The following is a 72,089-nucleotide window of genomic DNA, read 5'->3' as shown; positions in this document are numbered from 1 at the left end:
ACACCATCTCTTGAGAGAATGCACACCAAGGAATCTATGGACATATCTTAAAAGCTACCACAGAGTGAGGGAAGCAGGGATGGGCAGAGGGAGAAGCTAAATGGTGATTCAGCTTCAACAGAGGCCCGGGGGACCCCAAGAGGGACTCTGGAGCTTGGATGGCTGTTCAGAAATGTCCCAAACTGAGGCAAGGGGAGCAGACTTTTTATGCCTGCATCTCCTCACTGTGGAAGTGGAGTGCCTCTCCAGGGGATATAACTTTGGGATGAGCAGCACCTTTTGGCAGAGGACAATTGGGGACAGAATTCAGCTGTGGGATGTCATCAGCCAACACACCCAGCAGGTATGAGTGCCTTGGCTCTGAAGAGGGATTTGAGGCCACCTCCCAGCATCTACCAAATCCATTCTCTGTACCTCTTGGGTCCAATTGCTTCAAATAATAAAGTTAACCCCATCTAAGAGCAGCTTCTCTGGAATTCTGGTTGGTCTCTTTCCCTGGAGAAAACTTTTAAGACAAAGATTTACATTGGTCCTAGGCCAAACTGAGACCCTCATCTCCCTCCTCTATTACTTGCTCTAGCCCTGCCCCCACCCTCAGCTACCACATCTGATGGTCTAGGTGGTATATGGTGGTGCTCCAGACTCTGCCTTGTGGGCCTGAGCCTCTGGCCACCGTGCCCGCCTCAGGTCAGTTGCTATACTGTCCATTCATAGTCACAGTTGGCCAGGTAGTACCATAAACACCTGTTGGGTCACCTAGGTGCCCAAAGAATCTCTCCCCATAAGGTAACTGCAGCCCTCCTCCTGTGATGATCAAGGTCACTTACCCCTGCATGGCAGGACTCCTCTCCTTGCTGCTGTCTATTTGACCAAGGAGCCAGATGTGACCAGAGGATAGCAGCACTTGGAAGTTTAGTGTTACTCTTACTGTCTCCTGGTAGAAGCATCCCCACTCTAGGGACCAAGACCTCAAAGCTTACAGAACTCATGATTGTAGGAACAGAAAATGTAAATCCCCAGATAAGTCACGCATAGTGATGGTAAGTGAGGCCACTCCTACATCTTTCCCTTGGTTTCCAACACATATATTCTACACACTGGAGACCCAGCACCTTACAAAGACCGTTGATTTAGGGTGTGTACTGCATCTTGGAAGATGACTCCCAATCCTTGTGGGCATCATCTGGAATCTGGTGCCTCAGCTATACCTTAAGTAGCCTCTGTGAGGCTGGCAGCTTCTGGGTGATGTGATATGTTATAGGACAAGTGGGTGCCATGGTCATGGACCCACCACTATAGGTCTTTTGCCATTCAGTGGGGTCTTTCTAATGAACTGCCATGTGGGACCCCATGATGCTGGGCCCCCTCCACCCTTGGCCACTCCATCCGTGTGCTCACTGTGCCCACAGTGGAGTGGCAGTGGCAGAGGCTGGCTGACTTAGGCTAACCAAGTCATTCTGTCCACTTGGTTGTTGTTTCTAACCTCTTGCATAGAGGGTTCTTCCAATGCAAAACAAACACTTTCACATGTTGTTCTATTCCACTGGTCTGTGAACATCTTCACCCAGACCTTCTTATCCTTGATCTTCAGATTCTTCTCTTGCCCCAAACCCCTGACCAACCATCAGAGCCATTCCCATTGCTTATGAAATGTATATATTCTTATGTTGGAGCATTTCTCATTCCACAGAAAGTGCATAACCAGTAGCACTGCCCAAATTTGTGCCCATTGGGTGGATTTCACCCTCACAGTTGTCTTTCAGGGCCACAAGCTCCATGACTTTCCTCAGAGTTGTAGGGGTCAGTCATACTGGAGTCATACAAACTCTCCTAACCACCCCGCCCCCCACCACACACAGAACCACACTACACACACACGCCACATACAAACCACACAGCCATCGGCATGAGCTGAAGGACAGGATCTGGCACGACAGTGCTGAATGACGTGGAGATCTGGGTCACTTGCTCATTAATGTTACTCGTGCTTTTTGTCCCAGATGTGTGGCTTCCAGCTTATGACAGATGGCTGCTGAGCCCATGCAACCTTATAACCGGTAGGATCTATGTCAAGATGGACAGTCATATAGCCTCATGGTCAGGTGAGGTCCTGTTGCCAGTACTCTATCCTTACCAAGCCCAGTAACATGAGGAGCTGTTTCTCATACGTGTGTGATTCTTTGCTGAAGATGGATGGCATGGCTTTGCCCCAGAGCCCTAGAAATCTAAACTGATTTTCTTAAGAGGATTTAACAAAGTGTCTTTTGCCCCATAGATTCCCCTAATGCCTTAGGATCTGATGGAGCATGTAGAGCAAGAGCAAAGCTATTTATACCACAGTCTGGATCTACTACAGCATCCTTCCCTGCCCTGGAACCCACTCAAAGCTGGCAGCCTTCTGTGTCACCTAGAAAGTGGGCCAGAGGATAGGAAGTGGTGGACATGGTGCTCTAGTATCTAAAAGGTCCCACCAGTAATTGAGCTTCCTTCTTAGTGGTCAAAGTATTGGGAAGACCCAAAACTTTGCATGGTATATCCTTCATGTTTCAGACCACTGTAACCTTAAAAATTTCACTGATGTAAGAGGCTGGATCTTTATAGGGTTTACTCCCACCCCTTGGAACACTTGTCTCTCACCAAGACCTTCAGTACTCTTGACAATCCTTCCTAATTTAGCCCATACAGCATGATGTCATCAATATGGTGGGCCAATGAGCTGCGGGACATCCAGATGGTGATAATTTGACCACTTTCTTTGGAGCTTTGCCACTCTTTTAATTAAGTCCTAGGCCTGGTCATCACTTGTCACTGCTTCCCAGCTTCAGGATATGACAGTTCCTTTACATAATATCAAGGAAGTTCTCTGATTTGCACATTTTGCCTTAAATTGATGATTAATCACTCTTGACCTTTCACTGAATATTTCCAACACACTGTACTTAGCAAGAGACATCCAATTCCACAGTCATTATAATTGTTACTTCCCCTTGTCTCAAATGTCTGACATGTAGCACCTGCTGGAGCCTGCTGTTCTACAGGAGTCAAACTCCTGTGACAGGTGGTGAAATTCTAGCAACTGTACTGCCACAGCACCACCTGCTGGAAGATATCAGTGCTCCCCCCACCTCAGTGATGGGATCCTCATTGCCGGGCAGGTGGTCGTTGACCCAGCTCCACAACCCCATTTTGGATCTGTTTCCTTGCCTGCTTCTGTCACCAACTCTCCTAAGTCAGTTCCCCAGGAAACATACTCAGATGGACTTGCCCTCAGCTGTGTTATTGGGAAGGTGCTGGGGCCTACCTGCCCAGGTATAAGGAAAGAAGGATAGGGTTGCAGTAAGCATTGAATTGGAATCCAAGGCAACAAAAGCCTCAGCTGATCCCATGAAGAGTTTGGAAGCTGGGGGGCTCTTCCAATAAGTTCAAGGGGCAAAGAACTGGTTTTTCAATCGCTCTCTCCACCAGTTGTTGGATATAAGTTGTTTCTGAGAAGTGGGAATAGCCTCAGGCAAGGCAGTGCCCTTCAGCAGAAGGCCATGGCTGGGGAACGACTTGACTGTGAGTCATCAGCAGGCAACTCTCCCTGATCCAAACCCACCTCTCTCTCCTACCTCACTTCCTACCTGTGCTACCTTCCTTAATATATTCCAGCCACTCATTCCTTTTCATGCTCCTGAAATGTGACAAAGTCTTTCATGCTTTGGACCTAAAGAACTTGCTGTTTCCCTCTGAGTCAAATTCTTCTCCTCCTCCTGGTCTTCCCATGGCTGGTTCCACCTCAGCATCCAAGTGTCAAGGCCCAAAAGTCACCTCCTCAAAGAAGGCTTCCTTGACTACCCCAAGTACACCTCCACTGCAAGTATCTCCATCACAGAACCTGTGTATTTCCCTTGTAATATTTATTACCATCTCAGGTCACCTTGGACCTTTGTCTGCATGCTTGTTCATTGTCTAGCTCCTCTTCCCACAGGGGATTACAGGATTTTCTCTTATGGGGAAAGATGTCGTGTCTTTTCCTCACTGCAGCCTAGCCCTTAGAACAAGGCTTCATGTTCGTGCTACCTCAATAAACATCAATAAACATGGGGTAACCAAAGAATAACTTCATTGACTGCTGGCATCATACACTCCTGATAACCGATTTCACTTATGCCATTCCATTTTTCTGGAATATTCCTCCTCAGCCACTGTTTCTGGAAGATAGAGCTAAATCAATCTCTCTCTGTCTTTCTGACTCTCTTGTTCTCTCTCTTCCCCCTTTTCTTCTCCCTGCCTTCCAGTCATTCTAAGTATTTCTTACCTCTTCTTCTGTCAAGCCAGTATTTGTTTTCCTCTATCCTCCATGATAAAAAAAAATACTACCTGCTATCACTCTTCAGTGGTTTCTCATAGGATACCTTGTGTCTTACCTTGATTTCTGCCAACATCAGACACCAGGACAGGACTGATTACAGTTAGTTTATGTGGGAGATGATTCCAGAGTACAAGGGAGGGAGAGGGGAGAATGAAACAGAGAAGGGAGAAAAGCTTAGAAAGAGTGTGTTGATTAGTGGGCTGTTTCTGTGGGAAACCAGGACTCCACACTGCTGGGAACTTCCTGAAATCCTGTGTGGAACACACCTCAGAACCCACTCCAGAGAGGCTGGGGAGGCTGAGGCATGATCCACCAACTTCTGTGCCCCAGTCTGAGAGATTCTCCCCCAGGGCATTCACTCCCTTGCCTTTCATGGCTTCTCTACACCTACCCTGGCACTGAGGAAAAGCAGGAAACAGAAAGATAGAGACACTTGAAGAGAGAGGTTCTTGGCTTGGTGGGAGCTGCTGGCATAGCTGCAGGTAAGTCTGGTAGATCCCCGGTTCCCAACAGGGGTGGTACCACCCACGGGTGGGCGCTGCAGAAATCTGAAGGGGAGTTTTTGGTCAAAGACATATTAAGGGGGCGTTTGGGACCAGTCACCCCCCTTGGGCCATACTCGCATGACCGCAATGAAAGGTTTGATTAATACCCTTCAGTGAATCTGATTAAAGTCAAGGCAGCTATTTCGGCATTCGTGTCAAACGTGACTTGTGCAAGTGAAATTTGAGTAGAAGACAATTTTATCAGTTTCCAAATCTTCCTTCAGTGGAAACAAATGATGACGGTATTCTGGTTTATAGCCAGCATTTGTAAGGACTTAAAGAATATTTTTAAATAGATTTCAGGATTTACTCAACATGATTATTCCAGACGAGGTCCTAGAACCTTCCTCGAACCTACAAATAGCAGAAGTATCACTGCAGGAGGAATTGATAGAGTTGTCAACAAACGAAGAGTTGAAATTGAAATTAAAAAGTGAATATAAAGAATTTTGGCTTCAAAGGCAAATTCCAATATTATATTCAGCCTTATCGGCTGTAACAAAGGTGTTTTAATTGCATTTCCATCATCATATTTTAGCCCAAAGAGGATTTAGCATGATGGTCAGCGATCTATTAACAAAGAAACAAATCATCATTAGTGAAACGTGGCGATTTAAGATTGCTGAAGACAAAAATGACACCAAACATTGAAAAATTAGTGTCATCTCACCAAGCTCAACCCTCTCACTAATAAAGATTTCATTAATTTTTTTAAATGATATATACTTTTTAAAATTTTAATTTTAATTATGCTTTGAGCAATACATTAATATTGTTGATTTCTTCTAATAAATAATTTTAAAAATCTGTCCTTGTTTCATATATAATATAGCATAATTCACCTATGGGGGTGTTATCAAATCACCCTTTGAAAAAGTGGGCACTGAGCCAAAAAAGGTTGGGAACCTACATGGTGAAAGGAGAAGATACAGACTGGCAAAAATTTTGCTCCAAGGGTCCTTCACAGTTTCAAGAAAGTGTTTTGTGGTAGGGATTGCATAACATATGCCTCACTTTCTTTACAGTGCCTTGCAGAGTTCTGGGTGTTGGAACATCTGCTGTGTTTGTTTTATCTTTGTGATTTTGCCCCAAATCCGTTCACTCTCATTCTGGTAACAGTCTCCCATTTTTCCTCTGGGAAGTCACTTCTTCCCCTGCTCTTAGCTCATGAATTTTAAGTGGAACTGAATCCACTGTGGATTCAGTGGACTTGGCTCCAGAGGTGAGCAGGTAAATTAGGTGTGGCTAGTCAGAATACTTTACTTCTCTGGCCATAGGAATCAGTTCAGAGATGAGCATGGAGACTTCAGCTAAAATTGCTGGGAAATACCTCTTTTTTTTCCTTGCATTAAACCTGAAGGTCACCTTGAAAGTCCATGTTTGAGAAGTAACCACAAATAAAGCCAGCCCCTAGAAAACAGACACAAGAAATAAATAGAAGAGATCCAACCCATGGCATTCGTTGACTCTTTGGCTGAACTTGCTGCACCTAGAGCCAAGCATTCCCATTTGGATTTTACATAAGCCTGTTTGACTTGGGTTTTACTGTTACATCAGTGAAAAGAGTTCTGATATATACACACCTTTTTCTAGTCAAGACACTGGTTTCAAGGAACAGTCACTAACTCAGTTCACCTAAAGTTTTAGCAGCTAGAAAATAATCCACCAATTCAATCCACCTCAAGTCTTAGTCTCATGGATTTCTAGCAACAAGGAATAGAATTCAGAAAGATGACATCAGAGTGGCTCTGGAAAGTGACTCAGGAGGCTACATAGTTTCACATGTCTTGTAGCTTCTCTAGTGGGCAGTTACTAAAAGAACTACTATAGGATGAATTTCAGTAGGATAGACTTGAAATAAAAGGCATAAGAATAAATGTGGAGAAAAAAAGTTGCTGAACATGAATGTAAATGTGAGAAAGGATGACTGAATAAAATGACAACAATGGCTAAATCAGAGGTTTAAAAAGAGAATGGAACTCAATCATGAAGCCCAGTGTCACTAGGACATGAAGTTGAGATTAGAGTTAAAGCATTCATAGGGGTTTGCATTGTTGGAGAGAGGAAAATGGGTATTGATCATAGTTAGGCATAGATTTTTTTAAGTTAAGAATAACCACTGAAATATTACAAATAAAATATGTGAAAATTATTTGTAATTATAAAACATTGGACGCAAGTTGGTATCCATCTATGGGGAAAAGTACAAATAGGTCACTGTATAGTCAAACAATGCAAAGTACAGTTGTGAAAATGAATACAGACAAGTTATGCATATCAACACAGAAAATTTCAAAATGGATTAAGTTAAAGAAAATTGATGTAGGGTAGGGTATCGTTTAGATAAATGTGGAAAATTTCATGAGAATAATATATACCTTTAATGAATGCATATATAGATATGTATGCATACACACATACACACAGTCATGCATAAGAATTATAAACAAAATTTGGATAAGGCTACATCTGGGGAAGGAGAGGAAATAGGATTGGGGAAGAGTATATACATTAAAAAATGGAATATACCTTTTTTCATGTTTTCATGGAACTATCAAAATCTCAGCCAAGTCTAAAAATTAATAAGGAAACATGCTCAGACTATTATGCCATATAACTAGTACCTAATTTTTTTAAGTGAAAAAATCTCTTCTACATAGAAGGTAAAAATACTGCTTTAAAATTTTTTGCAACAAAAAGAAAATTTCAGTTACTAGATATCTATAAAAGTGGTAGCAAAATAACTTGTCTATTACATCCATGTGAATATGAATTTAAGTATGGACATGATTTAGACTTAGATACAAATATATATCAAAGACTATGGGACACAGCTAAAGCAGTGCTCAGAGGAAAATATATAGCTATAAATAAAAGAAAAAGAAGAAGATGAATTAGGAAGTTAGAAAAAAACAATATAATACTAAACAAATAAGAATGAAGGAATTAATGAAATTAAAATATGTTCCTGTGTTATAAAATATTTTTGAAAAAGTAGATAAATTTAAAATATTATTTTGGAGGGGAACATAGTAAAATAGACAAACCATTAGGTAAACCCACTGAGAAAAAAATGAGAATGCCCAAAATAGCCAAAATAAGAAATAAGATCAGGTAAATAATACAAATGAAAAGATGTTTTAAAACAAGTAATAAGAGATTGCTGTGTTCAACTGTAAAATTTAAAATACAGATGAAATTGAAGCATTTAGGAAATATAAATACCCAAAAGTAACCCCAAAAGAGTTAGAAAATCTAAATAAACTAAATACCATGGAAACATTGAGCATGATATCAGAGAACCATGATCTCTCAAAACAAAAAAAATGTTCAAGGTTTGGGACTTTTCACAAATTCTATCAAACTTTTAAAAAATAGATACCTCAACCTGTATTTAAATTGTTTTAAATCATTGAAAAATGGGAATATTCTAAATTCTACTTACAAATACAGTGATGCCAGTGCCTAATGTAGAAATCCTGAGAAAATATTCCAAATAGAACTTAGAAGCACTTGAAAAGCAGTAACACATGGAGAAATGGTGTTGACTCTAGGAATTCAAGGACATTTCAAAGTAGGAGATTTATCATTACATTTCAACATATTAAAAGATAAAAAAAATATGACTATCTCTGATACTGAAATGCATTTAATAAAATCCAGTATCTATTCTTATTAAAAAGTGAACAGCTTCCTAATTAAATAAGACTAGAAGAATAACTCCTTAATATTATTTATCTATCTTAGACAAAGAAACATCCTATTTAATGGGGAAATAATAAAAGTGTGACAAGACAAGGATGCCCACAGTTACTGCTAATACTTTTCATTGCTCTGGAGGTCTTAGCCATTGCATGTAGGTAAAGAAAAAAAAAAGTAAGAGAAAAAGTATTTTAAAAACTGGAGAAGAGGTGGTGAAATTTTTATGAATTATATATTATATAAGTTGTATACCTGCAAAACAAAAGAAAATAAACCGGAAATTATTAGAACTAAACTCAGTAAGCTACCTGGGTACATTAATATACAAAAATTAATATTCTGCCCTACACATAAAATGACCTAATGGAACATAAAAGGAAGAAAAGATTTCACTTCAGATGCTAACATATGCAGAGTTTAAAAGAAATATGTAGTAGATAGAAATTTTACAAAAATGTATAAATTTTATAAGAAGAAAACACTAAAATGGTACATGAGAACATGAAAAAATACATGCCCTGTTTTGTGATAGAAAGATTCAGTATAACGAATCTCATTTCCTTAAAAAATATGCCAGAAAATTTTTTTAAAAAGAATCAGCTCTAAATTACTTAAAGCTTATTCAAAAGTTCATTTGAAAAAATAAGTTAAAACAGGCAGAATATTAATGAAAGGGAATTTATTTATAAGATATAAAGGGAACTTTTTTATAGATACAATAGAGCCTTCAAATATAAGACCACAATGACAGAAAAATAAGTTACGATGTGCACCCAGTTGTACTGAGAGCTGGTATATGATAAAGATACAAAGTATCAGTGGTGAAAGATGAATAATTCAGAAAGTATGAAACAATTAAGCATTTTCCAGGGAAAGATATGTGTTTGCATCGCTGCCTGTGCTAAATACATTTCGGGTAGATAAAAAGTATGAATGTAGAAACAACATCCCAAAGCACTAAACTAAAACTAAAACTAGGTAGGTTTTTTTCATTATTTAAAAGTGGGAAAGTCCTTCTAAGCATAAAGAAAGAAAAAAAATGAAGAGAGGGGAATGTCAGAAAAAGGAGGAAGAAAGAAGAGGATAAATTACATAAAAGTCCTAATTTAAGCATCACAAAACATTCTTTACAAAGTCAAAATGCAAATGATGATCTATGAAAAAATTTGCAGGCTACATCACAAGCAGAACTATTTCCTTAGTATACAAAGAGATCCTAAAAATCAAGTTGATAAGGGAGCAACAACTCATAGGAAAAAATGGAGAAAGGACATGAACAAAAATGTTAGGAAATCTCAAAGTTCTTTAATCACACAACATGATATTCAACATCATTCACAATAGGAGAAATACAAATTAACCTGCAATGAACTTCCATTTTCTTATTTATCAGACTGGTAATTCAGTTAAGTCTCTTAAGAGGTTTGGGGAAGATTTGGAGAAGCAGGTCTGTTGGTGGGCATGCAAAGGTACACAGTATCTACTAAAGGCATGTTGGCTGCCAAAACTAAAGAGGCACATTTCCACTGACTCAGAAAAATCAACGCTAAAAATTCATCTTTAGATGTTTTTCATATATATATATATATATATATATATATGCAAAATGATGCATGTGCAAAGATATTAATCACAGCATTGCTTGTAATAGTAAAATGACATAAATCGAGATTCAACAAGTGACAGTTGAGCTGCATGTTGAAAAGTTATGTGAGCATTCAAAAGAAACCAGGTCTCTATCTACTGATTCAATAGGACTTCCAAGATACATCATCCGTTGACAAAAGCAAGATGCATAACAGTGTATGCCATTTGGATAAAATACCTATATGTAAAATGTGTATACATATATGTACAATTTAGCTGGAAGAAATTAGAAGGATGGGAAATAGTTAACTTTCCCCTGTACAACATTTCATCCTTTATATATTTTGTTCCATGTTACCTACTCAGAATATTTTAAATTAAAACAATGAGCAAAAAAATATTAAATTCAAAATGTTTGGCTATGTGGTTTTCTTCTAAGTAGGAATGTGACTGTGGATGTCAAGTAGAGAATGGAGGGTGAGAGTAAGTTAATACTGCTGTTCTCCTCCAGGCTAGGCAAATGTTTTATAAGGAGACACATCTCAAGCTGAGAGGACCCTTTTGTTTACTTGCTTCTGAATTGAAAATGCCTTCAATTATCATGCTAACTGTAAACAACATCAGCTGCTCTAAAAATATTTTCTGAATAAATGCCACTTGCACCTCCTGGCATTTACTCAAAGTATCTTTTAAAGCAGCTGGGAATCTTGTTAGCAAGGTGAGGGATTATTGAGCAATAGGATAATTCAACAACAACAAAAGGTAAGTAGAGGTTCAAATTCTGGAAATAGCACAAAGGAGAGAAATCAGCTAACAAGAGAGACTGATAAATTCTTCCCCTATAACCAAAGAAATTCTTACTGAGCCTCAAAAATGGACAAGTGAGCTGCCACACATTTCAGGTGGCTCAGTGGTGTACGTGAGTAGTGTTACCTTCAGGGAAAATGGCGTGAGACAAGCACAGAAGTAACTAAAGCATCGTGTAGAACTAGAGAAAGTTACATCACAGTTATAAATATTGCAAAACAGAAAACCAAGAACCTTTTAGAGAGCAAGGAAGAGGGGTTGAAACAAATAATAATTCTGAAGGTATGTGAATTAAGTTAGATACTTCCTGAATTCAAGGTGCCATGACAAGTAATGCCCAGTGCATCAGAAAATTAATAATGCCACTAAAAAAGAAGGCAGTGCAAGATCAAACAAACTGTACACAGTAAACAGGTGAGCTGCTCATATTCTCATCCTCCCCTTTCAAATACACATATCACTATAAGTTACTGTCCACCTTAAAAATCCAACAGCTCCAAATGCCCACATCAGTGTCTCCAGGAACCATCTTAAGAATGGGCTTGTCACGAAATCCTTTTTTTTTCTACTCCTGCAACCCAGGCTGATTTCTCCTTCTCTCTCCATTACAAATACTCGTGGTCATATGTGAGCATTCAATCAGGTTCTACTTTTAGTGTGAATTCCCATCCTTTAGGATAATAAGATGCTCAATGAAAGAGATAGTCTTCTACTACATTTGAATTGAACAATTACCTATAGATAGTTAGATTGAATTTTCAGAAGACTAAAAAATATTAAATTACAGTTTTTCTTTATAATTTATAAGACCAAAAGCAAATATCATTATTTGCTGAGTGCAGCTCTGGGCTGGAGAGAGTTCCCAGCTATGGGCAAGTTCACTCTGGATTTGATAAGATGGATTCCATGAGATGGAGTTGATGAGATGGATTCGATGAGACTGAATAACAACAATGGAACATTAGAGGTAAAAGGGTTTATACCAAGCTTTATTCTCACAGTGGCAGGTCAGAAGCACTAGGATCCCATCCACATGCAAAGCCATCTCCTTCTCTGCCTCTGCTCCAGCCTCTGCCTCGGCTGCTGCCTCTGCTCCAGGTTCTGTTTCTGCTCCAGCCTCTGCTTTCCTCTGTTTTCAGCATGGGGTGGGGGGAGCTCTTTTATAGCAACACAGGCAATAACGGCCAAGGGTTTGCAGGCATGCACCTGCACAGTAGACTAAGTATTACATCATTGCACGTACACAGTGGGAGAGTAGATTAGGATTAGGTGATGATCCTGACCATGGGATTCTATTTTCCCTACACTGAGGAATTTATGAAAAGTGAGACTCAATTTTTATAAATTTCTCTTGATGAATTCATTAGTTGACAGCTTCTACACATTTCAGATGGGCCGTTTGGTCTTAAAGACAACATACCATTCAAACCTTGAGTATGTTGAGTGTATGGCATTTTGCTAACTGCTTTCTAGGCACTGAATCATTTCATTCTCAAAATGCCCTTGAAAGGTTAGATGCTATTGATCCATTAATCTACAAGTAAACTGAAGCATGGGAAATTGATGTCAAACTGTGAACCTCTGCCATTTTTTTTTAATTGGCTATCCAGTGTCTCCACCCTCTCCCTAAGTTAAGTCTCTGTTGTGTGAATTCAAGCACGGGACTGACCCCACCAACCATCACTAAAGACTGAAGAAGTAGTGACAGTGGGGTTGTTTCTGTGGAAGGAAGGTGGCATGGTTACTTATCTATCCTAAATAGAAAAAAGTAAAATTCTATTAGGATTTTAAATAACCATGACAATTTACTACTGGGATTATTTCCCTGTGTCCTGTTGGGCATGAAATAATGTCTCCATCCTGGAATTGGATTAGAAATTGACACTCTCATTTCCTGTTTTATGTCGATTTTCACTCAGTGTTTACTTAACTTCCATGATTATACATTTTTTTACACAACTGTGACATCATCAAAAGCAATGTTGAGAGATATAATGATGTAACTAAATTAGATGGATTAAATTAGTTGTTTGTGAGTTGTCTAGCATATGTTGCTGTATTTCTCTAGACTTTTAAAAATATCACTCAGCACCTCTGTGAACTGGATTAGATGTCCCAGGACACCTGAAGGCACATCCAAGGAACCATGGAGCTAGAGAAAAAATGCCCTGAGGCAACAGTCAGTGCAAATGCCCTGAGGAAGCCAGCATGGCTGGAGTAGCAATAAGTGAGCATGAAACTACAGAGACACACTCATACAGTGATTTGGGTTTTCACTCCAAGTTGCTAAATGAAAATGAAACTTTATGATCCCCCACAGTGGTCCCACAGAAAAGGAGAGCTTTGCGAGCTGCAGGGGCCCTGCATCAGCCACGACAGCTCTTACTGTGCTGTGAGGATGCGCTGCAGCCATTCCCACCTCTGTCAGTAGGATTGCTGCAGCCCCTCACCCTTAAGCACAAGAAAAGGTTCTTCAAGTCCAAAGAAAACAGAACTGAACAGGAATTAGGTTCTCATGTCCCTAACAGAATTCTTTAGGAAAAAATGATCTGTCCTAACCCTTGCCAACTCTCACACACAGTGAGCACCAGAATGTGTGGAGTCTGTACTTTTTAGGACACTAATCTAAATATCCCCTTGGCACATTTCTTACTGTACTGATTAATGTAACTTTTTCTCTGCTGTAAACTGCATAGAAAATGCCTTCATACAAAGAAGGATGAGAACAGTCTGATCAGAGCTCTCTGGTCTACTGTTATCCTAGGTGGAGGCCCTTAATAAGATTCTGAATAAACTCTTGCCTTTCTTAATGCAGTGGCTGTATAAAGTCAACAAAGTGGAAAGATTCTGAGACACCGAGTGAATGATCTGATTTTATTACTACCAAACAAGGATTCATTGCAGCTATTTATATTAAGGTATTAGTATTTAAATATAAACCTAGGTAAATATATAGGTTGCATATGTATATAAATAAAATTCATAAAATAAAATTATATAATTAAAGAGATTTCTTATATATTTACCATTTATAAAATAAATCATATAGATATAAACATATTTATATAATTACAAATTGTATAAATATAAACATATATAATTGTACATATCATATATAAAATATAGTTATAGTATAAGGTTCACTCTTTTGGGGATACAGTTCTGTAAGTTTTGAAAAAAATACCATTATGTAACCACCACCACAATCAAGGTATAAAACAGTTCCACCACTCTCCAAAATTCCCATCTCTCTTTGTAGTTACAACCTCTTTCATATTTCTAGTCTTTGACAATCATTGATGTGTACTGTGTCTTTACAGTTTTGCTTTTCCCAGGATATAAAATAAATGGAATCTTATAGTATGTAGCTTTGTGAACTGGTTTTTCCAGTTTGCACAATACACTTGAGATTCCTCCATACATTTTATGTATCAATAGTTGGTTCTTTTTTTACATTCAATGTATGGATATACCACAATTTGTTTTTCCATTCCCCTGCTGAAGGATATTGGGTTGTTTCTAGTTACAGAATTATTAATAAGGCTGCTATAAAATTTGCATAACCCAAAATGGATCATAGACCTAAATGTCAAATCCAAAACTATAAAACTTCTAGGAAAAATCTTTGTGGCCTTGAGTTAGTCGAAGATTTCTTAGCTATAACACAAAAAGACATGATACATAAACTAGCAAAATGATACATTGCATTGGAGTTTATCAGAATTTGAAACTTCTGCTCTGTGAAAGACACTGTTAAGAGGTTGAAAAGACATGCCATGGATTGGGAGAAATTATTTATAAATCATATGTCTGATAAAGAACATATCTTGTATGAAGAACTCTCAAAAATTAATAATAAAACAAGCCAATTTTAAAATGGGCAAAAAATTTAAATAGACATTTGATTAAAGAAGATATCTAATGGCAAATAAGCATATAAAAAGATGCTCAAGATCATTAGTCATTAGGGAACACAGCTTCAAACCACAATAAGATACCACCATACACTTAATCTGATAGGAAAGCCAAACAAAATAAGAAAAACCTGAAAGTAATGCTGGAGAGAAAGTGGAGCAATCGGAAATCCCTAATATTGCAGGTGGGAATGCAAAATGATAATGACTACTTTGGAAAACAGTTTGGCAGCTTCTTTATTATTATTATTATGGTTATTAGCTAACTGTCCTTGAGCTCTTACTGTGGCTGATGTACTGTGCTAAGCCCTTGTGTTCTTCTTCATGAAAGCTCTTCTCTCTTTTTTTGGACAGTTTCTTATAACATTAAATATGCACTTATCATACAACCCAGAAATCTCATTCCTGGCTGTCCAGTCAGTTAAATGGAAATTGTGTTTACACAAAACCCTGACTTACACTTTCACATGATCACTCAGGCTTCTGTGCTGAAAGCAGAGTGCGGTGGGGGAGGGTGGGGTCAAGGATACAGAAGGGAAGCCTGCAGAGGGGGTTTCTGCACCAATCCAGATGGACATGATGACACTCAGACAAAGCAGGAGTAGTAGAGGAGAAAAGTGGAGGTCAGATCCTAGATATATTTTAAATATGGAACCAGGAGAATTTCCTAATGAATCAACGGTGAGATGTGAGAAAAAGAAGAGTGAGGGACTAAAAGAACAGAGTGACTCTGAGCTGAAATAGGGACTATCAGATGCAAGGCGTAGGAAGGGCAGAAGAGAGGAATCTCAGGTTTGGACATGCTGCCTTGACTTTTCCTTTGGGCATCCAGTGGATATGTTGACTAGGCATATGAGTTGGAGGTTCAGGGAAGAGGTAGAGTGGGGGTATAAATTTTGGAGTTAGCATCATAGAGATAATACTTAGTGCCATGAGACCAGGTGAGATTATAAAGGGATTGGTGCAGAGGACCAAGGACTGAGCCTGGGGTGCTCCAGTGCTAAGAGGTCTCTGTTCTTTCTCATGGCACCCATGTCCAGGGTGACCACACTAGTGTTGGGAGCAGTGGTGCACCAGGGCCCAGGTATTGTGACTGCAGGCCCCCTGTAGATGTTCCTGGGGTGGGACCTAGACTGTGGTTCTGGCCACATAGGTTCCTGTTCTTGTCTGTTTTCCTCTCCCTGGCTTTCCAGCTTTCCCATCTGTTATCCTTCTAATCAATTCCTTCTATGCCTAAGTATGCCAGCTGTTGTTGCTGTTTGTAACCAACAACCTTAAGCAAAGCCAGTCTGTCCAAGTTTATGTGGTTAGTAATGGTGAGGCCAGACTGGAATGAACTGGTTTGCCATCAAAGGAAAGACATCATTTTAACCACTAGATGTGTACTTAACATGTCACACATAGATACCCTTAATTGTATATGTAAAAGTTTAATATTGCAATATTTTCTCATAACAAGCTAAGGTCACTCTTTTTAAACTTCAGGATAAATGCATTAATTTAGCTTTAAAGATATGATGACATTAATTAAAATATGGTATGCTTAAAGTCCTAAGTGTGTCTGTGTCTTAAATTATTTTATAGATAAGGCTATTATCTCCAAAACAGCATGCAGCTTAAAAGAAATTCACACAAAATATCTGCTTTGCTGCTTTTTATATTTGCAGTAATGTAGGATTTGCAATTTAATAAGATCTTATCTCAGACTTCTTTTTATTATTCTGATGACCTAATTATCTGTCCTATTTACAGGATGGCAGAATAATGAAGGGGAAAAAGAAAAAAACCCTGGTTTATAATATAACTGAAATATGACTTGAAAAGTTAGTTATCTTTCTTCCTTTATGTAGGAAGCATCTTTAGTTCTCATGAAATGTTCTATTTGAAAATCTTGAAAGAGAAAAAGAAGTCCCTGTACCTCTATTAGTCCCTCTGGTTGTTAAAGAATAAATACTATTAAAGAAAGATGTAAATAAATATCTATATATGACATTTCCTTTGCACACCTTTCCTTCAAATTCTCATTCAAGAAATAGAGACATAGGGTGGAGCCAAGATGGCGGCATGAGTAAAGCAGCGGAAATCTCCTCCCAAAACCACATATATCTATGAAAATATAACAAAGACAACTCTTCCTAAAATAGAGACCAGAGGACACAGGACAACATCCAGACCACATCAACACCTGCAAGAACCCAGCGACTCACAAAGGGGGTAAGATACAAACCCCAGCCCAGCAGGTCCCGAGCGCCCCTCCCCCCAGCTCCCGGTGGGAGGAGAGGAGTCAGAGCGGGAGGGAGAAGGAGCCCAGGACTGCTGAACACCCAGCCCCAACCATCCAGACCAGAGCACAGACACACTGCAAGCGCGGGGCCCTGGATACTAGGGAAACAGGGTAGCAAGAATGGTGAGCGGGTACCGGAGGCCGGCGCTGGAGAACAAAAGAAACGCAAGCAGCCACCTTTTTTTGTTGTTGTTGTTGTTGTTGTTGTTTTGTTGTGGCGAGTGATTTTTGGAAGTCGTAAAGGGACAGGGACCCCAATACTAGGGAAACAGGGCAGTAAGACTGGCAAGCGGGTATCAGAGGCTGGCACCAGAGAACAAAATAAAAGCGAGCGTCCATTTTTTTTTTTTTTTTGCGGTCATTGTTTTGTTTTGGCGGGTGCTTTTTGGAAGTCTTAAAGGGGCAGGGCAGGACACTTAGTCCAGAGGTAGGGAATCGGGGATCTCTGGACACTCTAACTCCCTGGGCTGCAGGGAGCACGGAGGTCCCTTACGGAGATAAATAGCCTCCCGGCAGCTCCCCTTCCAATGAAACTCCACCACTTTGGAACAGTAGCCTGAGCCAGGCCACACCCACAGCAACAGCGGAGAAAAACTCCGTAGCAGCTGGGCAGGAAGCAGAAGCCCTGTCTGCGCGCAGCTACCCAACACAAGCCACTAGAGGTCGCTATTCTCCCAGAGGAGGAAGGCCACAAACCAACAAGAAGGGAAGTTCTTCCAGCGGTCACTAGTCCCAGCTCTGCAAACTATTCCTATCATCATGAAAAGACAAAATTACAGGCAAACCGAGATCACAGAGACACCAGAGAAGGAGACAGACCTAACCAGTCTTCCTGACAAAGAATTAAAAATAAAAATCATTAACACGCTGACAGAGATGCAGAGAAATATGCAAGAGAAATGGAATGAAGTCCAGAGGGAGATCACAGACGTCAGAAAGGAGATTACAGAAATGAAACAAACTCTGGAAGGATTTACAAGCAGAATGGATAAGATAAAGAGGCCATTGATGGAATTGAAAGCAGAGAACAGGAACATATAGAAGCTGACATAGGGAGAGATAAAAGGATCTCCAGGAATGAAACAATATTAAGAAAACTGTGTGACCAATCCAAAAGGAACAATATCTGTATTATAGGGGTACCAGAAGAAGAAGAGAGAGGAAAAGGGATGGAAAGTATCTTGGAAGAAATAACTGCTGAAAACTTCCCCAAACTGGGGGAGGAAATAATCCAACAGACCACGGAAATACACAGAACCCCCAACAGAAAGGATCCAATGAGGACAACACCAAGACACATACTAATTAAAATGGCAAAGATCAAGGACAAGGAAAGAGTTTTAAAGGCAGCTAGAGAGAAAAAGGTCACCTATAAAGGAAAACCCATCAGGCTAACATCAGACTGCTCAACAGAAACCCTACAGGCCAGAAGAGAATGGCATGATATATTTAATGCAATGAAACAGAAGGGCCTTGAACCAAGGACACTGTATCCAGCACGACTATCATTTAAATATGATGGCAGGATTAAACAATTCCCAGACAAGGAAAAGCTGAGGGAATTTGCTTCCCACAAACCACCTTTACAGGACATCTTACAGGGACTGCTGTAGATGGGAGCACTCCTAGAAAGAGCACAGAGAAAATCTCCCAAAATATGAAGAATGGAGGAGGAGGAATAAGAAGGGAGAGAAGAAAAGAATCTACATACAGTGTATATAACAGCTCAATAAGTGAGCTAAGTTAGGCGGTAAGATACTAAAGAGGCTAACCTTGAACCTTTGGTAACCACGAATTTAAAGCCTGCAATGGAAATAAGTACATATCTTTCAATAGTCACCCTAAATGTAAATGGACTCAATGCACCAATCAAAAGACACAGAGTAATAGAATGCATAAAAAAGCAGGACCCATCAATATGCTGCTTACAAGAAACTCACCTCAAACCCAAAGACATGTACAGACTAAAAGTCAAGGGATGGAAAAACATTTCCGGCAAACAACAGTGAGAAGAAAGCAGGGGTTGCAGTACTAATATCAGACAAAATAGACTTCAAAATAAAGAAAGTAACAAGAGATAAAGAAGGACACTACATAATGATAAAGGGCTCGGTCCAACAAGAGGATATAACCATTCTAAATATATATGCACCCAACACAGGAGCACCAGCATATGTGAAACAAATAATAACAGAACTAAAGGGAGAAATAGACTGCAATGCATTCATTTTAGGAGACTTCACACATCACTCACCCCAAAGGATAGATCCATCGGGAAGAAAATAAGTAAGGACACACAGGCATTGAGCAACACACTAGAACAGATAGACCTAACAGACATCTATAGAACTCTACATCCAAAAACAACAGGATATACATTCTTCTCAAGTGCACATGGACCATTCTCCAGAATAGACCACATACTAGCTCACAAAAAGAGCCTCAGTAAATTCCAAAATATTGAAATTCTACCCACCAATTTTTCAGACCACAAAGGTATAAAAGTAGAAATAAATTCTACAAGGAAAACAAAAAGGTTCACAAACACATGGAGGCTTAACAACATGCTCCTAAATAATCAATGGATCAATGAACAAATCAAAATAGAGGTCAAGGAATATATAGAAACAAATGACAACAACAACACAAAGCCCCAATTTCTGTGGGATGCAGCGAAAGCAGTCCTAAGAGGAAAGTATATAGCGATCCAGGCACACTTGAAGAAGGAAGAACAATCCCAAATGAATTGTCTAACATCACAATTATTGAAACTGGAAAAAGAAGAACAAATGAGGCCTAAAGTCAGCAGAAGGAGGGACATAAAGATCAGAGAAGAAATAAACAAAAGTGAGAAAAATAAAACAATAGCAAAAATCAATGAAACCAAGAGCTGGTTCTTCAAGAAAATAAACAAAATAGGTAAGCCTCTAGCCAAACTTATTAAGAGAAAAAGAGAATCAACACAAATCAACAGAATCAGAAATGAGAACAGAAAAATCACGACACACTCCACAGAAATACAAAGAATTATTAAAGACTACTATGAAAACCTATATGCCAACAAGCTGGAAAACCTAGAAGAAATGGACAACTTCCTAGAAAACTACAACCTTCCAAGACTGACCAAGGAAGAAACACAAAGTTAAACAAACCAATTACGAGCAAAGAAATTGAAACGGTAATCAAAAAACTACGCAAGAACAAAGCACCTGGGCTGGACGGATTTACCTCGGAATTTTATCAGACACACAGAGAAGGCATAATACCCATTCTCCTTAAAGTTTTCTAAAAAATAGAAGAGGAGGGAATACTTGCAAACTCATTCTATGAAGCCAAAATCACCCTAATACCAAAACCAGGCAAAGACCCTACCAAAAAAGAAAATTACAGACCAATATCCCTGATGAATGTAGACGCAAAAATACTTAATAAAATATAAGCAAAGCGAATTCAAAAGTATATCAAAAGGATCATACACCACGACCAAGTGGGATTCATCCCAGGGATGCAAGCATGGTACAACTTTTGAAAATCCATCAACATCATCCACCACATCAACAAAAAGAAAGACAAAAACCACATGATCATCTCCATAGATGCTGAAAAAGCATTTGACAAAATTCAACATCCATTCATGATAAAAACTCTCAGCAAAATGGGAATAGAGGGCAAGTACCTCAACATAATAAAGGCCATATATGATAAACCCACAGCCAGCATTATACTGAACAGCGAGAAGCTGAAAGCATTTCCACTGAGATCGGGAACCAGACAGGGATGCCCACTCTCCCCACTGTTATTTAACATAGTACTGGAGGTCCTAGCCACGGCAATCAGACAAAACAAAGAAATACAAGGAATCCAGATTGGTAAAGAAGAAGTTAAACTGTCACTATTTGCAGATGACATGATATTGTACATAAAAAACCCTAAAGACTCCACCCCAAAACTACTAGAACTGATATCGGAATACAGCAAAGTTGCAGGATACAAAATTAACACACAGAAATCTGTAGCTTTCCTATACACTAACAATGAACCAATAGAAAGAGAAATCAGGAAAACAATTCCATTCACAAGTGCATCAAAAAGAATAAAATACCTAGAAATAAATCTAACCAAAGAAGTGAATGACCTATACTCTGAAAACTACAAGTCACTCTTAAGAGAAATTAAAGGGGACACTAACAAATGGAAACACATCCCATGCTCGTGGCTAGGAAGAATCAATATCGTCAAAATGGCCATCCTGCCCAAAGCAATATACAGATTTGATGCAATCCCTATCAAATTACCAGCAACATTCTTCATGAACTGGAACAAATAATTCAAAAATTCATATGGAAACACCAAAGACCCCGAATAGCCAAAGCAATCCTGAGAAAGAAGAATAAAGTAGGGGGGATCTCACTCCCCAACTTCAAGCTCTACTATAAAGTCATAGTAATCAAGACAATCTGGTACTGGCACAAGAACAGAGCCACAGACCAGTGGAACAGACTAGAGACTCCAGACATTAACCCAAACATATATGGTCAATTAATATTTGATAAAGGAGCCATGGACATACAATGGCGAAATGACAGTCTCTTCAACAGATGGTGCTGGCAAAACTGGACAGCTACATATAGGAGAATGAAACTGGACCATTGTCTAACCCCATATACAAAAGTAAATTCAAAATGGATCACAGACCTGAATGTAAGTCATGAAACCATTTAACTCATGGAAAAAAAACATAGGCAAAAACCTCTTAAACATGAGTGACCTCTTCTTGAACATATCTCCCTGGACAAGGAAAACAACAGCAAAAATGAACAAATGGGACTGTATCAAGCTGAAAAGCTTCTGTACAGCAAAAGACACCATCAATAGAACAAAAAGGAACCCTACAGTATGGGAGAATATATTTGTAAATGACAGATCCAATAAAGGCTTGATGTCCAAAATATATAAAGAACTCACACGCTTCAACAAACAAAAATCAAATAATCCAATTAAAAAATGGGCAGAGGAACTGAAAAGACAGTTCTCCAAAAAAGAAATACAGATGGCCAACAGACACATGAAAAGATGCTCCACATCACTAATTATCAGAGAAATGCAAATTAAAACTACAATGAGGTATCACCTCACACCAGTAAGGATGGCTGCCATCCAAAAGACAAACAACAGCAAATGCTGGTGAGGCTGTGGAGAAAGGGGAACCCTCCTACTCTGCTGGTGGGAATGTAAATTAGTTCAACCCTTGTGGAAAGCAGTATGGAGGTTCATCAAAATGCTCAAAACAGACTTACCATTTGACCCAGGAATTCCACTCCTAGGAATTTACCCTAAGAATGCAGCAATCAAGTTTGAGAAAGACAGATGCACCCCTGTGTTTATAGCAGCACTATTTACAATAGCCAAGAATTTGAAGCAACCTAAATGTCCATCGATAGATGAATGGATAAAGAAGATGTGGTACATATACACAATGGAATACTACTCAGCCATAAGAAGAGGGCAAATCCTACCATTTGCAGCAACATGGATGGACCTGGAGGGTATTATGCTCAGTGATATAAGCCAAGTGGAGAAAGAGAAATACCAAATGATTTCACTCATCTGTGGAATATAAGAACAAAGGAAAAACAGCAGTGGAATCACAGAACCCAAGAATGGACTAACAGGTACCAAAGGGACAGTGACTGGTGAGGATGGGTGTGTAGGTACAGATAAGGTGGGGGAGAAGAAGAGGGGTATTTAGATTAGCATGCATAGGGAGAGGTGGGAGAAAGGGGAGGGCTGTACAACACAGAGAAGACAAGTAGTGATTCTATGGCATTTTGCTGTGCTGATGGACAGTGACTGTAGGGGGGTTTATGGTGGGGACCTGGTATAGGGGAGAGCCTAGTGAACATAATATTGTTCATGTAAGTGTAGATTAAATATAACAAAAAAAAAAGAATGAAAGAGAAGGGGGATTACTCCCTGATAGGATAAAACTAACTGTAAATCAATGATTAATGCATGCTTTGAATATCCTTAATTTTGATCACTTAAAGGGTGTCAGATGATTGGCTATGGAGGTACACTTTTCTGATAATATTCCCTTCTCTTAAAAAAAAAAAAACAGTTCCTGTGTGGTGATCCAATGAGTTCTACACAATGGTATAAAGGGCATATCAAAGTGTGGGCAAAGGGTCTGTTTGTGTTTATACAGAGGATCAAAGCCTAATTGGCTACCCAGAAAATGAACTAAGATACGATATGAAGAAGAACTTCCAACATTAGCACTCTCTGGAAGAGTCATACTAGAAGATGATCATCAAAAAACCTCAACAAAGATCCCAGGCAATGCTGCAGTTGTAGCTGCATTCATCCCACCAATTCCTGGACTTGCCATTGAAATGAAGAAGGAGATATCTAAGCTGGCCAGTGCATACAGTAAAACAACAAATTTGACTGGATCTATACTGTTGGAACTCAACCAAGAATTAGGAAAAGTGCAAGTTGTAGCGCTCCAAAATCTTCAACTACAGACTATCTACTGTTAAAAGAACATATGGGATGTGAACGGTTCCCAGGAATGGGTTGTTTTAATTTGTCTGATTTCTCTCAGACTGTTCAAGTACAGTTGGACAATATCCATTATATCATAGACAAATTTTCACAAATGCCTAGGGTGCCTAACTGGTTTTCCTGGCTTCACTGGAGATGGCTGGTAATTGTAGATCTGCTTTGGTTATGGAACTGTATTCCTATTATGTTAATGTGTGTGCACAATTTAATTAGTAGTTGAAAACCTATACATGCTTAAGTTACTCTACAAGAAGATATGTCAAAGAAATAATCAATCTTCCCATGTTTTCTTCCATCTGCTACCTCTATAGCTTTTCTTCTTCCTTCCTAATTACAACCCTTAAATAGAATTTTGCCTCATATTGAATTCACCGAGTATCATAATTCCTCCAAGTGGTAAAGATACTTCAAGACAAATGCTGGGCATAGAAGCCACAGGGCATAAATCTTCAAAGAAGTAAAAAGCTAACCTTTTCAAACAATATGGCTTCTCTCTCACTTACCAACTTTACATTTCCCTGTATGGCCCCGGAAGATGACTGGTTAGCCAGAGATGGGTAAGATTCCTCAAAGGAGGAACAACCTAAGACAGCACAGTCACAGGGGGGCCATCAGGTGAGAAATTGGGGATCAACAGAGGTGAGGCTTAGAACCTCACCCCCCTGTTTTGAGAGAAATCTGCTGCATCCGTGGATGTTTTATTGTCCTTGTCTAGCTCGGATTAACACATAGTCTACAGGCACACAACTGATCATCTACATTTGCTCTCTTACAACAGTAAACTATGTTTTCTACCTTTATCTTGCATCTACCTACCACTTCAGCATTTTATTTAAAATAATAATAATAATAAAGGGAGAAATGTGAGATTCACATATAAATCAAGTATAAAAATCAAACGATTATTCATATTTGACCTGATTGTTTATAGTTCATAATGAGTGATCAAAACCGAAAGTTTTTGTGATGACTGCCCTTGTACTGTTCACCATGTAAGATCTTATTCACTATGTAAGAATTTGTTCACCATGTAAGAACTTGTTCGTTATGCTTCAGAAGATTGGAGACTGACGAGAATTAGGCTGGGTGTGGATTAATGATTGTACATTGAGCATTGACTCCCCTATACAGAATTTTATTGTTGTTAACAACCATTTGATGAATAAATATGAGAGATGCCCTCTCAAAAAAAACAAAAACAAAGACAAAAACAGATTAACAAGAAAAAAAAAGATATAGAGACATGTCAAACACCTAATTTTAGAATCAGTAACAGCTGAAATATTTCATCAATAACACACAATGGCCCTCAATGACACAACCTTTGTCTTCTTAGGCTTGACAAGGCAAAAATTCTGTACTGTCCTAAATTAAGTGACATAAGGACCAGAGAATGAGGGAGAGAGACAAGGGAAGGTCATCAGTCAATAGCCATGGGCCGTCGCTAACCAGAAATTCCATGTTCCTGGATGAAGTCATTTTAGCAAGCATCTAGAAGGTTCCCAAGACCACCACATCTCCCTTACACATGACCAGTGTTTGACCATCGCCAACAAGCAATCCATGAGTCTTCTCTGTGGACTGACCACCTATCCCAGGACTTTCCCCACTTTGAGTTAGCCCACCTTCCTTATCCATAGTCAGTGTGAATTCATGAGCTTTCTTTCCTTGAGACCCCAATAAATGTGCCCTCTTTCTTGAATCTGGCAGACAAGTTGCCTCTGTTCACTGGTCTTGCTGCTGATGAAGCAGAGACTGCCTGTTCCGAGACTCAGTCCTTATCTGGCTGCATCTGTAAAGGCTCAATAAACCCTTTTATTTCAGAGATCTCTCTGCCTCCAGAGTTTCTGGTTTGTCAGGCTCGATAGAAGATTCTCAAGGCAGGTATGTTTCATTGATTGGTGTGCTTTTTATTTTTTGCTTTTTCCTGCTCCTAAAAGCAAGGCATGCATGTTCAGTAATTGAGATGCAGTTCTAATGTTACACATCCTAGGATGATAAGAAGACTTCTGGATTTGTTATAGAAAAGAAAACATCGATTTTGGGAATGAATTCCCTCTCTTGTGGATAAGTTATTGCTTTAGGAAGCTGATTTTGTTATATTTAGAAGCCAAACTACAGGAGCAGAGGTATTTCATTAGTGCTGTCTTGGACTGTCCAATATAAGAGAAAAATATGGTTTAATTGATATTATACATTCAAATTTAAGTCTTTTTAATCCAGTTTTCCCAATGTTCCCTTCACTGGAAATGAAATAGGTCAGCACAGGGTCACCTTTTCTTAAAGCACAAAACTTTCTTTGACAAAGTTTAAGTGGAGTGGGTATTGAAGACTTAAGTCCAAAAAAGAATATGTTTTTGCAGTGCTAACACGTTTAAGAATATTAATCTTTGCCGGGTTCTTCCAAAAGCATGAAAGCTCTCTCTTTAAATGGATAAAATCCCTACCATCAGTTAAGACACTGCCTTCAGGGCTTACATTCTAGTGAGAGGACACCAGAGCCGAGCAGATCTGGTTTCGGCCAGCAACAAGAGCTCTCTAGAAAATAAAGCAGGGTAAGGGGATAAAGAGTGAGTCATGGGGTTCATATGGTGCCTCAGAGGAAGTGGCATTTGGGAAGAAGATGGGGTGAGGAGGGGGAGCAGGTTGTACAGATTTCCAGGGGCACTAAAGAGATTGGGTTTTATTCCAACTGAAGTGGAAAATGCCTGAGGGTTTTGAGAACTGCAGGATGACAAGAAAAGATTCATTGTTTTAAGAAATCACTAAGGCTGCTGGGCCGCTTTGACTGCAAGGAGGCAAGGGAGGAAACAGGAAGATAGCAAGGCATCCATCTAGTCCAGGCTGGAGATGCTGAGGTTGGGAGGTGGCCTGACAGTCAGGTCTGGGAGTGTATTTTGCAGAGAGAGCAGACAGAACTGGCTCAGAAATTGGATGAGAAGAGTAGGAGGCGAAGAGGATGCAAAGGTGGCTTCTGAGTTGTGGAGTTGAGCAAATGGGAGGTGTCCTTGACAGGAATGGCAGGACAGAGGAAAAGCCAGCACAAGATTAGGCAAAGACTACTGGACCTCTAAGTGTCCACTCGGATAATTTAACAAGTGCTATTTTGTGCTACATGTTTTTGCTAAAACTTTCAGAACTGGAAAATGGAAAGCAAGTAATTAATTAGCCCGAGAAAATACCCCCAAAGAGTGGGACAGGCATGACTTGGGCACTTATAAAAAGATAGTATGATTGATAAACAGAATATGCAACAGGATGTAGAGTTTGGTAGAAGCCAGAGGATTGGTCAATGTTGGATGTTGGAAAACCTTCAACACTGTCAGGGGAGAGCCACCAGATGTTTCAGGGTCAGATTTTAAAAGAGGCACCGTGTTGAAAAGGTGAGCAGATGGACTGGGTCAGGACTCTACTTGAGTCAAAAAGTTTTGCAGGGACTCAGGAAGAGACATAACTAATGGTGAGGAGAAGAGCAGAAGTCTTATGGATGGAAAATAAATGAAAATGCATTTCCAAAGGAGATTGGGGAGATTCCACTCCTCAGTATATACCCAACTGAAATGCTTATATGTTTGCACCAAAAGATATGTTCATAAGAGCCAAAGCCAGAAATCCACCCAACATTTGAAAAATAGAATTGAAAATAAGCTGTGGTAGATTAAACAATGGAACCCTATATAGCAATAAAATGAACAAGCTGTTGCATGTACCAATTTGAACAGTCAATTAAACATAACATTGGGTGGAAAAAGCCAGACACTAATGAACATATGTTATACAGTTCCACCTGGGTAAAGTTCAAAGACAGGCAAAACAGTCCATGGGGTTAGAAGTCAGGAGGGTGGCAGCTCTTCGGACATGGATAATGGCTAGAAGAGGGGATGTGGTGTTTTCTGGGGTGAGTGTTTATGTTTTGTCTCTTGATCAGGGATTAACAGGCATGCTCATTAACACTACTTTTATTCAACACCATGTGCCAGAGATGCTAAACAGTGTCAGTGATAAATGAGTCTACCATTATGCTTTTCTGTATCAATAAAAATTTTACATTAGAACAGTAAATTTCAAAGATAACTTTCATCCTTTCAAACTGACTTAATGTGGATGGCGAAGTGTTAGGCCAGAGAGGACTACCTGCTCTCAAGGGAGAAAGCCTGTGTGCAAGATTTCCTCTAGGGTTGTGGGCACCATTTCTGTCCCCCACTCTCTGAGAGCATTGAGGTCTGGCCAAGTGGCTTCCTGGGCTGGGGTTCTGAGAAGCCTGGGACTTGACAGTCATAGTGATGAGGGAGGATACAGTTAAGGAACAAATCCTTATATTTTCACAAAACACAAACATGTAAACTGATTAAAAAGCATGAAATTAACATGTTCTCTCTGTTAATTGGCCCAACCCCATGTCTACCACAGACAGCAAATTGGCACCCGTCCTTCAGCGACAGTGCCATCCTGGCCCTGGACTCATTCCTTTTCCCAAGATGGACCCAATCCCCAGTGACTATTCTGTGATTTCTTCAAAAGACTTCAGTGAAATATAAAACCTTTTCATTGAATCAAATTTCAGTATTTCTTTCAGTGCTAGAATTTGATAGAAACGGGCTCATCTTCCCTTACCTACCCAAGCTCTTAGTTCATGCATATAATGAATTCACAGATTTAATTCTCCCCTCGGCTGAAATTTGAGCCCCTCTTGCTTCCCCTCCATGCAGATAGGTGGCCCTTCAGAGCTGCAAGCAGGGTCTGAGGAGAGCAGGAGCGTAGGGGTGATCTGCCCCAAGGGCAGAAATAGGGTGCACCACCTATTACTTCATGCATCACTTGATGCCAGCAACTATCACCAATGTCAGTGATGCCATATTCTTCCCTGAAAAAATCTTTCTGCTGTCATTTCTAACCAATCGTTGCAGTTATTACTGGGTTTTGTCGTATACTTGTAAAAAGAGTTCATTTTTAAATTCCTTATCTTTTATTAAGCATTGTATTCTATTTGGAAGTTAATTTGAAGAACTCAGGCTATGACTTCGGTGGCTGTCACACAAGGGCTCTGCATTATGCAGTTGCTGTTAGAGCAAATTCATAATGTCGGAGAAGCCTGTGAGCTTCCTTTGGCTGCCTGCTTCAAGCACAGACCGTAAATCTGACTCCCGGGACTCTGGATATGCCTGCCCTGAAACAAAAGAGTCAAAAAATGAACAACAACAACAACAACAAGGAAACAAGGACAGCACAAGGATGGTAAAGACAAAGGAAGAGAATTCGAGTTACTGCAACTTGGTTCCTTAATGTGACTATGTGGAGTTTTCATGTGGTTTGAAATTTAAAAGAATGAGTGCACAAACTGCCAGGTATAACAGTTTTGTTTGATAAGGTGAACTTTAGTTCATGCATGGAATATTTTACTGGATTTCAAGACTATTTTTAAAATTAAATTGTATTATTCTTCTCTTAACTGTTAGTTGTTTTAAAACCAAAGGCTAAACCAAGAAATGATGAATGAAGATTAAATCAGAAGAGTAATGATTTTAGTGGTTATTACATGGTTACCTCTGAAAATAATTTTGTTGTACAGGTGAGGGGAGATGTTAATAACAGTTGAGCCCTTTTGTTCCAGGTCCAAATATTTCAGGTATTACTGGCAGTAAGATAAAACAGTTCCCACTGTTCTTTCAGGAATAAAGCAAATTGACAAATCATTGTAATTTTTTTTAAAGAAGTAAATGAATGTATGTGAGATGAACAATCTTTTGTTTCATGACTTTTAGAGTATACTCTAGCCTTGGTCTTTGAACTGACCAAGAAAGGCTATTTAGTGGAAGCAAGAGTGTGTGTGTGTGTGTGTGTGTGTGTGTGTGTGTGTGTGTGTGTCCACAGTACATCCTCATTGTGTTACCTGACATGCTTGTGTGCACATGGACAGGACTAAAACCTAAGGGAACCAGTTCAATACCCTCACAGCATTCTGTAGAGGTAGAAACAGTGATCAGAGGTCAGGAGACCCAGAGCTATCGGACCCACTGCCACACCCACCAGCTATAGGACCTTGAGAAAGTCATGCAAAAAAAAGCAGGGTTCCGTTTTATCACCAGGTGAATGACCCTTTAAATTACAAATAATGTAACTGGATCCTGAAGAGATGTGGTATATTTCCCAGGTCGTAGCCAATCTAGAACCAGATATTCTAATTCCACGTTCTAAAATTATTAGCAGTCTATAACCAGCACCCCCAAAAGCAAAAGCAACAAAAGTAATTTATTTGGAAAAAGATATCAGGAAAAGCTGGTAGGGGAGTTAGAAAGTGAAGCAGAGAGAAGGAAGAACAGAAACTCGGAGAGGGTTGGTTGATAAGCAGGTTCTTGCTGTAGGCAACTGGGCTGAGTCACATCAGAGACCTCTTAAAGTTGGATAACATACCTAGAGTTGTCCCACCTGAGGGGCAAAGAGTTGGGGATATTTATCCTCCTTCTCCTATCCATCACTGGATGAGGGCCACATACGCAAGTATTAAGTGATCCTTGAGTGGGCTGAGAAAACTCTAAGTTAGAGAGTTACAGATGATTGCATCTGTGAGAGGCCATTGGAGTACACAAAAACGTCCTTATCCAGAGCTAAACAATAGTATATAATGTGAACTCGAGTTCCAAGTGTACCTGGTACTCATAATCCAGGGGAAAGTCTATACCATAGAATAAAGCTGGTCACAAATTCTTTCTTACTCCTCCCCTCTCTCTGAATCTAGGCTGCCATTAGTGACTTGCTTGACAAATAAAACGTGGTAGGATGCATGTCCTGGGACTTATGAGCTGAGCTTCCACTTCTGAATGCTTTTGGCTGCCATCCATGCCATTACAGTGCTCACTCTGGAAACTGGACCACCATAGAAGATATCCAACTACCACAAGACTGTCTTTTGGGGCATGTCATACGTAGGTGCTCCACTCCACAGTCCCAGAGGAGCTCAGCCTTCCAGTCACCCAAGCCAAGGTGCCAGATGCATGAGTGAAGCCATCTTGGACCCTCCTGACAAGCCCATCTGCTAGATGAACACCAGCAAGTGACTTCAGTCAACACCACATAGAAATGAATTATCACCCAGACAAACTTTTCCTGAAGTCCTGACCCCAGAAATCGTGAAATATGATAGTTAACTATTCTAATCCATTAAGATTGGGAGCTGATTCTTACAGAGGAATGAATCATGAGAACCAGCTAAGCCATGAATCTGGTGGGATACCATGAGTCTGACATTAAGGGCTGCACGGCACCACTGCATTCACTTCAGAGTTAATTGACTTCAGAAAGCTTCCTTTCTTTCCAATCCCAATTCCTTTTTGCATTATCAAGAATAAGGAGAGGTTGTAACTCAGTTTTTCTTGTTTTTGAAAATGATGAACATTAGCCCCAACTACATCATCAAGCTCCCATTTGGAAGAGTAATAATTTTTTCCATAAGCTTTGGGCTGGGTTTTTATTTAACAGACTAGCTCAGAAGGTTCAATTTCATATTTCGTTTATGTGACTCATTTAATAAAAAACTAAAAAGATGTACACAGAAATATTTTGCCTGTCTCACAATCACTCATGTACCTGTTGCTTCCCAAGTCAGGACTCATTTAACTTCAAGTGCAAATATAATAAAACTTTCTAATAATTGAAATATAATGCACTTGAATATAGAGGAAAAGGTTCTCACTCCTCAATCCACTCAGATAAGTTAATTTTCTCAGATTTTAGATAATTTTCAATTTGGAGATAAAAGCCCATCTTTGGGAATTAAGAGAGTTCCTAGTTTATTATCCACTCCTGAAGTAAACGGAATAGAAATGATGACAACAAGAAAATTTAGAATGCTATGCTCTCATACAGATTCATCTCCACCTTAGAACCACAGGAGAGGTATTCTTACACGCACATGAGAACCCTGAGTTTCTAGGAGGTTTAATAACTCACTCCAGCTAACACATAAGTGATAAGACCATGTACTGAACTCAGATCTCTCTGACTCTAGTGTTCAGGATTTTATCACTACACCATTACATCCCTCAAACCCTGACGAAATGTTGAGCATCAGGATTTGAGGGGCTTTTTTTTATTTCACTAGCCTGGTGGGAGAACAGCTTCTCCAGACAGATTTTTTTTGGTAAATTCCATATTGCATGTTTTCTCTTTCCTCCAAGTGGCCGGAAGAGAGACAACCGTGCTGTTCTTGCCCCAGTGGTGATACTGATGGCGCTGTCCTGTAAATGTTGGCCTGTTTCCATGGGTCTTACACTCTTTAACATCTCAACGACTCTTTGTTATATTAATTTCCTTTCACCAGTTTCTATTATAGATGAAGTGGTCTTTGAATGTGTGTGAATGGATGTGTGAATCTATCAATAACCTCCTGTTCCTTAGGGCCGTGTTTGTCAGGAAAGAGACGGCTCATGGATCAGCACCCTGGAAAAGAGTATAGTGGATACTTTTTCCATTCACAATACAGCCATTTGAAACTTCCACCAGTTGAAACTTCAACCATTTGAAACTTAAGGTTCAGGAAATACTGACTCAATTTTTAATTCAATTCAACGGTCAACTATTAATGTGCACTATGTGTCAGAGTGATCTTCTAAAGATGTGTGTAATCTTCTGAAGATGAGACAATCAGAGCCACAGCCTGGGACTTCTAAACACCAGCGCTCTTCCTGGCCTGCATCTCCTGACTACACTCTCTCCTAAGTGACCTCTTCTACTCCCAAAACTTAGAATGCCATCTATGTGCTGAAAACTCTCACATATCTATTCCTAGCACAGACCTCATTTCTAGGTTCTTGACTCTTGCATCTAAGAAGTTACATGGAACAATGTTCAACAACTTGCAACAGGAGTATGAAGGAGGAAGAGATTATTTCCAAATTCTAGGGTAGATACAGACCAAAGGAACTTTCTTAGAGGGAAACAGGATATTAAAGATAGAATTTCTAGAGTTAGGAAAAGGGAGAAGATGGTGCCCCAGAAGCAGAAAACAACAAGGCAAATTAGGTAAATCTAGTGAAAGTTCAGAGAACATGTCAGTGCAGTAAAGGAAGTAGTAGAAAGGAGTGGTGTATAAGGTTGGTTAGATGAAAGAAGACAAAATGTTAGAGGAGCTCAGAGCTGCTTCTGTGGAGAGTCAAGATCCATCACAGACTCTTTAGCTACCAAGTGACATTATTAATCTGGGTTTAAGGAAGTTACAACATGTCAGGAAGAAGGTGGAGTGAGGAGAGGGGTATCCTGGGGTAAGCAGAATGCAGAATGGTGTTGGTGAGAAGGCAGCAAGACTATGGCAAAGTCATATGAGGAAGTCAATGAAGGAAGTTTAACTGAAAGACAAGGTGAGAAACGTGTAGCAGGAAGATGATTTCTATGTTCTGAGCCTTGATCACCAGATGCATTGTGAAGCCACTGCTCAAGTTATGGGTAACAAAGCATCCTTCAAAAGGAATGCTCCACTGGAGATTACATTTCATTGTCTTCATTACTGATTTGTTCCTTAATTAGGAAAATTGCTTACTATAGGCTGCAACAGACAGTCTTGAAATGGAGCCTTTCAATTTCACTCTATGCACATACATATAAAATAGCAACATTACATAGTCTTATAAATTTAAGATCCTGCTCCTGAGATGACTGTGTGTGTCATTTTCAGAACCCAGAACAAACTGCCTGTGCCTCCCTTGACAATCTGTGCTAGCCTGTTCCATTAGTCCTATCCTGCTTTGGCCTTTATCTCCATGGTTCTGGGTCCATTCAGGTCACCCTGACTGGTCTTCCAATCTGAAAGCTGAGGAAGGAGGAAGTCCTACACTCCTTTTGTGGACTCTGAGCTTCTCCCTACTGACCAGTGCTGCCTACTAAGAAGTGAGGCAGGTTTTTCTCAGAATTTGTAGATGGAAAAATAATAGGTCTCCAAGCATTATGAAATTCCCCTACCCTCATTAAACTTAAAAAAACTCAAAAATTATTTGGTATGTATACCTATGTAGAGAGAACATGTCCACACTCCTAGCTACAACAATGGGTGGGAGCCGGGGCTCTGTGGGAGGCAATGTCTCTGAGTTACACTCAGTCCAGAAGGCATGAAGGCCAATAGGCTAGTAGAGTTGACAGACAAGAAATGATATCCAGAAACAGTTTCATTGGCACCAAAAGCAACTCCTCTCCTTAGAGCCAATGCTATCCAACAGACACTCAAGTCTGTTCCTGAATCCTTCAACCTCTGTATTCATACTCCTCTTTTTCCTCTTCAGACACACCCATGCATCACCAAGTTCTTGAGGTGAGAAAAGGCAAATTAGAATCCACTCCTCCAAAGACTAATTTCTCAATATATAAGCCAAGGCATATGGAGCACTGGAAGGGAATAAACTAGGCTCCTAGGTTGCCCTCTGTTACTCTATGTAGGTAGAAGGGTCAAGTAATTTTCCCAAGGTTATGACTAATAAATAGCAGAGCTGGGATTCAAGCCCTGGTCTGTAATGACTACATACCAAACTGCCTCACTATTGTGTCTTTTGTCTCTGTGTTCTGAGCACCTAGCCCATATCCTAATGCAAAGTTGGTACACATTACAAAATTACCAAATGAACAAAAGAATGACAGTAAATCAAATGTCCTTACTTTGTTACCGAATGCAGTCATGCTAAGTGACAGCAAAACCAAGGATAAGGCCTGCCAGTATTTTAAGTGATGCTCCATCAACTGCTCCAGACTCTTACAAAAAAATCCAAAAGTATATACAATAAAACTTCAAAGATAACCATGAAGTAGAAGAAAGAGCTCTGCATAATGAATCACAGCTCTACAGGTTTAAATCAAGTCTTCATCCTTGAAGGAAATTCATGGCTTTAAATTCCTCACCTAGATGATCTTCACAGTCCCTACAAGTTCTGGAGTTCTAGAGACCTTAAGTGGTAAAGTCCTCAATTATCTGAAATTTCTGTGGCTGTCCACTGTGATGAGAGAGCAAATGGACAGAACCAATTATTCATATCTGGAACAAATAGCCAACAGGCACATGAAAAGATGCTCCACATTTTTAATCATCAGGGAAATGCAAATAAAAACTACAATGAGGTATCATCTCACACCAGTCAGAATGGCCACTATCCAAAAGATAAGAAATAACAAGTGTTGGTGAGGATGTGGAGAAAAGAGAACCCTCCTACACTGCTGGTGGAAATATAAATTAGTGTAACCTCAGTATGGAGGTTCCTCAAAAAATTCAAAATAGGAATACCATACAATGTATAATTCCACTTCTAAGAATTTACCCAAAGTAAGAATCTCTGATTTGAAAAAATATATGCATCCCTATGCTTATTGCCACATTATTTACAATAGCCAAGATATGAAAGCAACCAAAGTGTCCATCAGTAGATGAATGGATAAAGAAGGTGTGGTACATACACACAATGGAATATTATCCAGCCATAAAAAAGAAAGAAATCTTGCCATTTGCAATAACATGGATGGACTTTGAGCATACTATGCTCAGTGAAATGAGCCAGGCATCAAGAAATAAGTACCATATGATTTTTTTTTCACTTACATGTGGGAAATCAAAACAAAACAACAAAACAAAATGAACAAAACAGCAGTGGACTCTAGACACTGAGAAGTGACTGGTGGTTACCATGTGGGAGGGTTTGGGGTAGGTGGTGGAGTCGGTGAGGGGCACAAAAATCTCAATCATAATATATATAAATCAGTCACATATGATGCAATTACAGCATAAAAAATATAGTCAATAGTTCTGTAACATCTTTCTGTATTTACAGATAATAACTATATAGTTGGTGTGAAAATTTAATAACATATATAACTATTGAATCACTATGTTGTATACTTAAAACCAATAGTAATGTATATCAACTATATTTCAATTAAAAAAAAACAAAATAAAAATTTAAAAATTAAAAAGCAAGTCAAATGGAAAAGACAAAAATGTATTATATTGTGACAATTATTTTTTGACCTCTAATCTCTATATAAATAAAGCTAATAATAACAGTAGTAGCAAAACAGCAGGAAATTCCATTAACCTGAACATTTTCTTCTCAAATGTTCTAGTTAATCAAAATCTTTTTTGGACTTTCTTGAATTGCTTTTTTTAATGAGCTTCATTTTCAGACATGAGAGACACTCATGGAGTGGTGTTTCAATTCTACTTTCCCAGGAAGCAAATCAGTAGAAAGCATACACCTTAAACACAGGCTAATGGTATTATAACCAAATAAAAAGGACACTGAGGAAAAACTACACAATTAGTGATATCTTTAGTAACCCACTGGGGAGTCAAATAATAGTTTGTGTCTTCATTAAAATGTAAAGAGAACCTGTTTTTATATCATATATATAAGAGTGTGAATATAAAATGACCCCAAAATTCAATAGTAAGAGGTTTAGAAAATAGTATTCATACATCATACCCCATGATAATATGACACAGAACAATTACAAATAACCACTATAAACAGGAAAAGGTGTTTATGACACAAAGCTAACTGAAACTAGCAGAATATAAAACCATCAACAGATTATTCTACAAATACCTCTGTAAAATACATTCTAAAATAAATTCTAAAATACCTCTGTACATTACATGATAAACGTAAGGACCAAAAGGGAGCTTTACAATATAAAAATAATTGATAGTATAGGGTGGAACCATAGTTCTTTAGGAAAAGGTTCCTTCCTTTGTATTTAATGCTGTCTGTGCAGTAATTTATACATGGAGGGCAAAAATGACAATGGAAACACCTACAAAGACATGGATACGCGGAAAGGCTGCCACTTGAGTTCAGAGCTCTGGTTTGGAGCAAACCATGAGCAGAGTTGAAACTGTGGTGGACTCTAAAGATTCATTGTCCCAGGAGCTGGAAAGCCCAACGTCAAAACTAGACACAAGATGCCAGCAATATACCCTGTAATTAGCAAAACCTGTGCCATCCTCTCCTGGCCTAAAGACACCAAAAATGGCCGGGGAAACTATGTTCTGAAAATATCTCTCGTTTGTTGGACTTCACTTTTTTTTCTTATGCGGGGTTACTTGAGGAGAGGTGCCCTTTCTGCCGGCTACATTCTGCACTGCAGCACCTGCCAGCCTCCTCATTATTTTTGATAGATTACTCAGAACAAGCAGAGAACTGCTGCGTATGTAAGGCAAGTGTAGGTATGGAGCCAGCACTTCAGGCCCCATCAGCCTAATGAATTATCTCAGAGAGAAAATGGAGGAATAGGAAGAAAATCAGCCTGGTATTTTGCTTGTCTTTCATTTTTGGACTTTGTGAGCTGGTGTTTCTATTCAGAGTTCCTTTCATTTCATACCGTGAGACTTGGGTGGCCCGCGAAATGGTTAAAGTCTCTTGTGGAGACCCTTCAGGTCATGTCTGCCCCATAAGAAAGCATTGCTTTGATCTTCTACAAATAGCTTTTCTCATTTTTATAGAAAGGTGTTTGCTCCAGCCAGAGTGGCTGAGCTCCAGTTCATGCTTTGTTCTAAGGGCTCCCCCATGGGTGGACACTGTAGTGGGGTCTTCTCTTTTCTTTTCAAGTCTGTCTGGATAGAAAGATTACTGCCACTTAAAATGTTTTCAAGTTAAAAAAAGAATAAACTGGATCTTGTTAGGCCAATCTGGTTATCCTGTATTTGTCCCTTTTCTTTTCTTTTATAGAAAGAGAAGTTAGCAATCTGCGGAGGCCTCTAACCTGGCTTACATCACAGATGATGAAGGGGGCTGCCAGAAGGCGGCAGGTCTGTTTGAGGGGCTGACAGTTACTATTCAACCAGCCTGGCTCCTACATAAAACGGTAGCTTGTTCACTTTGCTCCCATAGGAAAAGATACTTATCTCAGATATTTTAGATTTAACCCTGGTTAAAAATATCCCATCACTCTTGTCACTTTAGTGACCAGAAGCCATGGCTGTCAGAGTATTTATAATTGGCTTTGAAAAATATAGCCCAAACCAGAAGAATTAGAAGTTACAAAGCCTTAGGACTGAGCTGGGAAGTAGAAGCCATCTTCCCCTATTGGAAACTAAATGGAAGGCTCTCCTTTGATGGAATTTCTGTCAATTAACCCTCTCATTGCTCATTACCCCTGGTGACAAGCAGTTTATTGCCCTATAACCTGCCCCACTTTTGACAGCTCTGTTAAAAGTCCTTTTTTCTTTTTCCACATTATTACTTTTATGACACAAGAAATTCAGACTAGTAGATAAATATTAGAAAACATAAACAAATAAAAAGACACATTTTTATCATTTAAAACTTGCAGGAGGAGTCAAGATGGCGGCATAAGTAGGGCAGCGGAAATCTCCTCCCAAAACCATATATATTTCTGAAAATACAACAAATACAGCTATTCCTAAAAGAGAGACCAGAAGATACAGTACAACAGCCAGGTTACATCCACACCAGCGAGAACCCAACACCTCACGAAGGGGGTAAGATACAAGCCGCGGCCCAGCGGGACCAGAGCACCCCTCGCCCACCCCATCTCTCTGGCAGAAAGAGAGGAGTCTGAGTGGGGAGGGAGTGGAAGCCCAGGACTGCTAAATACTCAGCCCTAGTCATCCACACTGGGAGCGCAGACACACATTGCATGGTGTGCTGGATATTACAGAAACGGAACAGTAAAATCTGCAAGTGGGTTCCTGCAGCTGGTGCCCCTAGGACAAAAGACAAGTGAGCACTTTTTGAAAGTCTTAAAGGAGTAGGGGCCTCACAGCTGGATGGCAGCATCCTGGCGCAATCAGCCGAGCCCCTAGGAATCCTGGGGAAATTCAGGCATTCCAGGCCCCATGGGTGGCAGCGCAGCACTGAAACCCCTCACAGTGACAAACAGCCTCCCATCCATTTCCACTCTGGCACAGCCCCGCCATAGCATGGGAGCAACCTGAGAGTGGCCACACACACAGTAACTTCCCAGAGCCTCCTCTGCAGCTGCCCAGGACAGACTCTGAGGCCCGGTCTGTGCGCAGCTGCCCAACAAAAGCCGCTAGGGGTTGCCATTCTCGCAGGAGTGGAAGGCAACCAGCAAGCAGGAAGAGACTTTGTTCTCCCAGCTGACACATGCACCAACTGCCCATGACTACCTCTATCACCATGGAAAGGCAGAAGAATTTGATCCAGACCAGAATCACACAGACAACCTCAGAGAGGGAGCCTAGGGGGATAGACTTAACCAATCTTCCTGAAAAAATAATTCAAAATAAAGGTCATAACCATGCGGATGGACCTACAGAGAAATATGCAAGAGCTAAAGGATCAAGTTAGGAGGGAGAATACGGAAATAAAACAATCTCTGGAAGGATTTAAGAGAAGACTGGATGAGGTGCAAAAGGCCGTTAATGGAACAGAAATCAGAGAACAGGAATACAGAGAAACTGAGGCAGAGAGAGATAAAAGGATCTACAGGAATGAAAGAATACTAAGAGAACTGTGTGACCAATCCAAATGTAACAATATCTGCATTATAGGGGTACCAAAAGAAGAAGTGAGAGAAAAGGGATAGAAAGTGTATTTGAAGAAAAAATAATTGTTGAAAACTTCCCCAAACTGGGGGAGGAAATAGTTTCTCAGACCATGGATACTCACAGAACTCCCAACACAGGGACCCAAGGAGGACAACATCAAGACACATAATAATTAAAATGGCAAAGATCAAGGACAGGGACAAAGGAAAACCATCAGGCTTTCATCAGACTTCTCAACAGAAACCTTACAGGCCAGAAGAGAATGGCATCATATATTTAATGCAATGAAATAGAAGGGCCTTGAACCAAGAATACTGTATCCAGCACGATTATCATTTAAATATGAAGGAGGGATTAAACAATTCTCAGACAAGCAAAAGTCTAGGGAATTTGTGTCCCACAAACCACCTCTGCAGGATATTTTAAAGGAACTAGATGGAAGCACTCCTAAGGCAAAATAGATGTCATCAGAGAAAATAAAATCACAACAAAGAAAGCAGACCAACCAAATGCTAACTAAAGGCAAAAAATAAAATCAACTACTCACAAAGCAGTCAAATGAAGCACAAAAGAGCACAGAATAAAACATCTAACATATAAAGAATGAGGAGGAAGAATAAGAAGGGAGAGAAATAAAGAATCATCAGACTGTGTTTATAATAGCTTAATAAGTGAGTTAAGTTAGATGATCAGATAGTAAAGAAGCTACCCTTGAACCTTTGGTAACCACAAATCTAAAGCCTGTCTATAAGTACATATCTTTCAATAATCACCCTAAATGTAAATGGACTTAATGCACCAATCAAAAGACAGAGAGTAATAGAATGGATAAAAAAGCAATACCCATTTATATGCTGCTTACAAGAGGACTCACCTCAAACCCAAAGACATACACAGACTAAAAGTCAAGGGATGGAAAAAGATACTTCACGCAAACAATAGGGATAAAAAAGCAGGTGTTGCAGTACTAGCATCAGACAAAATAGACTTCAAAACAAAGAAAGTAACAAGAGATAAAGAAAGACATTACATAATGATAAAGGGTTCAGTCCAACAAGAAGATATAACCACTATAAATATATATGCACCCAATACAGGAGCACCAACATATGTGAAACAAATACTAACAGAATTAAAGGAGGAAACAGAATGCAATGCATTCATTTTAGGAGACTTCAACACACCACTCACTCCAAAAGACAGATCCACCAGACAGAAAATGAGTAAGGACACAGAGGCACTGAACAACACACTAGAACAGATGGACCTAATAGACATCTACAGAACTCTACACTCAAAAGCAGCAGGATACACATTCTTCTCAAGTGCACATGGAACATTTTCCAGAAAAGACCACATACTAGGCCACAAAAAGAGCCTCAGTAAATTCAAAAAGATTGAAATTCTACCAACCAACTTCTCAGATCACAAGGGTATAAAACTAGAAATAAATTGTACAAAGAAAGCAAAGAGGCTTACAAACACATGGAGGTTTAACAACATACTCCTAAATAATCAATGGATTGATGACCAAATTAAAATGGAGATCAAGCAATATATGGAGACAAATGACAACAACAGTACAAAGCCCCAACTTCTGTGGGATGCAGAGAAAGCAGTTTTAAGAGGAAAGTATATAGCAATCCAGGCATATTTAAAGAAGGAAGAAGAATCCCAAATGAATAGTCTAAAGTCACAATTATTGAAATTGGGAAAAGAAGTAAAAATGAGGCCCAAATTCAGCAGAAGGAGGGACATAATAAAGATCAGAAAAGAAATAAATAAAATTGAGAACAATAAAAGAATATAAAAAATCAATGAAACCAAGAGCTGGTTCTTTGAGAAAATAAACAAAATAGATAAACCCCTTGCCAGACTTATTAAGAGAAAAAGAGACTCTACACACATCAACAGTCAGAAACAAGAGGAAAAATCATGATGAACCCCACAGAAATACAAAGAATCATTAGAAAATACAATGAGACTCTATATGCTAACAAGCTGGAAAACCTAGAAGAAATGGACAACTTCCTAGAAAAACACAACCTTCCAAGACTGACCAAGGAAGAAACAGAAAATCGAAACAGACCAATTACCAGCAACAAATTGAAGTGGTAATCAAAAAACTACCCAAAAGCAAAACCCCTGGGCCAGATGGATTTACTGTGGAATTTTATCAGACATATAGAGAAGACATAATACCCATTCTCCTTAAAGTTTTCTAAAAAATAGAACAGGAGGGAATACTTCCAGACTCATTCTATGAAGCCAGCATCACCCTAATACCAAAACCAGGCAAAAATGCCACCAAAAAAGAAAAACTACAGACCAATATCCTTGATGAATGTAGATGCAAAAATACTCGACAAAATATTAGCAAACCAAATTCAAAAATACATCAAGAGGATCATGCACCGTGACCAAGTAGGATTGATTCCAGGAATGCATGGATGGTACAACATTCAGAAATCCATCAACATCATCCACCACATCAACAAAAAGAAGGACAAAAACCACATGATCATCTCCATAGAGCTGAAAAAGCATTCAACAAAATTCAACATCCATTCATGATAAAAACTCTCAACAAAATGTGTATAGAGGGCAAGTACCTCAACATAATAAAGGCCATATATGATAAACCCACAGCCAACATCATACTTAACAGCGAGAAGCTGAAATCTTTTCCTCTAAGATCAGGAACAAGACAGGGATACCCACTCTCCCCACTGTTAAAACTCTCAGCAAACTTTTTACTGTGCATGTGTGCATGTTTTCCTTTTTATAAAAATTGTATTATGAAGACTGTCCTGGCAACTGGTATTTTTGTAAATAAAGATTATATTATGAATATGTAGTTACTCCATCTTTTCAAGGAAGTTCTTTCACATATCAGGGTTACATCTGCCTCCTAGAATATCTGCTACTCATTAGTCTCAAATGTCTCTGAACCAATACAGAATTATCTCCTCCCTCTTCTACATGATGAATCCCAAGACTTGGTACAGAATCTTGGGAGTTTGATTCAGAAACTTTGTTATAAGACCCTAAGCAAATTGTTTTACCACTTAGATGAGTAGAGGTTTGTTTGAATATGTGTATGTGTATATACAGATGCATGCATGTATGTGTGTGTATGCATATCTTTTTAAAGAATTAACCACCATTCCATAGGACAAGACTACATCTTACTTAAAAAGTAAACAGTACAGGAATTGTCAAACTTCCTTTCAGTAAAAAAAAAAAAATTTCCTGTTTATTTCTGATCTAAAAGTAGCTTTTTTCTTTAGCAGAGTTGAAAAACCAGCCTCACAGGGCAAGGTAAGGCTCACATGAGCTCTTTAAAATGAAAATCCTTCCTACATCACAGCCATGGGTTTATGATGAGGACAGCCTGTCAAACATTTACAAACAATCTCTGCTTCAATCAGTTCAACAGGATGTCCTAAGGATGTCAGAAAATACATACATGATAAAGTGTAAAATGTATTTCTTGGCTTAATGAAATTGTCTGCAGATTTACAGATGTGGAAGATCAGCAAGGGAGAAATTCTTGAGAGTAATTTTCAACAGGAACAAGGCACTCTCAAATTTGATTTTCGCAGCCCTAGAGCTGAGATGGGGTGCCTGATATCCTGATATTAATCTTCAGAATGGCATAAGCATGGAATTACCACAGGTGAGTCTCAGAAAGACTTTATCCTGGAGGCACAAGACACCTTTAACAAGGGTAAAAAAAACATATATATATATATATATATCCACAGCATCTGATACTTCCTAGGCCAATGACAGCATGAATAGAGAATGTCCACTCTAGCATCTGCAAGCCTCTGAAACTGAGAATTTCACAGCACAGGATATCCAAGTAAATCAGCTCTAGAAAATACCTCTAAAAAATTAGCTCAGTAAAAATGCAGAGCCTTGCATTTTGATCACTGTAACAGGCATTTATCGCTTATGATATTTGGGTAGATGAATCACCTGATTTCTTTAAAACAAGTTGAGCCTGGCTCCCACCCTTCATTCACCAAGGCCAGTAAGATGTCCAATATCAGTTCTTATTGGGGTTCCCCCATCCCTTCTATTGGAGCATAAAGAACCCAGAGGTTTTTTATATGACATCAAGAAAGTAAGAGAGGAGTCTGGCTCAGGAAAACTACAAGGTTGTCCCTCCCCAGTGTCCACCTCACTCACCACAGGCTGGACCAAGCACTAGAGATCCTTGCCTCTGCACCCTGAGGCTACAGCGCTCAATGCCCTGTCTTCAAAGACATATATGCTGACATCCCCTTCTCTCCTTAGGTCCTGCCATTCCCAGAGAGCTTGGGGGCTAGAGTAGGTCTTCTGTATGCTCCAAAGCAGCTTCCTCCCATCCTAAAGATGAAGAGGCCATCTTTTCTCTCTCAGATAATTCAGCTGATTTAATAAAGTGAAATGAAATTCCATGTTAAACATAGTGCATTTTAAATTTAAAGGCTGCTATCTCTACTTATAATATAAAATACCTTTGAATAAAATTGGATGCTTCACACCAACTAGGGAAGAAATCCCATGGCATGTGAGCACACAGATCAGACAGTAGGAAGAACAATGTGAGGACGCATGGTGCGGGGACACAGAGAATTTCATCTGGGGCACTTGCCCCTAACACTGTCAGTCACTGGGCGTGGTAATCTTTAAATGAAGTCCTGACTCAGAGGTGGGTAGTAGAGAGGCATGTTGCATTTCTGAACTGTCTGTGGCTCCTTCCCTTCGTCCCCTCCCATGGGGGATTAGCACGTCATGACCATCCTGCTTGTTCAGTGTCTGTCCAGTGCATGGCTGCATGTCTGGGGCTGGCACTGGGATTTCTGGGTCAACCCTCCTTTCTTCTTCTAAGATGATTTTCAAGGGTTTCCAAACTATTCTTTCTCCTTATAAACACCAACTCCCGGTGCTACCAATTCCTGGATAATTAATTCATCTGTAATCACAATGAAGTTCTTGAAAGCAAACATTGATTTTATCAATATTCTGTTCACAAAGTTTTAGTGATTCCTTTGGCCAGCTGGATAGAGTACAAATTTCTGAACTCTATAAAGGATCTCTCTCTTTCTTTCTCTCTCACTGTGTGTATGCGTTTATGCACACATGCATATATTTGACATCTCATATGCACACACATATACTACATATATAGTATAAACATACTATATTTATACAGACACTATATATATATATATGTATAGACACAATGAAGATGTCATGCAATGAAATCAGAAGGTTAAAACTATTTACATAAGAAAAGATATTTTCAAAGTCCCAGGAGTACTGTACAGAAAGGCCTGATGTGCCAGATATGAATCCCAGACACAGTGGCTTGGAGTCTACTGTGACTGAGGAAACAGACTGCCACAATCAATCAAAGGAGGCACTGACTCACCTTGGCGTCTTAGCATTTAATTGTCCACATCTCAAATTCTATTTGTCTATTTAAAACGGGCCCTGATCTTCCTGACCCGCTGTCATATCCCATTGCTCCTTCAGGAGCCAGATAGGCAAACGGCCCTGCTTCGTGCCAGCTCTTGGCTGGGACAGAGCCAGAGCTCTGAGCCACACATACAATTTTCTCAGAAGAAGGATACTCTCCTTTGTATCTGAACTCATAAAAACTGACTTTGAGGATTTTTAACTACAGAAAATTGATTTGCCATTCTAAAGTGGTGTTTGTTTTGCTTGCTCCCTGTATTGTGCTTTCCTTGTGTTATCTACCTCTGTCTTGCTCTACTTATGTCCTCTGGATGACCTGCCTGCATCAAGTGTACTTAGAAGCCCATCCCCACAGAGAGAGGCTGCCGGACAACTCGCACGGAGTGGATGGAGAATGAAGAGGTGACCCGTACTGGTCTTCCTCCCCATGAGGGTCTCTCAGCCAGACTCTGTTTCCACATTGTGTCATTGGCCAAAATGGGGGAGCTGGAGGGGCAGGGAAGCTTTCTGGACAAAGATTTCTGAAATTAATTTAAAGGTGTTTTTCTTTCTCTTTTATTTTACAGAATTTTAACCACACCATAAATAAAGAGGCGTACCATCAAACACATCAGTGAATGCCAGCTATCTCTTTAATATTTCTGCTATAAAATTATCAAAATAATAAAAGATAAGTCCACTTCCTGAAATGAGGTGGAGGGAAGCCGGGCAAGAAGGAGGTTGTCAGATAATCATTGAGGTCATCTTCCAGACCCAAAACTCCATAGCCCAAATCAAATACATTCCGTGGAAGAGAGGGCTGCAATGAGGATTTTAAATCCAACGGGTTCCACGAGTGTGTTTATTGTCAGTCTGATTCTCTAAGAAGGAGAGCTGCCTTTTCAGGGACCAGAAACACAGTCCATTCACCCTCACCTATGTCACGGTGGCTGAGGAGACCCCCTTCCCTGGAGGATAGGGGGGTGGGGCTGGAAGTGCCCAGCTGCTAATCATGGCTCAGTCTTTCTGGTGTCCAGCCCCCATCCTGAAGACATCCAGGGGTCACCTCATTAGAACAAAAATTGTTTCTATCACCCAGGGAATCCCAAGGTATCCAGAAGCCTGTCAGAAACTGGAGTCAAAAACTCAATATGAGAGCTAAAGATGCTCCTAGCACCCCTATTACTCAGGAAATTACAAGGCTTTTAGAAGTTCTGTGCCAGGAACTGGAGGCGGAGACCAAGTATATATTCTTTATCATGTCCTAGAAGCACATGTATAAGAGAGAGGGCAGGGGAGGAACGCGGTGGGGAGGACAAGAGAGAAATGACAGCCAGAGCCGGGTTCTACCCACTGTCCCTTAAAGGACACAGAGGGGGAGGGAAACGAGGAGGACAAGGACGGGAAAGAAGATGCAGCTTAAAGCAAGGAAACGCTGGACACGGACACTATCTCAAGTCAACAATACTGTATCAAGTGCCGTCACGGTTCTAGGCAGGATGCTTAGCACTGGGGAGAAATGGTGAAACATGGCCCTTTTCTAGAGAAGCTCACTTTAAGTTCATCTAATCATAACACAACCTTTCATCGAACAAATATCAATCAGCCACCTACATGCAAGCACTAGTAATGGTTATTAAATGAAAGGCGGGGCTCCGGGACTCGGAGATCATATAACACAGCCAATCAGACAAAGGTATGAGACTATTCAAAATTCCAGGGAGGGTAGGACTGATGATCCAGGGCAGTGGACAGTTCGCAAAGAGTGTCCCAAGCAGAGGTCCCAGGGCTCCCAGCGGGAGGGTCCCTGGGGGCTGGAGAGAGCCAGAGGGCACCCTGGGAGGGCAGCTTGAGTGTTCCCTGTCTGAGGCACGCAAAGGTCAGAGGCAAGGCATCGAGTCTGGAAAGGCGGTTAGAGCAGCGGGGCAAAGGCAGAGGGCATACGTACGAAGAAGGGGCTTGGAAGAGTTTAGGAGAGCTTCAGGGTTAATTAAGAGCCAAGCTCTGTGAGGTCCCAAATGCCTGGTTAATCTGATGTGCTACTAGCCACCGAGGACGTCTGCAGATCTGTAAGGAGTACTCTTCACACCAGGATGCCATCAACACAGAATCAGAAGCAAATAAAGGTGTTCTTGATCCCCCGCCCAGTAAAATCCTCAATGCATGTTTTTTCAGTATTACCAGTGGGCGTGAACAACCGTCTTACATGCTTTAGTCTTCCCCCTTTCCCCTTACATGATCTGATTACCTGAAAACACCGGCTTCCACAAGGGAGACCACCTATTTAGATGCAAGGGTAGTTCTCAGGCTGTCACAAGCCCAGGGTGCCCTCTAGAGGTTTCATGAAGTATATCCGCTTAAGAATCCGAAAACAGTTTGCACTGCGGGGCTGCACAGAGCAGTTTGCTGGGGAGCTTCCAAACCTGTTGCTGGCCCCCACCCTTAGAGACTGAGATTAAATCCGTCTGCAGTGTGGCCTGGGCATCAGAATTTTTAAAGTTTAAACATTCACCTACTGTATGACCCAACCATTCTATTCCTAGGTATTTACCCAGGAGAAATTAAAGTGTATGTCTACACAAAGACTTGCGCAGGAATGTTCCAGCACCTTTGTTTGAAAGTGTTCTATCTTCCAGGTGCATCCTTTATTGCTTTTCCTCCCTTTCCTGTCACCTTCCCCAAAACATGTTCTCATGAAAACTCTTGACATGGGGTCTGCTTGTGAGCAATTCCCATTTAATATATAATAATGAGGTAGAAAAACATCATTTATGAGCCCAAAAGTCATTTGTTCTCTTGTTTGTTTTTCAAAAGTAACTTGATGTTTAGTGGGATAAATGGAGAGACCTTAAATGTTGCCATGCTTGCTGGTGCCAGGCTGCAGAAGGGAAGGCAAAAGCAGCATTTCTTCCTAAAGAAGGCAAAGTGCTTATGGATGAAGGAAGAAAGGGGAGAGAAGAGTCAAGAGCACAGGAGGGATGGGGAGAAAAGAGCAAGCAAGGAGGTGATGGGAGGGGAGTGCCCAGCAAAGGAAAATGGCAACTCTTGTCCTTTGCAACAACCCTTGCAAAGTTGTTTGTATCAGCTCCTCTGAACTCCCCTAAAATGTCCCAGAGCTGCACAGTGCCCACGAGTGCTTTGAGTGGGTGCGCTTCTGGTAAAATGCAAAGAAGGTATAAAACATACATCATGCAGCAGAACAGAGACCAGAAGTATGGGAGGTATGGGAAGCCTCAGCCTGGATGCCGAGGAGACTTGCTGAACTTAAGCCTCCAGGAATTCTCAGCCAGTCTTTTAGTCTGGGTCTAGGACACTGATCAGCTATTGCACTGGAAGTCAAGCTAGTTTACCTCCATCTCTGCAAGGCAGGGCAGAAGGGACTGGGATAAATGAGCTACCCCAGGAAATTTAACTCTCTTCTCCGTATATGCAGGATTTGTATGAGGTTCCTCTTCTGCAGATGAAGAAACAGCCATGGCCTTTTCTCATGTGGCAGCGGCGGGTGGGAGTGCGAGTGTGAGTCATCCAGAACAAGGCTGGGGGTGTTAGATGCCAGTGAAAGGCACTGGGATTCCCTGGGGAAAGGTGGAGAAGTCAAAATCACCAAGAGGAAAAAATAGTGAGTTCGAGTCAGCACAGTTAGAAGGGTTCAGAGCCGAACAGGAAAAAAAAAAAGACAGGTCAGAACCGGAAGCAGCTCTGCCACAGAATCGAAGCTCAGCAAAGTAATATCCTCACATTTCATGTTTCACAGCAATTGCAAATGGGTGGATTATCTCTGAGCGCAGTGACATGGATACACGGAGGGCAAATAGCAACATTTTAAAGCATTGCTCATGGGACTGGAAGATTAGGATAGAGACATTACAGAGGTCAGCCTCCCGCGATCATAATAATATTCCAGGTGGTAGGTTTGGAATGATGTGGTTTCTCAGAGTAGATTTTCCAGGGAACAAACTACATGAATATAGAACATTTCATAAAACCGTTCATGATACTAGGGAATTGACATTTCTAGGTGTATCGTAGCTACCGGATTGTGAGGTATTACACAGAGAATTACTGCTGTGAATCGGGTGAGAGAAATGAAGTCCATGGACAACGAAGGATGCATGGCAGGCAAGGAGTCAGGACTGAGTATCGGAGTAACTTGAAGGTCACAGAAGGGAATGGTTCTCTTCTTGTAAAGAGCAACCAAAGCAGTGGAAGGGTTTCCTTCCAGGAAAAGTCTGATCTCATTTAACAGCTGAGAAGTAGGGATGCTTTCCAGCCTGGACGCCAGGTGCAGACCAGCCAGCACTCATTGGTGTAGGCGGGGCCGCCAAACAGCTTTTTCTCTCTGCAACCTTGGGACCACCCTCTCTTTTGTTTGTCTTCTTTCCCTCCCTAAGTATGATCACAAGTTCTTCTAGTGCTTTATTAAGGCTTAGAATAGTCTTCCTCTCTCTAGGATCTCCTTCACCACCATTAACTCATGCACAAAATTCAGGACTCGTGACATTGATGGTGTGAGCCACTCGCCCGCGCTGCAGAAACTAAAGCCTCAAATATAAGCCACGGCAAGGGAGCGTGCAAAGTGTGTTAGTGGCGGCATCTCCTGGTGAAGTGTGGTATTGAACTTTATGCTCTCAAACAGCTGTGCTCAAGTTTTTGTTTTTAGGAACCCCTTGACACTCAAAAATTATTGAGGACACGAAGAACTTTAATGCAAGTGGGCTATATCTATCAGTATTCATAACATTATAGATTGAAACCAAAATTTTAAATATTTATGTATTTAAATAACAATACTAAAGCCATTAAGTATTAACATAAATAACATTTTAATGAAAAGTAACAATGTTTCTCACACCAAAAACTTAGTGAGAATAATGGCATCGCTTTAAATGTTTGCATATCTAATACAGAGCTTCATAAAAGACATCTCTGCCCACTTCAACATTCAATCTATTTCAGTAAGTTGTTTTGGTTGAAGTGCATGAAGAAAATCCAGCCTTAATGCAGACACAGAACCTTTTAAAGTAATGGTGGATGTTGTTTCTTGGTACTACATCAAAGCTTCCCAAGTGAGAGATTCTTGAAGTTTAGCTACTCTGTGGAATCTGTAAATATACCAGTGAGCTTTTCCTTCTCTGTACATTAAAAATCTGTTGGTCTCTCTTGCACTTGGAATGGGTCTTCATCCAGGCATGGTTTTGTAACATATTCCCTTGGCTATTTGGAAAATTTTGGCTGCTGAGTTATGTAGTCCTCCCAAGTTTTTACGTATTGCATTACAATATACAACAGAAAAAACTGTATTTAGTATTTTACCGCTGATCTCATCATAAAAGTCTTTGAGGGCCTCTCTTGTCCCCTCCTGGCATGAGCCAGGAGCTCTGTCCTCTCAGTGTATCTCTCAATAAAAGCATCTGCCTGACTCTCCTTAAAAAAAAAGTCTTTGAGAAAATGTCAAGCTCACTGTGGTGGATACAATTTCCAAAAACTTTAATTTTTCCTTGTAAGCTCAAATTTTATTATTGGCAACCAGTACCAAGTAGCTCTCCTTGAAATGACAGATTCACTTTATACCTTTTGAGAAAATGTCTGCCAGTACCCAAATCCAGAGAACCTTACTTTACCTGTGGGTTTTTACTTAAAGTAAAAATGATATTTCATGAAAAAGTGGCAAGCTCAGCTCACACCCAAACACCCTTACAAATATTTTCCCTCTACACAAACACAATTCTGTATGCAACAGAAGTACTTTATGCATACTTCCCGTTTCATCATGTAGAAAATTTAGAAGATATGTATGTACAAGTAAAAATTAATAATTTTTACTATTTCTTCAAGGACATTCTTCAGTGAAACTGGCATTTTAAAAAACCTGATCAAGACATTTTAGTGACAAACTCTTCACATTCTTGATCGTTGTTATGGCCATTAGAGTTTTGCATAAGAATAGAACCCACTTCTCCTATTTTATACAGGACAGGGTTCAACACAGAATCTTAGGTGCTTACATGGTCACTGTGAGCCTAAATGGTGCAAGCTGTAGACTGGGCTTCTGGGGCCACTGCAGAACTCACCCCTGGAGATCTCCCCAAATAAAAAAGCCACTGGTGTCTATACTGCTAAGAAACTAAGCAAAGTATGCTGGAAAGATGCTGCAGAATCTCCTGGCTTACCAATAGAGTATTCAGAAAGAGGGCCTTCACCACACTCCTATGATCTAAGTATCATGTGAGTCAAGCTAATTTGCAGAACCTAATTTTCAGCCATTAAGTCCAACAGCAAAGAAACCTGGAGAACATAGTGTTTGGCTTTGTAATCTCTCAAACTTAGAAAGAAGGTGAAATGAAGATTAAATGTGCCAATTCGTTGTTCTACACCTGATCAACAGAAAGTTCTTCACAAAAGTCAGTGGTAGCAAATGGCAGAGAATTTATTATTTTTTCTCCAAAAAATGGAAAAATCCTCCTAGACAGACTATACAGGGAGATTTCTCTTTTGCATTTTTACCCACTGATTTTGAGCAAAACATGCCAACTGCACGCTGTAACTCAAGACAGCATGTCATGGGATATGAGGATGGGTGGAGGGGTCATACTCAGAACCTGCCTTGCCCTGACAAGAAACCAGGACCTTTCTGGGGGTAGCCCTGGGAAGTCACAGTACAGATGTCACCACAGAATTCCTAACACCTCTATTAAAACCCCTTCCTAGCCTACTTAACAATGCTTCTTTTAAGCCAATAATTCTCAAAATTTGATATTGTGTTTAAAATGTGGGTTTGAATATGTAGTCTTGAGCTGTATTATCAGAGACTTTAATTCAGTATGTCTAATATAGAATCTAGGTTTCTTTGTAAAGAGTTAGCCTTTCTTCTTTCTTTCCTCCTTTCCTTCCTTTCTCCCTCCTTCCCTCCCTCCCTCCCTCCCTCCCTCCCTCCCTTCCTTCCTTCCTTCTTTCCTTCCTTCCTTCCTTCCTTCCTTCCTTCCTTCCTTCCTTCCTTCCTTCCTTCCTTCCTTCCTTCCTTCCTTCCTTCTTTCCTGCATCATTCATTCATTCTTTCATTCATTCACATTCAGCATATTGGCTGATGTGGCTGGTCTACTATCACAGTGTGAGAAACATTGTTCTAAGACATCAGGTCTTTATCCTGCCAAGTCAGACCTGCCCAGGAGACACTTTATTGAGGTGAAAAAGTCAGCTTCATGATATGTTAACTTCCCTGGATGAAGAGACACAGAACACTGAGCAATTATAATTTTTTCCCTCGCTTTTAAGATAAGGAAGTCATTTCCCTTCAAAATCCAGCTAAAATTGATCTCCTGTTTTCCTAGTTTATCTTGAAATTATTATATCCTTCCTTTGTTTATTTCCAATAGTTCTTTCTGGCTAGATAATATTTGAGCATATAATGTAAAGCAAGGACCCAACTTTTCTCATGAGAGTATTTCAATCTTTGTATTTTTTTAAATTTTAGCATCTCTTTCAGGACCCATTATTTTGTTTTATTGATCTGTCAGGTTTTTGACAGCACAGTGCTACTTTAATATTTGTACCTATTCAGTTTATTTTTATATTAGGAGGAACACTATTTTCTTTTAAAACCTTCCTGTTTGTTTTTGCCAATTAATTTTTTTTCTTCCAAATGAATTTGAGGAATAAATCTGTATTGATTTTTCCTTCCCTTTATTTATTCTTTTAAGTTGGGCTAAACATGCTTCTCAGACTATTTATCTTCATACCTTTTAGCAATCTTTCTTTCCTTCCCTTATACTTAGAATTCACTACTCATGACACATAATAAATCTATTTCTTTTGTCTTTCAGTCTGTCTTCAACAGTCGTATTTCCTCAAAAATGACTGACTTTATCTAAATTTTTCTCTTGAAATAGAGCAATGTAAACAAACCTGGATCCTTAGAGTTTAACAAAATCAATTTTTAAAACTGTATTTATGTCTTCCTTATTCTCTACAAAAAAAAAGTTAATTTGTTTTTTCTACAGTACAACAATGGATCTTAAAATTATCTTCATAACACCACTTAAATCATGCCTTTCATGTTGACAGTGCTTAAATATATTCAAACACAGTTTCTTTGCCGTAACCACAAATCACTAGGCTTTTCCCACCCCTGGGCAACCCATATATCACTCATAAGCTAAACAAATTGCAAGAAAGCAAATAGAAAGTTGCCCAGATTGAGCTGGATCATCACATTGTCTCTGAACACACCTACAAAATATACAAAGAAGCTATGGTGCCCTTTGGAGTGTTTTTTTTTTATTTTCGAACTTATGCTACTTTAAAGCATGCACCACCACCACCCTGGATAGCCCTAGATGTTTGGGTTCAGGTTTACTAATGAAGCCAATGAGATAGTTTCTCTTGTAAAACTTTGGAGCTGGAATTCACAGATACCACAAATCCCTGCTGATAATTTTATCATAGGGCATGTAAATTCTTATGCTGTGACATTTTCACCATTAGCCATGAACACTGAGAGTCAGAGAAAAAGATATCTGCAGAGAAAAATAATGAAGCAGACAGGCTGGGAATAGAGATGAGTGTGAGGGAGGGAGAGTCAGAGAACATGAATTAATTGGCTTGTTCCTGAAACGTTTCCACCTCCTGACCCACTTGTACCTGTCTGTACTTACTGAAAACATGTATTAAATTCCACTTTTCACTTCTTTTATTATCCACCTAAGTAAACTCAAACACAAATTAAAACTCAGTATTTAGAATGATTTCCAAAAATTATGAAAACTCCCCAAATTCAAGTGTGTTCATTCTTCATACCCTACTGATAGATACACACACGCAAAACCTGTCTCATCCACTTTTTAAAATAAAATAGCTTTTGGCATAAAAATAAAAATAATCACTCATATTAAAACATGAAAGAATTCCCTACAAACCACTTGCTTCAAGACTCATCTCCAAACAGCAAGCAAAATTTTCCTATTCTTGTAATTATACCCTAACTGTTATATCTTTGTTTAAAGTTTTAGTTTTAGTTCTCTGTTGTTTTTACTTCCAAAAATGATACATAAATATGGCCAGAAATTGAAGTAGCAAAGAAAGGCCAAACTGAACATCATGGTCTCCTGCTATACCACTTCCTGCTCAATGTCCCACTGTTAAGAATTAATAATCTTTAATCCTTAATCTTCTAAGCCCAACCATGATTACCTCCACATCTTTAAAGGAAGTGGTTATGTCACTTTCTTGATTCGTTATCTTTTGACATCAGTCATTGACTTCCAACTAAGATATGGCAGACTTGGTTCACTTGTATCTCTACCTCACATCCTCCCTCTTTCTAGTTTTTTACACTTAACTAACTACAATTACATAACTATTTTTAGGTCTTCATTACTGCATCCCTTCCCTCAGTGGAGGAGTTTGAGATGATTTTTGAGAGCATCATACACCTGACCATCTTTCTCAGCTCATGCTTCCACCTGTCTGTGCTTTGATAAATGTTATATATAAATGTTGACTTCCAACCACAATTGCTAGACTCTGCCTGCTGACTTTCAGATGATTTTTGCTAGTGAGATACTTCTCAGCACTGTGCTGCATTCTGGGTGATTTTTCTCATAACCCTTCTCCAGTTCATGAATTCTCTCTTTGACTGTTTTTAACATGTTGGAGGATTCACCTACTGTTTTTTTCTTTTAGTATTATAATCATTCCCTTGTTGATGATGGACTACAATTTTTTCCCCTAATCCACAGGTACAAAAGTCCTGACTGTGTGAACATCTAAGATTCAAGTCTCCACAAAGGAGACTATGACCAGGGATCATTTCTGATACTCTCATAGCCATTAAAACACAACTGCTTGGTTACCCTAATGCCAGTGAAATTTCACTTCTCACTTGGCATCCCGGTTTTAGGTTTCCCTATTTGTTTTGTCCTCTGGATTTTTTTTACATTTTCTTGGGAAATCATAAATGCATTTAAAAATATACTTAATATAATTTTTCTAGAATTTCTAAGTATTTTTGTGCTAAAATGTTCAGATTATCCCCTAACTATATTTTCAGATGATTTATGGAAACAAAAAAAAAATTAACAGTTCAGTAATTTTTGGTTAAGATTTAATTATCAAAGTCTACTGCTATTAAAGCAGGAAACTAAACAAATGTACATGTGAACTGAGATTCTTAATCTTTTTACTTTGAAACTAAAAGGCCAGAATTATCTTAACATAGTAATATAAACTAAGCTACAGAAACTTAACTTTTTTTTAAAGAATGGGTTATTATTTAGTGTGAAATAATCTCTAAAACATGTTTATAAAGCAATGCTACAATCATTGTTTAAAGTTGGCTGCCATTTAGGTGGCATGAGGGGAAGGCACATTTACATCTATATCTCTATGTGCATATACCAAAACAAAATAAAACAAAGGAAGGAGTCTTTCTATTTGCCTAAGAAGAATTTCTTTTTTTTAAAACTTAACAAATTCTTAAGAGTGCAGTACATGTTAACTATATATGCACATTGTTGTATAGCAGGTCTCTAGAAATTTCTCATCTTGCATGACTTAAAACTTATACCCATCAAACATCAACTACCCATTTCCCTCTCCACCCCCACTACCCCTGGAAAACACATTCTACTTTCTGTCTTTCTGATTCTGACTACTGCAGGTACTTCGTATAAGTAGAATCATATAGTATTTGTCTTTTGTGACTAGCCTAAGTCACTTAGCATAATGTCCTCAAAGTTCATTCTTGCTGTTAGTACGCCAAAATTTCCTTCCTTTTTAAAGCTGAGTAATATTTACTTGTATGTATATATCACATCCTCTTTATCCACTCATTCATCAATGAACAAATAGATTTTGAATGGTGCTGCAATGAATATAGGAGGGCAAATATCACTTGGAGATCCTGATTACAATTATTCTGGATCAATACCCAGAAGGAATTGTTGGAGAAAATAGGCATTCTACAGTTAATTTTTTGAGGAGTCTCAGTATATTTTTCCATAGCATCTGTGCCATTTTACACTCCTATCAATAGTGCACAAGAGTTCCAATTCTCCACATTCTTGTCAACATTTGTTATTTTCTGTTTTGTAATAGTGACCATCCTAATGGGTGGGGGGTGAGATCTCACTGTGGTTTTGACTCACATTTCCCAAGTGATTAGTGATACTGGTCATCTTTTTTACATACCTGTTAGCCCTTTCTACATCTTCTTTGGAGAAATGTCTATTCAATTAATCTGCCCATTTTTGGATAGGGCAATTTGTCTTTTAATTGGCTATTCTAAATTTGCATGATTATCTTCTTCCTTCTCACCTACTTATGAACTTCCCTCTCACAATTATTCCCTTTTGTTCCCCCTCTACTGAGTTACTTTTAGCATACTAAATGCGGCATTTTCTTCCACCTTTTAAAACATCTTCTTACCTCATATTTTCCTTTAGCTCCCTTTTATAATAAAATGACTTTCAAAGAGGCAGAAGGGCCTGGAACCAAGACTGACTTACTCAGTTTCTATTTGTCCTTAAACTCATGCTAGTTAAACCTTTGCCCTCAAAATTCCATGAGAGCCTCCAAGTAACCAAACCCAGAAATCAATTCTCAATTCTCATTGTCCTCACAGCAGCATTTGACACAAATGACCACACTTTTCTTCTGAAAATATGTTTTTTCCTTTGTTTCTTGTTTGCTTTCTATTCATTGAACAAATTTTTATTGACTGTTATTTGAGAAAATTGTGGAAGACTTTGAGATAGGGAGAATGATTCTCAAGAGTCCTAGAGCCTGCTTCTGGATTTTTCTCTGCCTTTCTTTGACTGAGCTACTTTATAACTCTGTAAACTATAGAAAACTGATACCAAAGCAAATGATTCTTGACTGTACAAATGCAAATGAATTAAGTCTGTAGAATGCAACTGGCTATTGCCTCATAATTTGCATTCATTTGGAAACTGATTTCAGCATATCTTACTGTCTATACATATATGGTTCTTGCAATTCTTTTCTGAACCAGTTGCAGTATCTCATTGATTCTCTTATTAACTAATCAGTTAAATAAAATCTTAGACCCATTTTCATTTTCTATTTTTTTTGCAAGTTATGATTTTATCTTCAATAAATTTGTCCTTTAACGGGATGGATTCCATTTTTTCAAGTGTTATATTCTTAAGACCTAGAAGAGAACCTGGCACACAATCAATATTGTTGAAAACAAACCTTGGAGCCACTATAAGTTCATGCATTATCACTCACTATGCATAGTTTTCTTCTCTAATCTCAAAGAGTCAAATAAATTATACCCAGTTCCTAATATTAAAATAAAAGAAGGAAGAAACATTTTAAAAAAGAACTATAGTGGGTTCTCTTCTTAAGAAGTCGCACCAGTTTTTCAAGCTCCACTTCACGCCCTTAGAGCCATGGCAATGGGAGAGGGTGCAGCTGCCACCGGGCCCATGAGGTTAAAGATGGCGGTGTGAAAGATGAGACAGAGACCTCCTCCTAAAACCACATATAACACGAAAATATAATTTAATACAACAAATCCTTAAAGAGCAACAGGAAAGAAGGCTGCACCAGACTGCATACACCTGGAGAAAAGAGCAGATCGCATGGAACAGGGAAAGGTACCAAAGCTGTGACCTGGTGGGGCCCAAGAACTTCCCCACCCCAGCTCACCAGTAGGAGGAAAAGAAAGAGTGGAGAGGAAGTAGAGGCCTGGGACTGCTGGACACCTAGCCCTGGAGATCTGCTCTGGGAGCATAAACCTACATTGCATGGTTTTGTGGTGATTTAGTGTGGTTAGAAAGCTAAATAATATCTGGAGAGATGGAGATACCAGCTGCTTGTGGAAAACAGGGATTCATATCTGGCTGATCTGGGTGGGCAGTCTGAGAGACTTCCTAAAAGCGAGAGGACTGCTAAAGGGGCAAGGATTGCACAGAACTTACGGCTCAGGAGAAAGGACAAGTAGAAAAAAATTGTCTGGGTGCATTCTGCCCAGCAGATTGGGAGCTTAAATGATCTTCAGGTGTTCCATCCCCCTGTCTGGCTACGCAGCTCCAAGGCCCCCCAACGTGATACACAGCCTGCTGTGTCTTCCTCCTGGCTAGCCTGTAACTCACTCAGGCTCGCAAACCGGCAACACCTGCCCTGGCGTCACGCCAGCCAGAGGGAAGCCCTGCTGATGGCAGCTACAAACACATAGAGGCTTACACATGTGTTCGGCCCACTGGTTCTGGCACTAGAGACAGGCATATAATAATTAAAATGGCAAAGACCAAGGATAAAGACAGATGATTAAAAGCAGCCAAAAGAAAAATAAGATCACATACAAAGGAAAATGCATCAGAGTTCTCAGCAGAAACCTTACAGTCCAGAAGGGAGGGGCATGATATATTTAATTCAGTGAGGCAGAAGGATCTCGAACCAAGACTACTTTATCCAGAAAGATTATCATTTAAATTTGAAGGAGGGATTAAACAATTTCCACATAAGCAAAAGCTGAGAGAAGTTAGCTCTCCAAAACCATCTCCACAGTATATTTTAGAGGGACTGCTATAGATGGAAGTGTTCCTAAGGTTAAATAACTGTCACCAGAGGTAATAAAAAGGGATAGACAGACAGTACAGAATATGGTACCTAATATATAAAGAATAGAGGAGGAAGAAAAGGAGGGGGGAAAAAAGAACCTTTAGATTGTGTTTGTAATAGCATACTAAATAAGTTAAGTTAGACTCTTAGATAGTAAGGAAGTTACTCTTGAACGTTTGGTAAGCATGAATCTAAAGCCTGCAATGGCACTAAGTACACCCCTACTGATAATCACCCTAAATGTAAATGGTCTGAATGCACCAATCAAAAGACATAGAGTCACTGAATGGATAAAAAAACAAGACCCATCTATATGCTGCCTACAAGAAACTCACTTCAAACCCGAAGACATACACAGACCAAAAGTGAAGAGATGGGAAAAGATATTTCATGCAATTAATAAGGAGGAAAAAGCAGGTGTTACAGTACTTGTTATCAGACAAAATAGACTTCAAAACAAAGAAAGTTACAAGAGATAAAGAAGGACATTGCATAATGATAAAGGGGTCAGTCCAACAAGAGGATATAACCATTATAAATATCTATGCAACCAACACAGTACCACATACATGTGTGAAACAAATACTAACAGAATTAAAAGGGGAAATAGAATGCAATGCACTCATTCTAGGACGTCAACACTCCACTCACTCCAAAGGATAGATCCACCAGACAGAAAATAAGTAAGGACACAGAGGCATTGAACAACACATTAGAACAGATGAACCAAACAGACATCTGCAGAACTCTTCACCCAAACGCAGCATGATACACGTTCTTTCCAAGTGCACACAGAACATGTTCCAGAATAGACCACATACTAGGCCACAAAAAGAGCCTCAGTAATTTCAAAAAGATTGAAATTCTACCAACCAACTTCTCAGATCACGAGGGTATAAAACTAGAAAGAAATTGTACAAAGAAAATAAAAGGCTCACAAACACATGGAGGTTTGACAACATACTCCTAAATAATCAATGGATTAATGACCAAATTAAAAAAGATCAAGCAATAAATGGAAACAAATGACAACAAAAGCACAAAGCCCCAACTTCTATGGGATGCAGTGAAGGCAGTTCTAAGAGGAAAGTATATAGCAATCCAGGCCTATTTAAAGAAGGAAGAGCAATCCCAAATGAATAGTGCAAAGTCAGAATTACTGAAACTGGAAAAAGAAGAATGAATGAGGCCCAAAGTCAGCAGAAGGAGGGACACAAAGAAGATCAGAGAAGAAATAAATAAAATTGACAACAATAAAAGACTAGAAAAAAAATCAGTGAAACGAAGAGCTGGTCCTTTGTGAAAATAAATAAAATAGATAAACCCCTAGACAGACATATTAAGAGAAAAAGAGAATCTACACACATCAACAGATTCAGAAATGAGAAAGGAAAAATCACAATGGACAGAAATACAAAGAATTATTAGAGAATACTATGAGAATCTATATGCTAACAAGGTGGAAAACCTAGAAGAAATGGACAACTTCCTAGAAAAATACAACCTTCCAAGACTGACCAAGGAAGAAACAGAACATCTAAACAGACCAATTACCAGCAATGAAATTGAAGTGGTAATCAAAAAACTACCAAAGAACAAAACCCCTGGACCAGAAAAATTCACCTCTGAATTTTATCAGACATATAGAGAAGACATACTACCCATTCTCCTTAAAGTTTTCTAAAAAATAGAAGAGGAGGGAATACTTCCAAACTCATTCTATGAAGCCAGCATCACCCTAATACCAAAACCAGGCAAAGACCCCACCAAAAAAGAAAATTACAGACCAATATCCCTAATGAACATACATGCAAAAATACTCAACAAAGTATTAGCAAACCGAATTCAAACATACATTAAGAGGATCATACACCATGATAAAGTGGGGTTCATCTCAAGGATGCAAGAATGGTACAACATTCAAAAATCCACCAACATCATCCACCACATCAACAAAAAGGACAAAAACCACATGATCATTTCCATAGATGCTGAAAAAGCATTTGACAAAATTCAACATCCATTCTTGATAAAAACTCTCAACAAAGTAGGTATAGAGGGCAAGTACCTCAACATAATAAAGGCCATATATGACAAACCCACAGCAAATATCATACTTAACAGCAAGAAGCTGAAAGCTTTTCCTCTAAGATCAGGAACAATACAAGGATGCCAACTCTCCCCACTTCTATTCAACACAGTACTGGAAGTCCTAGCCACAGCAATCAGACAACACAAAGAAACAAAAGTTATCCAGATTGGTAAGGAAGAAGTCAAACTGTCACTGTTTGCAGATGACATGATATTGTACATACAAAACCCTAAGGAATCCACTCCAAAACTACTAGAACTAATATCTGAATTCAGCAAAGTTGCAGGATGCAAAATGAATACACAGAAATCTGTTGCATTCCTATATACTAACGATGAACTAGCAGAAAAGAAGTCAGGAAAACAATTCCATTCACAATTGCATCAACAATAATAAAATACTTAGGAATAAACCTAACCAAGGAAGTGAAAGACCTTCACCCTGAAAACTACAAGATACTCTTGAAAGAAATTAGAGGACACTAATAAATGGAAATTCATCCCATGCTCTTGAGTATGAAGAATTAATATTGCTAAAATGTCCATCCTGCCTAAAGCAATCTACAGATTCAATGTAATCCCTATCAAAATACCTACAGCATTCTTCAATGAACTGGAACAAATGGCTCTAAAATGTATACAGAACAACAAAAGACCCAGAATAGCCAAAACAAACCTGAGAAGGAAGAACAAAGCAGGGGAATCTAGCTCCCCAACTTCAATCTCTACTACAAAGCCAAAGTAGTCAAGACAATTTGGTACTGGCACAAGAACAGACCCATAGACCAGTGGAACAGAATAGACAGTCCAGATGCTAACTCAAACATATATGGTCAATTAGTATACAATAAAGGAGCAATGGATATACAATGGGGAAATGACAACCTCTTCAACAGCTGATGTTGACAAACCTGGACAGTTCCATGTAAGAAAATGAAACTGGATTATTGTCTAACTCCATACACTAAAGTAAACTCGAAATGGATCAAACACCTGAATGTAAGTCATGAAACCATAAAACTCTTAGAAGAAAATATAGGCAAAACTCTCTTGAATGTAAACATGAGCAACTTCTTCATGAACATATCTCCCTGGGCAAGGAAAACAAAAGCAAAAATGAACAAATGGGACTATATCAAACTAAAAAGCTTCTGTACAGCAAAGGACACCATCAGTAGAACAAAAAGGCATCCTTCAGTATGGGAGAATATATTCTTAAATGACATATCCAGTATGGGGTTAACATCCAAAATATACAAAGAACTCATGCACCTCAACAAAAAACCAAATAACCCAAGTAAAAAATGGGCAGAGGATCTGAACAGATACTTATCCAAAGAAGAAATTCAGATGGCCAACAGACACATGAAAAGATGCTCCATATCGCTAATCATCAGAGAAATGCAAATTAAAACCACAATGAGATATCACCTCACACCAGTTAGGATGGCCAACATCCAAAGACAAACAACAATAAATGTTGGTGAGGATGTGGAGAAAGGGGAACCCTCCTACACTGATGGTGGGAATGTAAATTTGTTCAACCATTGTGGAAAGCAGTATGGAGGGTCCTCAAAAAAGTAAAAATAGAAATACCATTTGACCCAGGAATTCCACTCCTAGGATTCCACTCCTAGGAATTCTGGGGTGTCTGTAGTGATTTTTTCCTTTCTCATTTCCGATCCTGTTTCTGTGTGTAGACTCTCTTTTTTTCTCTGTAAGTCTGGCTAGGGGTTTATCTATTTTGTTTATTTTCTCAAAGAACCAGCTTTTGCTTTCATTGATGCTTTCTATTGTTTTATTCTTCTCAATTTTATTTATTTTATTTATTTCTGCTCTAATCTTTATTATGTCCATCCTTCTACTGATCTTGGGCCTCATTTGTTCTTCTTTTTTTAGTTTCATTAATTGTGAGTTTAGACAGCGTATGGGATTGTTCTTCTTCATAAGATAGGCCTGTATTGCAAAATACTTTTCTCTTATCATGGCCTTGGCTGCATCCCACAGATTTTGTGGTGTTGAATTATGGTTGTCATTTGTCTCCATAAATTGCTTGATCTCTGTTTTATTTGGCCATTGATCCATTGGTTTTTTAGGAGCATGTTGTGAAGCCTCCGTGTGTTTTGGGGATTTTTCATTTTCTTTGCATAGTTTATTTCTAGTTTCATACCTTTGTGATCTGAGAAACTGGTTGGTACAATTTAAATCTTTTTGAGTTTACTGAGGCTCTTTTTGTGGCCTAGTATATGATCTATTATTGAAAATGTTTCATGTGCACTTGAGAATAATGTGTATTCTGCTGCTTTTCGGTGTAGAGTTCTGTAGATGTCTGTTAGGTCCATCTGTTCTAATGTGTTGTTCAGTGCCTCTGTGTCCTTACTTATTTTCTGTCTGGTTGATCTGTCCTTCAGAGTGAGTAGAGTGTTGAAGTCTCCTCAAAATGAATGCATTGCATTCTATTTCCCCTTTTAATTCTGTTAGTATTTGTTTCCTTTATGCAGGTGCTCCTGTGTTGGGAGCATAGATATTTATAATGGTTATATCTTCTTGTTGGACTGATCCCTTTATCATTATGTTTTGTCCTTCTTTGTCTCTTGTGACTTTCTTTGTTTTGAAGTCTATTTTGTCTGATACAAGTACTGCAACACCTGCTTTTTTCTATTAGTTGCATGAAATATCCTTTTCCATCCCTTTGCTTTTAACCTGTTTATGTCTTTGGGTTTAAAGTGAGTCTCTTGTAGGCAGCATATAGTTGGGTCTTGTTTTTTTATCCATTCAGTCAATCTATGTCTTTTGATTGGTGCATTCAGCCCATTTACATTTAGGGTGATTATCAATAGGTATGTACTTAGTGCCATTGCAGTCTTTAGGTTTGTGATTACCAAAGGTTCAAGGTTACCTTCCTTACTATCTAAGAGTCTAACTTAACTCACTTAACATGCTATTACAAACACAATATAAGGGTTCTTTTCTTTTTCTCCTCCTTTTTCTTCCCCCTCCATTCTTTATGTATTAGGTATCATATTCTGTACTCTTTGTCTATCCCTTGATTGACTTTGGAGATAGTTAATTTAATTTTGCATTTGCTTAGTAGTTAGCTATTCTACTTTCTTTAGTGTGGTTTCATTACCTCTGGTGACAGCTATTAAACCTTAGGAACACTTCCATCTATAGCAGTCCCTCCAAAATAGACGGTAGAGATGGTTTGTGGGAGGAATTTCTCTCAGCTTTTGCTTATCTGGAAATTGCTTAATCCCTCCTTCAAATTTAAATGATAATCTTGCTGGAAAAGAAATCTTGGTTTGAGGCCCTTCTGCTTCATTGCATTAAATACATCATGCCACTCCCTTCTGGTCTGCAAGGTTTCTGCTGAAAAGTCTGATGTTAGCATGATGGACTTTCCTTTGTATGTGATCTTATTTCTGCCTCTGGCTGCTTTTAACAGTCTGTCCTTATCCTTGATCTTTCCCATTTTAATTACTATATGTCTTGGGGTTGTCCTCCTTTGATGCCTTGTTTTGGGTTATCTGTGGATCTCCATGTCCTGAGAGACTATCTCCTTCCCCAGATTGGGGAAGTTCTCAGCAATTATCTCCTCAAAGACACTTTCTATCCCTTTCTCTCTCTTCTTCTTCTTCTTCTTCTGGTACCCCTATAATGTGAATATTGTTCCATTTGGAATGGTCACACAGTTCTCTCAATATTCTTTCATTCTTAGAGATCCTTTTTTCTCTGTGCCTCAGCTTCTTTGTATTCCTCTTCTCTATTTTCTATTTCATTTATCATCTCCTCCACCATATCCAATCTGCTTTTAATTCCCTCCATTGTGCTCTTCAACAATTGGATCTCCAACCAGAATTCATTGCTGAGTTCTTGAGTATCTTTCTGTACCTCCATTAGCATGTTAATGATTTTTATTTTAAACTCCCTTTCAGGAAGAGTCATGAGGTCCATGTCATCTTTCTCAGAGATTATATTAATTTTACTCTGTACCAGGTTTCTTTGGCATTTCATACTTGTGTGTGGTGCCCTCTACTCTCCAGAAGCTCTACTCTCTGGAGCTGCTCAGCCCGTGAGGCAATGTCTGGGGTCCCAGGGGAGTGGGATTGGTGCCTTGGGGGAGAAAAGAGCTGTTTCCTTCTTCCCGGCTGCTATGACTATCTCCACTGGCTGACCAGTGGGCTGAGCATGCAGGTATAAGCTTTTGTCCCAGAGCAGTTGGATATGGATCTCTGCTTTCCACAAGCAGCTGGAATCTAGGTCTCTCCAGGAATTCTGCCTCTGTTAGCTTCCCAACCCCATAATTCACAAACGTATCATGAAAGCACCATGAAATGTAGGTTTGTACTCCCAGAGCAGATCTCCAGAGTTAGGTATTCAGCAGTCCCAGGCCTCCACTCCCTCCCTACTCAGTTTCTCTTCCTCCTGCCAGTGAGCTGGGGTGAGGGAAGGTCTTGGGTCCTGCCGGGACACAGCTTTGATACGTTACCCTGTTCTGTGAAGTCTGCTCTTTTCTCCAAGTATATGCAATCTGGCGCAGTCCTCTTTCCTCTTGCTCTCTCAAGATTAGTTGTATTAATTATATTTTCATATTATATGCAGTTTTAGGAGGAAGTCTCTGTCTTACCTCTCACGCCACCATCTTGAATCCTCTATCAATCATTCATTTTTAAATAAGTTTCTAACAAACCAGAGATACTGTTGTTTGACAGTTTCTTAATACAAAAGCTTGACCTTTTTCCAGAGCCCCTATACTAGCTAAAACTGCCACAATAATCATGATACTCAATGAATTTCACTGGCCTAGAAATTAAAAGTATTTTGAAACTATTTTTTTGTACAAATATAAGATTAATCTATTAGGAGAAATTCTAAGCAATGAGGCAGCTCAAAATATGGGGTGTCTAACATTTTGATAAGCTGATGGGCAGTAACCGTAATGTGGTTGCTAGGGGGGACCTGATATAGGGGACAGCATAGTAAACATAGTATTCTTCATGTAAGTGTAGATTAAAGATTAAAAAAGAAAAAAGAAAAAAAGAAAAGGGGGATTACTCCTTGATAGGATAAAACTATTGGTAAATCAAAGATCAATGCATGCTTTAAATATCCTTAATGTTGATCACTTAAAGGGTGTCAGATGATCAGCTATGGAGGTACTCTTTTCTGATAATATTCCTTTCTCTTAATAAAAAAAAAAAAAGCAGTTCCTGTGTGCTGACCTCCAATGAGTTCTGCACAGTGGTATAGAGGGCATGTCAAAGTGTGGGCAAAGGGTCTGTTTGTTTCTAGGAAGAAGATCAAGGCCTAGCTTGGCTACCCAGAAAATGAACTAAGATATGATATGAGGAGGAGCTTCCGGCATCAGCACTCTCTGGAGGACTTGTGCCAGGGGGATGATCATCAAAAAGCCTCCACAGTGATCTGGGCGATGCTGCGGTTGTGGCTGCATCCACCCCACCGTTTCCTGGACTTGCCATTGGAATGAGGAGGGAGATGTCTAGGCTGGCATGTGCATACAGTGAGACAACGAATTTGACCGGATCTGTACTGTTGGAACTCAACCAGGAGTTGGGAGGGGTGCAAGTTGTAGCACTCCAAAATCTTATGACTATAGACTATCTATGGTTAAAAGAACATATGGGATGTGAACAGATCCCAGAAATGGGCTGCTTTAACTTGTCTGATTTCTCTCAGACTGTTCAAGTACAGTTGGACAATATCCATCATATCATAGACAAATTTTCACAAATGCCTAGGGTGCCTAAATGGTTTTCTTGGCTTCACTGGAGATGGATGGTAATTATAGATTTGCTTTGTTTATGTCACCGTATTCCTATTATGTTAATATGTGAGGGCAAATTAGTTGGTAGTTTAAAACCTATACATGCTTAAGGTACTCTACAAGAAGATATGTCAAAGAAATAATCAATCCTCCCATGTTTTCTTCCATATGCTACCTCTATAGCTTTTCTTCTTCCTTCCTAATTACAACCCTTAAATAGAATTCGTGCCTCATATCGAAGTTACCGAGTATCATAATTCCTCCAGGTGGTAAAGATACCTCGAGACAAGATTATGCCACAGGGCATAAATCTGCAAAGAAGTCAAAAGCTAACCTTTTCAAACAATATGGCTTCTCTCTCACTTACCAACTTTACATTTCCCTGTATGGCCCCGGAAGATGACTGGTTAGCCAGAGACGGGTAAGATTCCTCAAGGGAGGAACAACCTAAGACAGGCACAGTTGCAGGGGGGCCATCAGGTGAGAAATTGGGGATCAACAGAGGTGAGGCTCAGAACCTCACCTGCCCTGCTTTGAGAGAAATCTTCTGCATCCGTGGATATTTTGCTGCCCTTGTCTAGCCTGGATTAATACTTAGTCCATAGGCACACACCTGATCATCTGATCATCTACATTTGCCCTCTTACAGCACTAAACTATGTTTTCTACCTTTATCTTGCATCTACCTACCACTTCAGCATTTTATTAAAAATAAAAATAATAATAATAATAAAGGGAGAAATGTGGGATCAACATATAAATCAAGTATAAAAATCAAACGAATATTCATATTTGATCTGATTGTTTATAGTTCATAATGCGTGATCAAAACCGAAAGTTTCTGTGATGAATGCCCTTGTACTGTTCACCATGTAAGAATTTATTCACTATGTAAGAATTCGTTCACCATGTAAGAACTTGTTCATTATGCTTCAGAAGATTGGAGACTGAAGAGAACTAGGCTTGAGATGGATTAATGATTGTGCATTGAGCATTGACCCCCCTATACAGAATTTTATTGTTGTTAACAACCATTTGATCAATAAATATAAGAGATGCCCTCTCAAAAAATATATATATGGGGTGTCTAAGACAATAAAATTTCAAAAAAGGCAAGAAAAGCAAACTGGCAAAACAAGGATAGTTCAGAATGCCACATTTTCCCTTCTCAAAAAAAAATTTCCTAAGTTGGAACAAATACATGTCTTATGCCTTTGCATTATTCCCAATTAATTGGGACACTTTTTACTGATAACCCTGGGCCAAATTTCAGTATCCTTTCAACACTGTGGATATAGAGACTCAACCAGTCAGTTTTTAGATAGAATGAAACCCATACATTATTCTTGGTGCAGTGAATCCTATTCTAGGATCAGTTGTGTGTTGAGAAAATCAGTCGTACACACCTCTTCCTAATTTTGCATTCAGTAACATCTAAATGGTGGTTTGAAATCAGCCATGGTAGGAATATTTGTACCATGGAAATTGACAAATGTTACAAATCAGAGCTGTTAATTTTCTTGGAAAACTGTTAAACATTTACTAGCACATCATTACCTAGAACATTCAGTCAACAAATGAGTACCTTCTATGTCCCAGACATTCCTCTAAGTGCTTAGGTTAGATGCTGTGAAAGTTAATTTTCTGTGTCGATTTGCCTGGATCACGGGTTGCTCATATACCTGGCTAGACATTATTTGTGGCTATGTCTGTGAGTGTGTTTCTGGGAGAGGCTGGCATTTGAATCAGTAGACTGAATAAGAAAAATGTCTCTTTCCAATGTGAGTGGGAATCATCCAATCCACTGAGGTCCTGTAAAGCACAAAAAGGTGGATAAAGGGAAGATTCCATCTCTCTCATTCTGCCTGAATGCTTGAGCTGAGACGTCCATTTCTGCCCTTGATGCTTCTGATTCTCAGGCTTTCATTGCCCTAATACAATGCAGTAAAGTATAAATGGAGCTTAATGTCTACTGGGGGAATTAGAGAGTACACAATAAAAATAAAAAGTAAATACATTTTTCAGCACATAGGAGACAAATGCTATTGATAAAGTAGAGACACTGTCAGCTTTATATTTTTAACAGCCCCTGACTGGTGTATAGAAAAGAACAGGGTAGAAGGATACTGTAATCCTCCAAGCAGTTGAAGACAGCAGTTTAGTGTGGTAAATTCTGGATATAGTTTAAAAGTAGAGCCCGCAGGATATTCTTGTGGATGTTGGTTTATTGAGAGAAAGAAAGGAGAAGTTCTTGAGCTCAGGTTCTGGGCTAGTAATTATAATGATGGACTGACCATTAATAGAAAGGGGACACTGAGGGAAAGTAACTATGTGTTGAGTGTTTCTGGAGCTTGTGTTTTGGACATGATAAATTTGCACTTCCTATGAGATATCCAATTAGAGGTGTTGAGAAGGAAGTTATGCATTTGTGAGCCTGGCAATGGTTGAGATGTGAAACCTACCTAGAGATGTAAATCTGCATGTCATTAACATATAAAAGCAAGACACTCGATGAGACAAACGAGCAAGTGTACATGGAGAAGAAACACCAAAATAAAACCCTGGAATGCCACTATTAGGACCTTTGTGGAATCACTTCACAGCAAAGCTGGAGAGAATCAGTTTAAAAACAACCATTTAAAATCTTTAGAAATTGTCATCAGTTCATACAGCAAATGAAAAAAATTATTCAAAAGAATCCACTAAAACACAGTAAGAACAGCAAAAATCTGTGGCATTTGAACCACACAACAACCCCTCCCTTCCCCATCAGCTCAGCTTGATGGAAGCTCCATCCCAGGCAGGTGTGACAAGAAAATAAGACTTTCTTCCCTCAGCTCCCAATTAAAGGTTACTGTATAAACCAAAAATCTTATATCCAGCAAAACTCATTCAGAAATGAAGGATAAGTAGACATTCACAGATAAACAAAAATTGAAAACAATTGTTGCTTGCACACCTATCTTACAGGAAATATTAACACAGATTCTTCAGACTGAAAACAAGTAAACTTAGATGGAAATCCACATGCACACATTTGCACACACACTCAAGCATTAGCAAAAGTAAGTATATAATTATTAAAAATGGTAAAAATGCATATTTCCTTCTTAACTGATTTTAAAAGCAATTGTATAAGGTAGTATACAAAAATAATAAGTACACAATTCTATCATTAGGCTTACAACATATAGAAATGTAATATATTTGAGAGTAACATCACAAAGAAGATAGGTGGGAGAAGAGTTGTAACAAAGCAATAAGACAATACCAGATGGTAACTCAACTCTACAAGAACAAATGAAGAGAACCAGAATGATAAGTAAGAAGAAAACTACAACAATGCCTATAAATATGTATGACTGCTCCTTTCTCAGCTGCTTCAATAGATGAAAATTGTATAAAATAGTTGTAAGAATGTATTACTAGGTTTGTAATATTACATAGATGTAACACTTGTAATAATAACAGCACAAAAAGTAGGAGAGAATATACAGATATGCAGGAAAAACATTTCTATATATCAATGGACATAAATTAATATAAATATGAAGTAGATTCTGATAAATAAGGATGTATATGTAAATAGTAGAGCAAATACTAAGAAAATTATCTATATATACCTAGAGATAGATAGATAGATAGATAGATAGATAGATAGATAGATAGATAGATATACATAAAATCAAAAGATTATTAAAGGTACTAGAATGTTACAGTATAAAGTGTTTGCTTAATACAAAAGAAAGGAGTAAAAGGGAAATAGAACAGAAAAAGGCATGAGTAACATAGAAAACAAAAATAAAATGACAAATGTGAATCCAACTATATCAATAATAACATTCATTGTAAAAGAATTAAACAATGTAATCAAAAAGTAAAAATTTGCAGAATGGATTAAAATCCAAGATCTAATTGTGTGCTGTCTATAGGAGACATATCTTAGATTCAAAGATACAAAGAAGTTGAAAGTAAAAGGATGAAAAAAGATGTAAGCAAATAACAGCCATGTATATCTGGGATGACTATACTAAACTAAGATAAAATAGACTTCAAAAGAAAAAAAATCTTATGAGAGATCTACAGAGACCTTTTATAATTATAAAAAGGTCAATCCATAAAGAAGTTATAGCAATTATAAACACATATGTGCCTAACAACAGTGCTTCAAAATATGTGATGCAAAGACTGACAAAACTGAGAGAAGAAATAGAAAATTGAATAGTAATAGTTGTCTACTTTATGCTCTATTTTCAAAAATGGATAGAACAACTAGACAGAAGATAAATTGGGAAATAAAGACTTGACCAACACTATATTATCTATAGAACCTTCTACCCAACAACATAAGAGTCCACATTTTTCTCAAACAATACAACATTCCTCAGAACATGCTCTAAGTTAGACCATAAAAGAAGCTTCAATAAAATTAAAAGAATTGAAATCTTAACTATGTTTTTTATCACATTGTAGTGAAATTTGAAATTAATAACAGAAAAATACTTGAGAAAGTGATAAATATGAAACAATAAATAATATATTCCTAAATAATCAATGGGCCAAAGAAGAAATCACAAAGGGAGTTGAAAAATACTTTCACATTAATGTAAAGGAAGACATAGCACAGCATATGAGTTGCAGTTAAGCAGTGCTTACAGGGAAATTTGTAAATGTAAAAGCCTACATGAAAAAGAAATATATATCTAAAACTAACATTCCACCTGAAAAACTTTAAAGGGATGAGCAAACTAAACCCCTAAAAATTCAGAAAGAAGGAAATAAATAAAGATTAGAGTGAAATTAATTGAAATAGAGAATAGAAAAATACTAGAGAAAATCAATGAAAAAATTGGTTATTTGAAAAAGAGCAACAAATTGAAAAACCTTTAGCTAGATTGGCTTAAAAAAAAGAGGGGAGACCCAAATTACTAAATTCAAAAAAGAAATCAGGGATAGTATTACCAGCCTAAAAGAAATAAAGAGGATTATAAGAAAATACTATAAATAATTCTATGCCAACAAATTTAAAACATTAAAATGAAATGGATAAATTCCCAGAAACCCACACTACCAAAACTAACTTAAGAAGAAATATAAAATGCAAACAGACCTAAGGTGGTAAAGAGATTGATTCATTAAACAACAAAATTTCCTACAAAAAAAATCTCAGAAGCAGGTGACTACACTGATGAATTCTACCAAACACTTAAAGGAGAATGAATGTCAGTCCTCTAATATATACAAGAGGAAGAAACACTTCTTAACTCATTCAATGAGATTAGTATTACTCTGATATAAAAGAAAAAATAAAACATCATGAGAAAAGAAAACTACACACCAATATCCTATATGAATATAGATGCAAAGTCCTTAACAAAATGCTAGCAAACTGAATTCAGCAGCATATTAAAATTATTATACACCATGACTAATTGGGCCTTACTCTAGAAAAGCAAGAATAGTTCACCATAAAATGATCTACCAATGTAATACAGCATACTAATAGACTGAAGGAAAATATCATACGGTCATTTCAACTGATGCAGAAAAAAACGTTTTACAAAACACCATACCATTTCATAATAAAATCACTCAACAAATTAGGAATAGAAGGGAACGTCTTCAACTTATTAAATGACATCAATGAAAAATCCAGTTTACATCATTCTCGGTGAAAAAAACTTACTGCTTTTCTCCTAATATCTAGAATAAGACAAAAATATCTACTGTCACCACTTCTATTCAACATGTACTAGAAATCTTAGGCAGGGCAATTGTGCAAGAAAAACAAATAAAAGCATATCCAGATTAAAAAGTGAGAAGCAACACACTATGTCTCCTTTTCTTTTTTGCAGAAGACATGATCTTATGCATAGAACACATTTTTTAAAAAATTCATCAAAAACTGCACCAATAAATGAA

The sequence above is a fragment of the Manis javanica genome, chromosome 5, assembly GCF_040802235.1.
Source record: "Manis javanica isolate MJ-LG chromosome 5, MJ_LKY, whole genome shotgun sequence".
NCBI classification, from domain to species: Eukaryota; Metazoa; Chordata; class Mammalia; order Pholidota; family Manidae; genus Manis; species Manis javanica.
The sequence above is the reverse complement of the archived record's forward strand: the minus strand, read 5'-3'. Positions refer to the sequence as shown.